This window comes from Trachurus trachurus (assembly GCF_905171665.1).
Source record: "Trachurus trachurus genome assembly, chromosome: 24".
Lineage (NCBI taxonomy): Eukaryota > Metazoa > Chordata > Actinopteri > Carangiformes > Carangidae > Trachurus > Trachurus trachurus.
The window spans coordinates 18,971,992-19,044,080 of record NC_139910.1 but is presented as its reverse complement, the minus strand read 5'-3'; the positions used below and the strand labels follow the sequence as shown (position 1 = coordinate 19,044,080).

Below are 72,089 nucleotides of genomic sequence, written 5' to 3'. Positions count from 1 at the left end.
ATCACTCAAACACATTGTCTTGTAATATGACACAGTGGTGCAGTTTGTAATGTTTTGATTGAGGCACAAATAGGCTTAGTAGTTTACTGCTAAATTGAAAATGGTCTAATGCTAATTCAGCCATCAAACTCTGTAAGAAATACATTGATAGGATTATCATTTTAACATGGTTTTACACATAAAAGGTGGAAGAAAAGAGTAGTCTTCCACATTTGGGCTTCCTTCTCGAGGCAGCAGGAAACAGTCTGAGATACATGGGCACAACACCTGGGGGGAGAAGCAGGTCCGTGGAGCTATGTGTCGCGGACTTGCATGAAAAAACAAGCACGTCACACCGAATGCGTGCTGCTACAGCGCCGCTTGGGTTGTGAGTGTGCATGATAGGCATCTACATTGAAAGTAATGGGTTTAAGCACGTGACTGGCAAAGTGGGTGCAGTCAGAGTCAGACAAGTCATATGGGTCCCCATTTGGATGACCAGGCAGCGCGGCGCCCCTAGCATTTGCCTATAGTGGCCAGTCCTGCTAGATATCACAGTTTTCCCCCCATTTTACACACTGGACCTTTAAACCATCTTTTGATCTATGATGCATTTTTTTTTACTTTACTTGTTCAGAGGAGAATGGGCAGATTATTTTTTTTTAAATACCATAATGACTTACTGCTCAGTTTCACACATCCCCCTTCTTTCTATTTTCCAACCTCTCACAGACTCAATTTGAACAGCTCAATGAGTAGTTACATCATGTCCAGTTTTACAGGAAAAAATAGCCAAGATATCTTAATGGCAGTGAACTAATCAGCCCATGTGTGAGCTGAATAGATGCTTTATCTCAGCTAATTTTGTTTGGCTGCGCCTTTCTTGTTTAGAATAAAAGGTCTCCAGGTTTCCCCAGCGATAGGGACTTTACTGGTTACACAATCATCTTGTGTAAATGGTGAATTCAGTCGCAAGTGACAACAGCGTTCACTGAGAGCTCCTGGCTTGTGCGTCAGCAGCATCTTTGGAGGAGCAAAGGCAATTTTAAAACAGCAGAGACTGCCTGAGGCTGTCACAGCCGCTCATCCTTCACCATCAAACAGAAAATTATATTCTACCATGTCTCATTTTCATGTATTTTACAGCAAATATCATATCAACAGCAGTATATGTTATCATGTAACCAGCTATTGATGCTGTTTGGTTTTATAAGTATTTGTTTGTTGTAACCATGGCAACTACTGAGCCTTTCAATATGTACGTGGGCTTGAATCATTGGACTTCATGATCACCTGTTGCTTCGTACAGTGCTATGAAGATCACACTGCTGTGATAAGTGGTGATATAGGCTATCAGTGGTTCTATATGTTTAGTTATTGACTCTATATAATTCCTTCACACAGTCATGCCCACTCAATATTATCTGCATTAGTTTAGTTGTCATACAAGATCTACATTTTGATAAACTCAACATCATGTTGAATCGGATGGAAATCCAAACTAAAGACAATGGCGTCATTTCCAGCTGACAGTGGATAATGATGGGGTAGCTACAACCTGTACAGGCCACTGGTCTATTAAAGACATGACCTGTAGGACATGTCAGACCTGGTGTTACCATCTGTCTGATCACAAATGGTCAGCTATAAGTTCATGTGTAAACATACCTAAGAAGTATTGAAGTTTTAGATCCAGTCACTCAGACCACGTTCTGAGGCGGTCTATGCCACATGTGATCACATTTCTTTCACATTGTGAATGCACCCTGGACATATTTTTATCGATGTCCTCCACCACAAAGTAATTAGTCCCACCAAAGTTTCTTTATGAACTAAGAGACAAAGTTAGTTTTTACAACCTGGAAAACACCTAGCCAGGTGGATTTGACCCTGGCAGGACAGTAGCTCAGTCATTGCCATGAAGTTGATACACTGTTGATTCTCTTTATATGGTTTGATCTTTGCTTCATTGCCTGGTTAAATATTATCAGACTTTTTTATTGCAGACCCATAAAGCTTCTTTAAAAAATAAAAACTGACTAGTCCCTATGACAACAAGTTCATGATATCACCAGAGACATGTTGAAACTTCAAGTATTGATCTTTAAAGCTCTATGAATTAACACTACTGTGTATGTATGTAAATGATTATGGTGATGAACCCTCATAAATGACAACCAAACTCTGCACTTCCATTCAGTTCAGTGATTTTGTTTGTGTCATTAGAGCATTGCTTTGGATTTATGGTACAGTAGTGGCGGGTTTACAATACTGCTTTAATCTAGAGAGCCTTGGATGAAATGATTGCATTTTCTTTCCTGTTTTTAACTGATTTCTTCAGGTCCTGCAGCAGCATTGATGTACCTCCACTGAACCTGCTCAGTGACTCAGTTTCTTCCTGCCTGAGCAACTTAGTCAATTATTTCTCCTGTCAAGGTTGTGAATCAGAATGACAATGGCCACACTGTGCCAGTTTCACGGCCTCCCCATTTGCTTTCCAGCACCTCATTAACATTTTCCTTTGAACAAGTGATACTCAAAAGGAAGGGCCAGCAATCCATCTCTCATCCTGGGCTTTTGTCTGTCTGTGGTGATGGAGAGAGAATGGGAGGAATTGTTTCCTACACTGTCAGAAGCTCCCTTTGGAACAGAGAGCTTGCTATTTTGCAATTAAAAAGATCCTTCATCATAGAAGCTTTTGCTTGTTGACACTGAACCAAACAAAGACAGGAGCAGTGTGTGATTTTAAGCAGTAAATTGATGTTTTGACATCATAGACACCTGTGTGCACGTGGAAGGTTGAGACTCATTTTAATGGATATAACCACAGTTCTTCAATTATGTAACGACATGGAGTCATACAACCATCCAGCTCAATAGTATCTTGTAATTAGCTTGGCATTTCTGTTTTGAATGATTTTCATTGACTTACCTGTGTCGATCTGAGGGAAAGTTTCAGTGCAGGCAAAGGTCAACCTCGGCTATAATAGGCTCAAAACCTACACGCTTCCTTGACTTGATCATATTTCTGTTTAAATGCATCACAAAAAAAGAAACTGTGATTAGAGTGAATAATGAAGTCACATATGCACAGCTTTTGCAATGAAATACAATTTTATCCATTTTAAATTGTAAAATGTTTACCTTTGTTTTGATATAATGATGCTGGTTTGTGAATTTGTTAATCTGGGGATTAGATGAATATGTTTCTTTATTATAATGAGTATCAACAACAAAAATGTATATAGTGACAAATAACTGAGTCCCAATGGTTCTGTGATGCTAAGGCTAACAATGCTGAAAGGCTGTTAAATTAATTCCACACCTCTATTTCATAATTGATATATTTTTCTATACTGAAAATAATATTTAAAAACATCTTATTTGTTTAATACTTATACCTTTTGAATCTCCAGAGTTTGCAGGTAAATAAACATGAGGACCAGGAAGTAAATGAATGAAACATTCTGAGTTCCTGATAAGTTACATATTAACCAATGTAAACTGTCTCTCAGACACACAAACACATGGAGTCATTATATTTTATATTGCGTCATGTACATGTGCTCTGACTGCAAAAACACTCTATTATAACATTAGACTGAAACAATTGCATTTGAATGCACCACCAAAAACCTGTCTAAAAATAGATAATCTATGATTCTTATTCCTTTCCAGTGACTGCAATGCAATGATATTGCAGCAATCCAAATTTATGTGTGAGCCGGTATTCCCCAACCCCAGTCACCCTCCTTCTTCCTCCTCCTCCTCCTCCTCCTCCCCTTCCTCCCCCCTCTCCCACCTCCTCGCACCCTCTCTGCAGTAACTTGTGCCTGCCTCTGCTCGAGAGAATCCCGGTGACCTAGATTCAGCTCAGAGTTTACTGCTGGCTCCAGCCCGTGCTGTTTGCACTCCGCTGCCAGCGCCAAATCCATACTGTGCTCGCACATCAGCGCTCTGACCCACATCTCCATGGCAACAGCTCCACAATGCCCTGATGAGACAGCGGCGGCGGCAGCAGCTGGCGGAGGAGAGAGAAAGTGTAAGTCTCCCTGTCCAGCGGGGTGGCGGATGATGGGGTTGTACCCCCCCGCCCTCTCTCCCCTTGCCCCTCCCTCATATTGGTCCTCTCGACTCCACCCATCCTTTAATCACCCTGCATGTTAATGAGAGATGACAAAACACACAGGTGCAATGTCATTACATCATTACAGCATGATTTTTTTTCTATTTCAAGCTTTAATTTTGTGCTGCCTTTGTTAGCTGTGATGGATTTTTCTGCTTCCACCTCCTTTTAGACAAACTGATTACTCTGATTGCTCCTCCCATCCTGTGCCATATGCTCTCATAATTCACTGCCAGTCGCTTTTTTTTCCACCCCACGTGTTAAGCTGCTCTGTCAGTGGTCAGCTCCCTCTCTCCATCTTGATTCCTCTGTTGTTCATGATCACACCGACCCTCATTCAGAAATATCACATGTTAAGATACGTCAGAGTGTTTTGTTTGATGCTTCATTGGTTTATTCAGCGTGTAAACAGACAGACTGTAACAGTTTTTACAGCAGTTTTTCAGCACTCACACAAAGGCAAACAGGCAGTTTGAGATCAGCTCACATTACACAATTGGCCTGTGACACGGTTTCCCTTTCTCTGGCCAACAGAGCCCCCTGGACAAGACTGGGCCCTGTTCGATTTTGTCACAATAACATACTGTCACTTCACGTGTACACTAGGTGAAACCTACCCCACCAACTGCCACCACTCGGCTCAGATAACACTTGTGACAATCAACAATCTGTCTGTCTGCTGCTGGGTACCTGCTGTGGTAGTTGTTACCTGGCCAGGAGCCACACTGTAGCTGCCAGGACGACTCCCACAACAAGCAGGTCCCACCCCTTTAGAGCATTTACCCCACTGTTGTGTAAACCATTAGATACTGAATTAATTTCTGGACAAATAACATATATGTTTTTTTGGCTCACCTATCAAGTCTCCCAGGACTAAAAACTCTAGTCATGTGCTTTTCTTTATTTGTCCCATCAATTTCAGTCCTTGCAAACTGCAGGATCCCAGACTGTCCTATGTGTTCAACTAATAGCTACAGAACTATTACACGATCTACATGTAGAAAGGATTTATTATAACAACAGTGTCTGGTGTGAGACGTCAGAGCAGAAGCTGGTGGGGCTTTCCTACTCAGCAATGGTTAAAGCAGTGGTAAACATGAAGGATACTAGGTGTCGGTGGGTGTTCGTATATTTATAACAACTGGGGCCATGTCCACAGTTGATATTGGTAACGTCTGTCTCAGGTGATCCCATCACAGATGGACAGCTGGAAGTTCAGATGTAAATGTACCCAAGAGGCACTGATGCGCCTGAGATCTGATCTCTCAGATCACATTCAGTGCTTTCTTAGCACATTTTTTGAAGGGAGTAAATGTAAATGTGTCCTGGCCACACTGCTGGACAGTCTACACTGACTTCCTCTGTCTCAGACTAATTAGTCACAACATAGTTTCATTATGAATGGGGAATACTCTACTATTTCTAAGTACTAAAACCTCACAACTGTAGAGTTACGATCAGTGCAGTGATTCACTCCACTCCCTCTGGCAGCTCTCTCACAAACACATCAACAGGTTGAATTGACCAAAAAAACAAACAATGCATTTTGCATATAAAGTGGGAAAGTGAGATCAGATGACAAGTGGTCACTTGAGACGTGTGTGCAGACTCATTTGTGCAGTGCCAGGTGTGAACTGACGTGGGTGTTCAGAGAGAGAAAAGCCCTATGTTGAAAAAGGGCCAGTAGCAGCATTGGAGATCAAGTGTTCAGGTAGAGGTGAGCTAATGAAATCCAATCCAGGAAATTCTGGTGTAGGCTATTGGATAAATTGTGTCAAACCACTGTACAAAAGTTGATAAATCTCCATTAAGATTACTGAAAGGATGTTGTATTTCACAGATTTACCATGTATGTCCACATTAGCCGGATGATAAATCTGGTAGTTTATGTCGAAGCTATTGGGTAGTCTTTGTCTTAGATCTGGGTCAGTTCTACTCCAGTATTGAATCTGCTTCTAATGGCACATGGAATCCTTCTTGACAGGGAAATACTTCCAACACATAATGGAGTCTCCCTTTTCTACCAAAACAACCTTTTGTCATGTCATAACATGTTGACATGACGACAACACACACCATTTCTATATAGATTCTGCCAATCTCCTATATATTCTACCAAATCGCACAGGTGTTCTTAGGACTTGGATCTGGAGTTTGGAGGTCACTGGAGTTCATGTTGATGAGACCAGTTTGAGACATGACATGGGGCATTATCCTGCTGAATGGAGCTATTAGAAGATAGTAAACTGTGGCCATGAAGGGATGAACAAAGTCAGCAACAACACTCAGACTGACTGTGACATTCAAGCCATGACAGACTGGTATGAAGAGCCCAACGTGTGACAAGACATTCCTCACACAATTACACCACCACCACCACCAGCAGCCTAGAGTGTTGACACAAGGCAGGTTGGACCCATGGACACCGAATTCTGTCCCACCACCTGCCTGTCTCTCCACAAATCCAGAGCCAAGCTTCGTCCAGTCTTCAGCTGTCCAGTGTTGGTGAGCCTGTTGTACTGGCTTAGTAGTGCGCAGCTGTTTGCTTCCGTCAGTGTGAAATTAGATTCCTCTCACTCATGTCTTTTCTTTTTTTTCAACCCTATACCAGTTCACACATGTTTTTTCCCATGTACTTTTAACTGGGAAATCACAATGAGTCAATGTGAGAGACCCACACCACTGCACGCACATCGCCTGTCCTTGGCCTCGGGGTCATTGGTCTGATATTCTATCTCAGCCACCCCTCTGTGCCTGAAACAAGCTTTTCCAGTCTGTCAGCCTCAATGCAACCAGAGAAATAAAGATCTAAAAAAAAAAAAAAAAAAAACTCCAAAAAGCATAATGCTGACAACAGAGAGTGAATGCATCTCAGTGCCTTTAGCTGTGGCAGAAACCCTAGAGTGGTACCTATTCCAGTTTCGGTGCAACTTCCGTAACTGATCCCTGAGACTTGACTTCAGCCAAAGACCAGAAACACAAACATATTTTCATCTGCACAACAAGCTTACACTACACAAAGAATAATTCAACTTCATTACAACATGGGTCCTGTGTTCTTTACCTCTGTCATCATTCATTTTAGTTTGAGATCTGGAAACAGAAATACTGCACGGGACAAAAAGGGGGAAGAGCTATTGGGTGTTTTTGCAGATTATCCAATTCACTTCAGCCAGTCCTTTCTTTTCTTACCCATTTTACTGTTTTTACTTTAATCATTTCTTCCAAATAAGAAAACTTAAAGTTAAAATGTAAAATCACACTCATTGGCTGGTTCAGTAATTCAGCAAGCTAGATTGAGACATGAAAGATTTGCAAAAGCTGAAAATGTAATTTTATATTTTTTTTATTTTGAGGCTGTACTGTCCATGTCCATAATTGACCTTTCGCAAAACCCCGCCCCCGAACGGTCATTGTCCAATCAGACATCATAGCAACCGTTACTATGTAAACAAGGTCCGTCAAGCTTCGGACCTCCGACAAGCAAAGTGTATTGACGGACAGTAGTTACCTGAAGAGTTTGGCTGGGGGAGTCGTGTTCTTTCCCTCCCCAAAGCTGAAAACACAACAGGAGAGGTGCCTACAATGGGTCAAACCCTTTTGGAAGCCCCCCCCCCCCCCCCCCCCCCCACCCCGCAGCCGGACCCTTTTCCCCCTCCCAGCTAAATGTCATGAAAATAAACAAGCATAGGCTACATAGCATGGCCTACATCTGCTCCAAGGTAAGCTAGCAGGACTAGGGCTGTATCCGAAATCACTCACTACTACAGTGTTTCCTCTAGGATTTTTTTTTAAGGGGGGGGGGGGGGGGGGGGGGGGGTTGATCGGACCTTACAACTTTCACTTTCACCACACTGCTGCAGCATGTGCGCTTCTCTCTCTCTCTCTCGCTCTGTGTGTGTGAATGTCAATACCAAACAGCGCTATGAGGAGATGAATGAACGGAAGACATGCAGCGGTGTATTTGCGTCAATTAAAAAAAAAATAGAAGGAGCTGTACGTATGAGGATTCACTGTAGCCTACTAGTGTACTTCCACAGATTGAATCCTCTCGGTGGGGAGAAAAAAAGAAAAGAAGAAGCTCTGGTCTCGGTCCGCGACACAAACACCACGTCCTGTTACCCGTATTCTCTTGCAGATGCGCCACATGATGCTATTTATGAATCGATAAAAGCTGTATTTTGATCATCATTATGTTTACATTGTGACCACGCAATTTTGTAGTGGTGTCAGAATGTTTAGTGATTATTAATATTCATAAACATAGCGCTCATATGCCTCTGAGACTCTGATGCCTCAAGACGCTCAATATAAAAACACTGTTGACACTCGGGCAGTGTTGAGAAGCTTGTCGGGCTAGCAACGGTAACTAAGGGGGGCGGAGCTTTTGCGAAAGGTCAATTGGTTTTAAGAAACCTTCCTACAGAAACTTTGATATTGTGATTTAAAAAAATAAATAAAACATTAGTACTATCTGACACAAACACTGAGCATGTGTAGAAATGCAGAAAAGAAAATTACTGGCGTAGTTTCAACATGTTTTCATTTGCAGTCTACATGGTGAACTGTGCTTGAAGGCGACAGGATGGATTCACATTACACAGAGTGTGTTTTCCCAGAGGCTCAGTTGGCAGGTTGATTCAAGGCTGAAGTCAGAACACATCTAAAGGTGAAAGGGTTTATAGATGTTTTAATGAACCCAGATCGGCTGGGACAAACGAGATGAGGTGGTGCAATAAATAGTTGAGGTGGTGACATTGAAACGTTGGTTGTTGAGGTGTGATTGTGCGGTAGAACAGATTTTATGTGCAAAATGTGGTGGATGTTCATAAGATGTTGGTGCTCACACCATCACCGCCTCACATCTGCTGCTCAGTTGGTCAAATGTATCAGTGGCAGAGTGTAATAAAAAACTGTCACACACTCTTCTCTTTGCATACGGGAGGCCTTTGGGCTGCAGACTTATCCCACCCAGCACCTCCTCCCTCCCAGCACCCCCTCCTTCCCCAGTTCCCTTGCACCTCTAATCCTTATAATAAATCCAGACTTGCCAATTGTAGTCCAGCTGTTATGTAGGAGTTGCACTATGATCACAAACTGATGGGTGAGCTGATGTGAGCACAGGCTGGGGGCCGTGCACACCACTTAATGCACAATGAAGCACAGAGAAGCCCCTAAAGTGTCTAATCTTTTTTCCCACCATTGTTAACGGTGTCCCTGCGTCCACAAACGACAACCATCATTCATACGATTCCAATTTTGGTTGCTAGCGCTGCAGTGGAGAGTTGTGTTGACCGCTCCGGTTTGGTTTCCCAAGTAGTGCTGTTTGTGTCAAAGAAAATGCTGGCCCAGCTCACCCCCGTGCTGTTTTTCAAACGGCCAGAGCCTTGTCTTGATGTGACTCACAAAAGCAGCTTTGATAGCAGTCGTCTCCTGCCAGACTCTGTTCTCTTTTAACAGGTTTTTGACCAACCTTAGCGCCACTGTTGCCAGCGCACAAACATCCAAACAATCTCAAACGTGGCCCGCAGACTTGTTAAACCTACTCAGTAACTCTCAGCTCCCTTTGTTCTGCCAAGTTTCACCCTTTCAGACAGAGCCGAGTCTATTTGTCGACCTGTGTCACTGTTCAAAATAATGGGCCTAAATAGAAAGTGATTCCATATAGATGAGCTCATTGTTTAGTTTGGGATTAGCCTGCTTACATCTTTTTCCAAATGGATGATTCTGACCAAACAGGAGCCTGCCACACTGGATCAACGCCCAAAATCACAGAAGGCAGCATTAAAACATTGAACAGAGTTATTTTCAGTGCAATCCATGAATTATTTCTGCAGCTGTCCGACTTATTCCTTGTTTCCCTCTCAGACAAAACATTTTGCTATTGTCTGTGTAGTTAACCCCGGAAAACACAAGTCTCAGCTTCTGTGTAGAGATGTGTGCTAAGGGAGAAATAAATCAGTTGTGGAACTTGATGTGTCAGCTTCATTTTTGTGTGTGTTTACAGTAAAACAAATGTACTGTATTTGTTTTGTATTGAATTGATAACTGTTACTGTACTGTACAGTAGTCTTTCTGTATTTGTTGTAAGATTTTTTTATTTCCTTGTTAAAAAAAGAAAAGTGGAAAATAAAACGTTGTTACAAAAAACCTGTCAGCTGATTACTGTGGAAATTCTACTTTTAAACTCCACACAGAACTGTTTGAGAAAATAGTAACAAAATAGAAAAGACAAAGTGTTTTGTGTAAAGTACATCAGTGTATTGCTGTTGATTTGAAACGGATTCAAAAAGGCGCATGTGTGTATAATTTTGTTGCTAGAATTACATTTTTAGTTTTGATTGTAGTGTTTCATTTTGACAGAGCTGTGAGATGTTTTACAAGTGTTGTGTCTCATCTTGTTGTGTGTAGAGTTTTGACACAATGGGCCAAAGAGGCATTTGGCAGATGGTTACTTCTCCTCCTGAAAAGATGTGAATGGGGATATTTTGCCCCTTCCCTTTCTCTTCTTGTGATCTCTCTAGTACCAGAGGCACCAGAGATGTAAAGGCAGCATTAGACACAGAAACGCACAGTGTGCAACTCAGCATATTTGTCCCTCTGTTCCCTGTTTTGAGGTGTCTCGGCTCAGTGTTGTGCAAAGTAATGAAGACAACTACGGCACATCTTCTTAAAGCTTCTTTGAGAGTGGGCTCTGAGGGCACCAAGGAAACTCCAAAAACTTGCAACAACAAACACTGTTGTGTCACCCATTGCCACTTTAGATTTCTGCTAAAAGCTAAAAGACATCAGCCATCTGTCATCGCTCTGTGTGGAACAAAAAAATTACAAAAAATGAAATGAAAAAAAAGTCTTGCCATTGATTTCTGCAACACGTACAAATCTCTTACCAGACACTTTGATTTGATTTCAACTAGGCTACAACAATGGTCTGATTAGAAAAATCAAAATTTTGTAACCAATAAATCAGAATTGTAGCCAAAGTTAAAGAGATATATTATTTGTATACAATTCATAATATGCTGCCTTCCTGTGAAAAAACACTTGCCACTGCTGAAGTACCATATTCCTAGAATCAGGCACACTTACAGAGTGCACTGTGTTATAGTACCGCATCCGTAGGTCAATCAGAATGGAGCATGATGTGCTGTGCACAGTAACACATAGCTCTGCCACTCTGTCTTTGTTGCCAGTTGGCTATAAGGGGTAGCATATTGAGAATCCTATGTATGACTATAAATGGATGGCCGAAAAGCAAAACCTCCTATCTGCAGGATGTTCTGAATTGCAGAATTCACTTTGGATGGTGAGAACAGGGAAGGATACTCATATTCAGTCTCCAAAAAAATGAAAAGCAAAAAATAATCAGATAGGAGGTTTTACCATCAATATAGAATTACCCACACTATAAAACATTACTACTAAATTTTGTTTCACGGCAAGTTCTTCAAGGCAGATGAAGCTACAGGAAAGAGGAAAGAGATGCTTAAGGACTTAACATTTGTGTTTCTTTTCACCTCTGGAGACAACTGTTGACAAGTAAAGGAATGCAGTTTGATGCTGAGCTCACAGTGTTTCAACAATACCTAGCAATACAGGGTTTCCCGCAGCGCTTTCCTGTTAAGGAAAAGAGCTGCCGCCTAAAACTAACGTCTTAAAAAAATTAAAAATGTAGCGATATTCGCCCCCCCCCCCTCGGACGAGCGCCTTCATTCATCTCCGCATCCTCTCACACACATACACACCACAGAGAAGCGCGCATGCATAACAGCAGCGCGCGTGGCGAAACTTAATACGGCGCGCCGAACCCCCCCCCACCCCCCGGGATTGATCGATCCGCTCGCACCTTTACTCCTCCTAGGTTTAGAGAGTTTAGAAACCACAGAAATTCAAAGCTGCCTGATATCAGTAGTGAATGCTGAGGGCAGCTTCCCAGATGTACTGGTTCCAAGCATAGTATGTTTCCGTGAGTGCTCCGGTGCACCCACTGACCTGGTTGAGCACCTGTGAGGCACTGGGCACGCCACCAAATACGCATTTCTCCCTGCCGGTCGGCAAGCGCCTCGGGCCCTCAGTTGTGTGTCTGTGGGTATGTGTAGCCTGTATGTGTGCGTAGCCTGTGTGAATGTGTGTGTTAATCTCTCTTGCGCTCTGTTAAGATGAATTTACAAATCGCTGCAAAGTGCGAGCCTGGTGCAGACACACACACACACACACACACACACACACACACACACACACACACACACACACACACACACACACACACACACACACACACACACACACACACACACACACACACACACAGGACTCTGTCTTCCTCACACTCAGGAAAGAGGAAAAAGTTTCTCATCCAACCATACCCTACCTGCCCATACCATACACATTCACAGTAGGGCTGTCAACGAATGGCAGAAATGAGGTTCGAATATTGCCTCTTAAAAAAAACAGATATTCGAATAAAATTCGAATTTCTATTTTTTCATATTTTCTCCAAAAATCAATACAAAGAGATGGACTTTTATAGCGGTAGCCTGTATTTATTATCAGCGCATGTCAAACACGTTTTGAACAGCTTACATTACACAAAACAAACGGCTACACAATGCAAATCAGCAACGACATTATATTATTAATAGGCTACGTGAAAAAGACCGCGTTTTACTCGGCCTTTATCAATTCATGTCAAACGTTTTGTGATGACGCGAGCAAACAGCTCGCTCGGGAAACGGGATAAGAGCCAGCATGTTTTCTTCCCACATCCAAGTAATGATCCTTATAACGCGGATCAAGTACAGTCGCGATGAAGTGCAGAGGATCATCATAGCTCTCAGTGAACGGCAAATTTTTTTTATGCGCGATTAACGCTGTCACTCGGTAGTTTGGGAAAACAGAGAAGCTGCTTCTCTCCAGACGTGACCACACACAGGTGTGTGTCTGGGTGTGTGTGAGTTACTACGGTTACCGCGGCGCTCCTGTCCCCCGGATATTCCTGCAGCTGGATTGACATGATCCGGTCTGAGACATGAAACTTGGACTGAGGAGTCGTCCTGCTGCATCCTGCACGTCACAGCATCCTGCTGCTGCGTTCTGCACGTCACACCGACGACCGTGCATTTGAAGTTGTAGTTGCTGTTGTTGTGGTTGTGCGCGTGAAGATAATTTAAAAATAAATTATTAATATTCGAATATCATATTTTAATATTCGAATTTCATTTTTATCACTATGATTCGAATATACATTCGAATTTCAAATATTCATTGACAGTCCTAATTCACAGTCAGTCAGAAATCATAGAAATTAAACATCATAACAAGAACATTACGCTACAATATTTTCAGTTGTGCAGTAGGCTATTATTAATAATGAGCGATGAGTCCTATTGCTATGTTGCATGCGCAACAGTGTTTGTAGAGCCCGGTTCAGGGGTGCCACCCCCTCCCCGCGTGCATGCACCCGGGGAGGGTGATAAAAAAGGTCAGACAAAACCTGACCTTTACCATGGGGTAGATTGTATTATTTTTAGCACAATGCAGAGAGCCATTTAACTGGTGATGTTTACAATTTGGTCATTAATCATTAAAATACACAGATTCCTGTCTTGTTGTGTTGGTCTAAGCAATTAATAGTCAAGTCATTCAATACAAACACTCTCCTGACTCTAGCTTTCTCCCCGGTGTTATCAACCATTTAGAACACCTCCTCCTAAAGTTTAAGGCTGTCTTTACACTGGATGGTTCAAGTGGCCCAATCTGATTTTTTCCTCTCAAGTGGCACAGATCGGATCCGTAACATGAACGTGTAAATGGGAAAAAAAACGCATGGAATCGGATATTGCCAAATTGGATTAAGGCCCCTGTCACATGTGGAAATAAATCAGATACAAATCGGATATATATCTGCCAGTGTGCCTGTAGTCTAAACAGACAGATTGGATCTTTCCTGGCAATGCGCGTCGTATATTATCAATAATAATATTAAAGCTGACTTGCAGAGCGAATAAAATCATGCATAAGGCACCATGGGTATACCCAGGCTACCACAGATGTGCAATGCTTCATAAAATAAAGGTCCAGTTGCTTCAGCTGGCCTTTCAGAGAGACTTGACCCGAAAATGGAGGGGGGCAACCGCCATTCCGACATCCCACCAGTCCGACATAGGCCTCTAATTGTCTAAATGGCAACACTTAATTTTCCCATCATTCCAACAATTCTTGCCTCCTGTGGTCGCAATGACGGTATTTTTTTTCTTTTTACATCCTGCCTTTCCAACAATTCCTGTAATAGCGTATTTTTCCCCAAAAGATTTTGCACTGGTTGTGCTTAGGCAATGATGAAAGGAGTTGATTAGGTTTAGCAACAAGACCAGGTCGAGGCTAGACAGGCCATAGACAGCGGATCCACTTCCTGAGGGTGCTAAGGAGGAAAAACCTGGAGAGCAAGCTGCTGGAGACCTTTTACAGAGCCTGCATTGAAAGCCTCCTGACCTACTGCATCTCATTGTGGTATGCTAGCTGCACTGAGGCAGACAAGAAGAGGCTACAGAGGGTGGTCAAAACTGCACAAAGGATCATCGGCCACCCTCTGCCCTCCCTGGACTCCATCTACACCTCCCGCTGCTCAAACAGAGCCAGAAACATTGTTCGGGACAGTCTTCACCCAGGCCACCACCTGTTCACCCCGTTCCCTCTGGACGGCGCATAGGTGCATCAAGTCAAGAACAAATAGACTGAAAAACAGTTTTTATCCCAAAGCTATCACAATACTGAATGAAAACAGTGACTGACAACATATAATTACTTTCACATACACAAATACATAATAGTTATTTATTTACTTATTTATTGCTAACACCTATTTTATTTATCTTTTTATACTGTCTTTTTATACGTTGAATAACTGAATGTCAACACTGGTTGCTGCTATTGTTATTGCTTATTGTTTGTCTGTCTTTTATGTGATGGCACTTTAAGGTTTTAGCTTTTAATTTCGTTGTAATGCTGTACAATGACAAATACAATTCTGATTCTGATTCTGAGTCCAGAAGTAGAGAGTCCAGCTAGGTAGGAGGGAGTCACCTGTTGAGTAACGCACATTTCCTTGTATTGAAAGCCTTATCGGAATGGTAGGACGATGGCATGTCGGAATAGCGGTATGTCAGAATGGTGTTATGTCGGAATGATGGGATGTCAGAATGACAGCATGTAACCTAATTCCCGTGTCCACACGTTTCACTGAACCTCTGTAGCCCGTGATTGACACGTGAGCATGCCTTGGACTACCATGGCCAGCTGTGGCCAGCTGTGGTCACTGTCACAGGAGTTATTACAGTGTTTCATTTTCATGGTGTCCGCCCATCTGTTTTTTTTCCTCACTAGTTCTTGTTTTCATATAACATTCATTTATATGCGGATCAATACGAGGGCAAGCAAGGGAGTGTGTTACTGTAGATTGGAAGACATTAAAAACAGGTGACTTTCAAACAAAAACCCATCCCAGACCCTTTAGCACCTCTGAGCTGAGCTCATAAATGAAGGTCATTAGCCAGTCCAACCAGAACTATTTTTATATTGTCATTTGTCTGCATGCCAAAGTTAGGTTATTTGACAAGGAAATAAAATAATTAGAAGAGAGGGCATATATTTTTTTGTAAACAAAGTAGATTTTATTTGTGTTCTTTTGAGGAAGCTGTTATTATTCTTTTTGAACAGAGACATCTAATGTGCAGTTCAGTGGTCTTCAATCACCATCAATTTGCTGGAATCGTCCTCCATCGTATTTTGCTTTGTAACGAATTGTTGCATTATTATCATCATCATGGGTCATCTTCTAATAGTAGGAATCATTGATGCGCCTCATGCTCATGAACCTCATGCCGCTCATGCCGCTCATGCCGCTCATGCCCATGTTGCTGAAGTTTCTGTACTCTCCGGGCCTCATGTACCACATTCTTCCTCTGTAATTGGGCTGCTCGTACATCAGCCAGTGGCCGTCCATCACGTTGCAGGACATGCAGTTGGACATTCTATAGCGGTCCATGATGTTGTCACAATCCTCCATCATCTCATTCATCTGGCCCATGAAGTTCTCTCTCTCGTAGATCCTCATCTTGTAGGAGCCTCTGTGCATGGGGATCATACGGCAGGACCTGATGCAGTCGCTCATGCCCATCATGCTCATGTAGTCAGCGTACTCGCCCCTCCTCATGAAGTACTGGTTTCCCATGAAGTTGGTGCGGTCGTAGACCATGAAGCAGCCCCTCTCCACCCTGCAGGAGTGGCAGCGGTTCAGGTAGGAGGACATGTTGGGGCAGTCGCTCATGCACTCATAGGAGCGGCCCTGGAAGTTCCTGTCCTCGTAGAAGATGATCTTGCCCATCATGTTCATGCTACTGGAGGTCATCTTTGCCAGGTGTTGTTGCTGTAGATGTACTACTGCTGCTGCTGCTGCTGCTGGTGGTACTGCTGCTGGAGCTGAACTGCTTGTCTACCTGCTGGAGACCTTCCTTTTTATACCTGAAAAGCAGAGGGCCCCTTTGTGAAAATAGCCTGACCCAGCAACATACCATAGAAGCCCATAGAGCACTGAGGTTTGTCAACATTACCAGCTGTTTGCCCTAAAAAAACCTTAGAGAGGCGGTTTTACTTTGAATACTGTCAGACAAAACCTTTTAGTGGATGTGTACTGGCTGAATGAAGCTGCCAACAACAGCAGGCCTTACATGCTATCATAAATTAATGTTACTACCACAAATAACTTGATTTCCAATCAGATGAAACTTGGCTGTTGTCATGCTAGCAATATAAAGTAATAATTTTCTCCTAATCAATAATTAGGGGCAGTCCACCAAGATATTAGAGGACACTTGTGATTTATATTTAAGATTTTTATCTTGTATGAAATTAAGTATCTTCTTTTTCAGTCATTTGTGTAAATGTTTTATGTGTCTTGTCAGTGAGTGTGGCAAAATAGTTCCATAGTGCCCAATTGAAATTTTGATGAGGCACTATTTGTGGGGCAGATGTAACATGCCAAGACCAAAAACAACAACAAAGGTGTACCCTAGAGCCAACAGGTAATTAGATATTTTGGGTGTATTCTGCAATTGATCAGTATGAAATCATTTTTTGGTTAGTCTAATCATACAACCTTGTGTGTGACTGGGACTGGTAAATTGGAAGCCTGGAAAGAGATAACAGGTCTTAAAATTGTTTGTGTGAATTATGTGTGTCAAAGGCAACTGCGCATTGTTTTCATAACAGAGCGTAATATGAATTAAAATTGTAATTTCCAATAATGACAAGCAATATTTTTGTGCAGTTGTACATTTACACAAGCACTAGCAGTCAGAAGCAGATGCAGATTTTTTTTAGTAGTTTCGGAAAGATTGGAGCAACAATATTAAACTAATTGATGAATGTGGAAATGTGCGTAAATTTCAATTTGCAGTTTACACACAAATTCCTTCTGCTCACTTTTCATGAATGAGACCCACTGTCATATGCCAATATTCAATAATGCTCAGGGTGCCACCCAAGGTCACCAGAAAATACAATTTGTCTAGGTCAGAAAATACTTAAGACCTTGATGATGTTTTATTGTGAACACTGAGTGTTCAAGGTTGTGTCCATGGCACTGTGGCAAATTTTATAAGAGTAGTTGTATCTCAGTTGTACATTGTCCATTTTGCCCCCAAATCTGTCAGAAGATTCCTTAGACTCAGATGATGCTTTACTCTGAAGACTGAGTTTTTGTTGAAATGTTAGTGTTGTGGCATTGCCAGTTTTGTTTGCTATAATTAAAATATCTGTTGACATGTCAAATCTGCCACACTCTTCACATCTACAATGACCTTACTGAAGACTGCATGCTAAGATAACAGCACCACCCACTGAAAATGGTAAATGATCCTTGAGATGCAATTATCATCTTATTTAGGTGAAACTTTCATGTTTGGTTTACATGAGATGTAAAGGAACATTATGTCAAATAGCCTCATGGTAGGAGCACAGAGGGCACATGAGGAAGAGGGCCGTATATTGTTGCTTATGCCTGGATCAGTTTCATAGTGTTAAACCAGGACCTCCTGTAGAGCAGTAGTTTAAACAGGAGATACTTCTGGGTCAACAAATAAACATACATTGCCATATGCAAAAGACGAAATGACATGTGAGAGATGTGAGGATAATTCGTGATCATAGGAAATAATCCCAGGGCTACGTGGTGGTGATCGGAGGAGGAGAATTCTGGAGATCTGGATGTATTGTGGACTCTGATGAACTCAACCTGATGCTGGATATAGGAACTGGAGGACAGGTGAAGCATTGTGTGCTGAACAGCTGACAGCAGATGAGAGAGGGAGAGATATTAAACTTTGAGGGTGACAAAGTGTCAGATGCATATTGGGTGACATTGTGAAGTAGCATTAGATCATGGGAGTTGGTGTTGCTCTGATGTCCTCCTAATTTGTTGTCCATTTCCATCTACTCATTTGGCAGATGCTTTTATCCGAAGTGACTTAAATGTGAAGGACATCACTGAAGCTTCAGTGCGGAGGAGGGGTCCTGGTGGAGAACAGGTAAAGAAATACAGTGAAACGTAATAGTACTGTAAAGGTGTTAGAAGAGCTGGTGTTCTCAGAGGTTGCGTCTTCGTGAGATTTTTGAAGACAAAGGGAGGTCCTGCTCAGATAGCACTGAGTAGCTCGTTACACCATCAGTAAACAACAGACCACAACAGTCTGTACTGAGATTGTCTTGGGCACAGGGATGTAAATGTTAGAAAACATTTTCCAATCCAATCCAATCTAATTTTATTTATATAGCACGATTTAAACAAACACAAAGGTTTCCAAAGTGCTGCACAGCAAGATAAAATACAATAAGTAGCCTAACACAACAGAAGCACAATAAAACAATGGACACAATAAGATAGAATAAAATACAATAAAACAGAATTAAAATCAATGAGATAAAAGAGATAAAAGATAAAACACAGTAAAATCAAAATAAACAACAAATAAATAAAATCATTAAAATAAAATAAATGAAGTCAACTGCCTACTGGGTGTTAAAAGCCAGGGAGAATAGGTGGGTCTTAAGGTGGGATTTAAAAACAGACAGAGAGGAGGCCTGTCTGATGTGCTGAGGCAGATTGTTCCAAAGGTTTGGAGCTGCCACAGCGAAGGCACGATCCCCTCTGAGCTTCCGCTTTGTTTTAGGCTCTCTCAGGACCAGCTGGTCAGCTGACCGGAGAGACCGAGAAGGGGTGTAAAGTTGTAGAAGCTCAGAGAGGTACGGCGGGGCAAGACCATTGAGGGATTTAAAAGCAAATAAAAGGATTTTAAAATGAACTCTAAAATGTATGGGCAGCCAGTGGAGTGAAGCTAAAATGGGGGTAATGTGCTCGTGTTTTCTTGTACCAGTTAAAAGACGAGCTGCAGCGTTCTGTACCATCTGGAGCCGAGAGATGGCTGACGCACTGACCCCCAACATTTTCTTGAAAGAATGCAGTGGATGAGATCCAGCATAAGGTTGAATGATTAAGTTCAATTAGATGGGTTCTGACCGAAAAGTAAAATAATTTGTGGCTTTAGTTTGAATTGGGTACCATGTTGTGGGTGGATCAAAGTGCTGATCGGGTCCTAAATTCTGGACCATCTGTAAAGGTGTCACTGCGTTTGAAGGGGGGCCATCAGAGGAGCATTTAGTCAAGGCAAGACATAACAAGTCAGCTAAGTGAGCTCCTGGGGTTCCCAGGATGTGCATGAGTATGGGGTACTGGGCTAATTGCAATTAAACATTATGTCCATGTAAAACCAAAGTAAGAGCAGTGTTCTCATTCCTGGCATCCTGCTTTCCATGGACAGGATCTCAAGGCACAACAGAGGAGTGTGTCCATTTTGGGAGCCTTAGGATTGCATCTCTGTTATTTTCAGATGATGTGGTCCTTATGGCATTGTCAGAACGTGACCTTCAGTGTACACTGGAGCACTTTGCAGCCAAGTGCAAAGCAGCAGGGATGAGAATCAGCACTTCCAAGTCTTTGGACATGATTCTTAGCCAGAAAATGGTGGATTGCTCTCTCCGGGTTGGGGGTGAGTTATACCCCAATTGAAGGAGTTCAAACAATCTTGTCCTGTTCATTAGTGGGGGTAGGATTGGGTGAGAGAACGACAGACAGTTTCAAGTGGTATCAGCAGTAATGTGAGAGCTGTATGGGACTGTTGTGGTAAAGAGAGATTTGAGCTCTCAATTTATCAGTCGATCTTCAGACACCCAATGCAAGATCAGAGATGGTTCATGCATCTGGAGGATGCCTCCCTTCAGAGGTGTTAAGGCCATGTCCAACTGGGAGGAGACCTCGAAGCAGACCCAGAACTTGCTGGAGGGACTATATATCGCTCCTGGTCTTGAAACACCTTGGGATTCCCAAGGAGAAGTTGGAAAGTGTTGCCAGGGAGAAGGGACATCTGAAACCCTCTAACCTGCTACCACCATGAGTCGACCCCAGATTAGTGGAAGATGGATAAAGATATAACCCTGGACTGGACCAAGAAACAGGTGGCATACTGAGTCAGGTAAGGCCTAATTATTCTTATGTTGTATAGAACAAAGTCTTCTAACCAGGCGATAGGCATAGCTAATTATCAAACATGGCCTCACGATAGATTCAGGATTCAGATAATTGCCAAATTATCTGCAGAAGACATTTGAGATTACGTAAAAACACAAATATAAATATATCTATCATAAGTATACTCAGTTTTAGACAATGTTATATGGAAACACTGCATATTTTAACTAGGACTTTGACTGGGATATGGATCAGATTTTACCAGGACATGTCCTCTGTGGGATTTACTATGTATTTATGCGGAGAGCACTGAAGATTTCAGCCCTATGTTACTGCACTGACAGAAGAGAAAAAATAAGTTAATTGTTTTTCAATAAACCAGTTGGTTGGTACAATTAAGGTGCTGAACTTTGATATCCAATTTTATCTGAGCCTGTTTCACAACCAAGGTAATTTTACTTGCCATCATTGACCATTATTTAAGGTTATTGAAAGCTTAGTTGCAGGGTGCCTCTTGGAAAATAATTAGAATGAAAAAGAGGAAGAGAAAAAGTCCAAACATCAACATATTATTTGATAACAAAGTAGATTTTATTTGTATGATCTTAAGGAGGCTGGCATCATTCTCTTTAACAGCCACACCTCAGTCAGAAACATGTGTATGTGCAGTTCAGTGGTTTTCAATCTTTGTCGTCAATTTGCTGCAGTCAGCATCCAGTGTATGTTGCTGCAGATGAGTTGCTTTGTAACGAATTGCTGCATCACCACCACGTTGTCATCTAGTAGCAGGAATCTGTGATGCGCCTCATGCTCATGAACCTCATGCCGCTCATGCCCATGCTGCTGAAGTTTCTGTACTCGCCGGGCCTCATGTACCACATTCTTCCTCTGTAATTGGGCTGCTCGTACATCAGCCAGTGGCCCTCCATCACGTTGCAGGACATGAAGTTGGACATTCTGTAGCGGTCCATGATGTTGTCGCAATCCTCCATCATCTCATGCATCTGGCCCATGAAGTTGTCTCTCTCGTAGATCCTCATCCTGTAGGAACCTCTGTACATGGGGATCATACGGCAGGACCTGATGGTTTCGTTCATGCCCATCATGCTCATGTAGTCGGCATACTCGCCCCTCCTCATGAAGTACTGGTTTCCCATGAAGTTGGTGCGGTCGTAGACCATGAAGCAGCCCCTCTCCACCCTGCAGGACTGGCAGCGGTTCAGGTAGGAGGACATGTCGGGGCAGTCGCTCATGCACTCATAGGAGCGGCCCTGGAAGTTCCTCTCCTCGTAGAAGGTGATCTTTCCCATCATGTTCATGCCAGACATGTTTGCCAGGTGTTGTTGCTGTAGGTGTACTACTGCTGCTGCTGTTGGTGGTACTGCTGCTGGAGCTGAACTGCTTGTCTACCTGCTGGAGACCTTCCTTTTTATACCTGAAAAGCAGAGGGCCCCTTTGTGAAAACAGCCTGACCCAGCAACATACCATAGAAGCCCATTGAGGACTGAGGGTTTTCAACATTTACAACTGTTTGCCCTAAAAAACCATAGAGAGGCGGTTTTACTTAGACAAAGGCTTTTTGAAAGGGTTAACAAGGACCTGTCAGAAATAAACTGTCACAACCTCTTCTAAACTCTTCTAACTACGCAATAGACATAGCTAGTCATCAAACTTGATCTCAAGATTTCCTTTAAGGTTTAGGTTTGTACTAGTAGCCAAATTAGCCGCAGAAGTCTCCTCATAACAAAAACAACCAAATGATTACAACAAATAAAAACATAGAATTAACCAGTTTAGAGTCAGTGCTTTGCTTATGCTATGCAGTTGACATGAGATGTCAGAGGGGTGGGAGCCTTAGATCATGGCCAACCTTTGAACAGGACATCTCTGAGCAGCATGGTATTTACATTCCTTTTTCATCTGGTAACTTGAGTTTCAGATGTCCAATTAACTAAAATCCTCCATCTGGTTAAAATATGAAGTTGACAATGACCAATGTGTAAATACTGTATGTAGCTTAAAACTGGGTATAAAGTACTTTTTTAAGATTTAATTTGGGGATTCTTAAGTCTTTATTGTGGCAGGACAGTGTCAGGGACAGGAAATCAGGGGAGATAGCGGTATAACATGCAGCAAAGGGCTGCATTCATATTCGGGCCACTGCACTCTACAGGGTGAGCCACTGGAGCGCCCCAGAAAGTAAATTTTCAAGCTTCTGGCAGGCAAGCACAACACCAACACATTGGAAATATGACATCATTGAAAAGTAGCGCTGTATCGTTCGCAAACGTTTCATTCAAAAGAACAAATTGTTTGAGTGAATTAATTTAATGGAATCACTTTTTTGACCTGATTCATTCTTTTCTCCTTAAAGGCGGGCTTACACTGCACGACTATTCGTCTGTTCACATCTCAAACTGCACGAGCGTCCCTCTTCAGTCCTACGTATCAGATCAGTCTCAGACCCCCACTAATTGTTCGTCGTTCTATGATTGCTCCCCACCACGATTACCCTGCGATGCCGCTGAGATTTGTGCTGCTCTATAATTGCTCGATTGTAAACATCAAATTGACATTGGTTCCTGATGTTGGTTCCTATAGCAGAGTCCATGGTGGAAGATCAGACCGACAAACACACAGACAGACATCGTGCATCACCTCCAAGGCCGCTGCTGCAGAGAGAGAGAGAGAGAGATGTATGATGGACGGCGCTACTCTCTCCAGCCAGCTGACGTGTAGCTCACCTGCGGCTCACCTGCAGCTGTCAGAGGAGGCTCACTAGTTCTCTCTCTGGCCTGCACTTTAAAAGTGCAGCTGATCAGGTCAGCTGAGCTGAGCCAGAGCACAGTGGACGTGGCTGCTGGTGTATAGGCTCGCTATTTTATACTGTAACGGCAAGAAAAAAAATAATCGTCCTCAATCACTGATTGTCTGATAGTACGTGTGTGTGTATTTGTCGGGCTGATCTTCCACCACGGACTGCGCTGCATTACTGATCATCACCCGGTCACCCTGTCTGTCACAGCTGTGGTCTAACTTCAGCTTCTCACTTCCCTGTCCCTCCTCTCTCTGTCTGCCCATTTTAACTCCATCTGACGAAGTTCAGCATCACATTCAGGTTCATAAAGGCTCTGTGCTAAAACAATCTGTCATGGTAAAAACTTGTCGTATGTGCAGAATCGTGACGTAGGACCCCATACATTGTCCGTCACGACGAGAAATTTTCTGGCATGTCAGAAATTAATCGGGAGGTCGGCGACTCGTCTTTAGGACGTCGGGACGTGACGCAGAGCTTCACTAACCATACGTCCCGATTATGCTCACGACTCCGCGATCCCTCTAAGATTATGCAAATTAGGCTGCGACTCGTCTGGTACGACAAAATCGTGCAGTGTAAGCCTGCTTTAAGTTCAGCTCAGCAGCGAGTGTGCAGGCTGAACTCCCATGTGGTCCGTGAATCACTGAATCACTCGCAAATCTGGTGGTGGAGACTCTCATTGCGAGGGAATGTGCATGTGCAGTAATGCGTTCACTGAATGTACTGTCACTCAGGGCAGAGGGCTCATGTTCATTGAACGTACTGCTCAGTGTTGAGTCGTTTGTGAACGTGTTGCTGTGTCACTCACAAACGTTTTTGTAGTACATTCTGTGAACGTACCAGTCACAGTAAACGTCACTCAGGGCCAGGGATTGGGTTAACTAAATATTGTCCGTCATTGACCGTTTTTTTAAAAAACGGTGATGGAAAAATCTTTAGGCCATCCATCATTTTGACAGATTGCAATTCACAATCTGTTTACAATGAAGCCGGTGGATTATCAATAAATGGAGCGGTGGATAACATACACGATGTCACAAAGTCACTATATGGTGAGAATTGGATTAAAAAAAACTCATGGCTGGCTGGTGGCTTTCAGTAAAAACTTGGTAAAAACTTGTCGTATGTGCAGAATCGTGACGTAGGACCCCATACATTGTCTCAACCCCTGCTCTTTTTGTGTCCCCATAAATACTGCCATTGTGTTGTGACTTTTTTCAGCATGTTCATGTATCTGCCCTGTGTTGTGAGCTTAGTGTGTTTGTGTATTTGCAGCTGTTGTGAGGTTTCCCACATGCATTGTGAAACTGATGAAGTTGTTTTCTGAATTTGTTGCGTTTGTGACTTTGCATGTGTTTTCTTAAGCTGCAGTGCATTGACCTTAGGCCTGGGACGATAATCAATAAATCAATTAATCGCACGATAAATGAAAATGAACTCGATCATTTTTTCGGCCTCGATATATCGCCATGTGCATGCGCACGTATTTGTTTTCCTGGTCTCTCGCCTCCAAACAGGCTGGATGACAAGAGGCTTCACTCTGTGCATCGGTCTCAGCACCTGGGCCGTTTGTTCCATAGCAGAATGAAAGGAGTGAACCCTCTTTTCAGTCATCCAGGATCTTTGTTTCCCAGAATGCATTTCGCAGCAACCGGCAGCGCTAGCTGTAAAGCTAAGCAGCTAAAAGCTATTTTACCGTAATTCTTGCTGCCGCGCTGTTAACACTTTTTAAAGTTTTAATATTTTTTCATGCAAGAAAGTCACAGTTTAGATCCCCAGTCTGTGGTCAGTTTATCCACATATCGCCTGTTAGGAGATTTCCTCCGACGTTTTTGGAGCTAATGTGGTAGCAGCCAGTAGGAGGAGCGGGGCGCCATGTTGGATCGACAAGCTATCAACAAAGTCACTTCGGTGTGTCGTCATCTTCTTGCTGCCCCCTCCCCCATTCTGTGATTGGCTCCCTAGTTGAGGGAAAAATTGGGTCCATGGTTTCCAGGCTGACTTGCAGAGCGAATAAAATCGTGCACAAAGCACCATGGGTATACCCAGGCTACCACAGATGTGCAATGCTTCATAAAAGAAAGGTCCAGTTGCTTCAACTGGCCTTTGAGAGAGACTTGACCTGAAAAATGTAGGGGGGCATTCCGACATCCCACCAGTCCGACATAGACCTCTAATTGTCTAAATGGAAACACTTAAAGCAGAAGTAAGCGATCCGGTCGTTTTTGCTAATGCTGCGTTCCAGGCAGGCTTTTGAATCCGTAAATTACGGCTTCAAGTCACGACTACGACTTGTAGCGTTCCAGGCAACCCGTAACAGCCTGGTCGCACTGGACACGGAACCGAAGCGCAGCGCCCTGGAGCGGAGGCAGTTTCAGATCGGCGCACATGTTAACCGGTCTGCCTTGTCGCACATCTCACGCTGTGGAGCGCAGTGCGCGCGCCTGCAGCGCTTCAGATCGGTTCAGTTCTATTTTTCACGCGAGTCGCGAGCGCCGAGAGCGCTGTCTGTCAAGCTGGATAGACCAGATCGTACCAGACAGGAAGTCGGGCACAGAAAAGCCGAGAGAATCCGGTCAATTTTCAAAATAAATTAATTAAATTTTGATTAACTAAGTTGTTGCTTGTTCATCTATACATATTTGACTGTTGCGTCTGCACATGAGACACACACACACATGTTTAAAATGACGTGTGTGGGGAAAACCGAGTGAATACGAGTATGAACGACTGCAGTCGATGTCTGACCGGCGCGGAGAGAGGAGGATAAGTACGCTCCCAGTGCGACCACCCAAGCGCCCGAGAAGCCGCGCGCAGCTTCCGCGTGCAGTGCGACCAAGGGGTAACTCGTGTTTTTCCAACCTGTTACCTGTGAAAGTGCACTATAACGGCCACTCGTAACTTCCGACCCGTGAACTCGTACCAGATCGAACTGGTACGACTTCACAGGTCAAAACACGAGTTACGGGTTGCCTTGAACGCACCATAACTTCTTGTCAGCCGATGGAGTTAGCAGCCCCCGCCCTCGTCATGGATCTATTGGTCCTCGTCTCTACGTCACCACATTCAGGCGCATCCCTTGGCTGCACACACAGCCCTTCATGCTGTTCTCTCTCCTCATTGGATAAAACTTGTAGGATACGAGGAAAGTTTTCTCCTCGGCTTACAGCAGAGCAGAGTGACTGACAGACCCGTGTTTCAGACCAAACACTCTATGTAAGTGATTGCCGTCGGAAGATATAACTATTTAAGACTTAGGGGCCGTCCACACGAACCCGGGTATTTTTGAAACCGTGTGTTTCTCTACACGGTTTGGCCTTTCGTCCACACGTAACTGCAGTTGTCGGCTCCTGAAACCAGAGTTTTTTGTAACCGGAGTCCAGGGTGAACTTTTTCGAAAACTCCGGTTTCAGCAGTCATGTGTGGACAGGAAAACCGCACATTTTTCATAAATCCCCGCCCCCCTTAGTTACTGTTGCTAGCACGTCAAGCTTCTCGACGCTGACCATGCGCTGACCGCTCAGACGCTACTGTGAATATCAATAATCACTAAACATGCGGACACTAATACAAAATCGCATGGTCACCATATGTAAACATAATGTTGATATGGCGAAAATAGGCTTTTATCAAATTGTAAATTGCGGTCACTTCCCCACTGCTTTGCTTCCTCCCGTCCTTACATTTGTTTTCAATGAAGCCTTTCAGAATCAATCAGTGGATCGATGGATTATCGTTACGATGTGTGTATTTGTGTATTTTCGTATCTGTCATAAACAAGAGATTACGGGCGGGGTGTGTTAGTAGCGCGGACTCGTCTCGCGGTGCCGGTGTTATGCCGAGAAGTGCCTGCTTGCCGAGATCTGCACGCCGCACAACAAATGTGGAACTGGATCATTCATTACGGGGACGGGGATGCAGTATTCGGCACAGCAGTTTTTGGACCTGCCAAGATTTGCATCCCCTGGCTGTTTTAGCCAAATACACTGCTACGCAATTCATGTTCATATGCATAAACACCCCTAAATACAATGTGCATAACCCCATTTGACCACCAGGTATCTGCAGTGAAACACATGGGGGATGCAGTATTCGGCACAGCTGTTTTTGGACCTACCGAGATTTGCATCCCCTGGCATTCCACGAGCGACATGCAGATCTCGGCAAGCAGGCACTTTTCAACACATGCCGAGAAGTGCCTGCTCTGCTGGGGTTACGCACATTGTACGGTTTAGGTGTTTATACATATGAACATGTATTACATACATGTAGTAAGTAGTGTAATTGGCTAAAACAGCCAGGGGATGCAAATCTCGGCAGGTCCAAAAGCTGCTGTGCGGAATACTGCATCCCCGTCCCCGTAATGAATGATCCAGTTCCACATTTGTTGTGCGGCGTGCAGATCTCGGCAAGCAGGCACTTCTCGGCATAACACCGGTCAGTTTGAGCCTCCACTCTCTTTGTACAAGTTACAGCTGCTTTCCTGTTAGGAGTGATATCGCCACCTACTGCTTTGGAATGTGCATGACATTGTTTTAGACGGATTTGCGGTTTCATGTGGAGGAGTTATTTTTTTTTCACACCGGTGGTGTGGACGCAATTTTTTTTTTTAACCGGGGTCCATAAAAGTTTGGTTTCAAAAATACCCGTGTTCGTGTGGACAAGGCATTATATTAACACAAAAAATCCCCTTACTTCTGCTTTAATTTTCTATCAAACGTCCCATCATTCCGACAATTTGTGCCTTCTATGGTCGGAATGACGGTATTTTTTTCTTTTTTTAAAAATCCAGCCTTTCCGGCAATTCCTTTAATAGCATATTTTTTTTCCCCAAAAGATTTTGCACTGGTTGGGCTTAGGCAATGATGAAAGGAGTTGGTTAAGTTTGGTAAAAAAGACCAGAGGCTTGACAGGCAGACGGGGAGCATACATCAGTCCGACTGCCCAAAAGTCCGACGGCTCATTTCTCCGACTACCCATTCTACAGTGTTGAGGTTAGCTTTAGGGTAAGGTTAAGGGTTAGGGCTACTTAAGTCGGAGAAGTGGGAGGTCGGACTAATGGACGTCAAAATTAAGAAATGTATGGTCGGAGAAATGGGTAGTCGGACAGACGTCATGCGCCCCAGGCAGACTAGTCCCTGTCTGCGCTCTGCTGCATAATTACGCACAACCGTGTGGGTATTCCTCTATCAGAATGTCTTAAAGAAGGGAGTCACCTGTTGAGTAAAGCACATTTCCTTAAATTAAAGCCTTGTCGGAATGGTGGGACATTCGCATGTCGGAATAGCGGTATGTCGGAATGGTGGTATGTCTAAATGTTGGGATGTCGGAATGGTGGGATGTCGGAATGACAGCATGTAACCAAAATGTACAACCCAGTGGAAAGACGCTGTTCTTGAAACTTAGGTTTAGTGGCCTCACTCGCCGCATACAGCTCTTCTAAAGGTAAGCTAACCTTCTTTTAATGCATTTTGCCCACTGTGGCATTGTTTATAACACTTAAAGCTGAGTGGGGTTTTGTCTTGTCTGAATTTATGCTGCATCTGGCTGTGTGGTCTAGTAGCTTCAGTTGTTTCAGTGATGTGCAATGGCTGCGTGCATGCTTGAAAGAGAGATGAGAGTCTGTGTGTGTGAGAGAGAGAATGAGAGAGAGAGAGAGGGCTGTTATTTTTAGACAACGCGAGTGCACTATGCGGTGCCTATGTGAAAACGTGCTCCTTTGAATGTTTTGGTATAACACGTGGATTAGCATGTTGATTGGTGACAGAAAACTTTGAGTGGCAGAAAGTGACCCCCGCATTCACTGAATGCCCCCCGGTTAGATGTGCTCTGACGCCGACTCTGCTCCAGAGCATTCTCTGTTAAGCTTGTTTGGACTTGATATGAATTAAAAATTAATGAAAATTTAATGCTATTGAATGTGTCATTATTATCATTTAAAAAAAGTTAAAGTGATGGGTAAAAATAGATTATGACAGAATTTTTATGACCCCGTCAGTAATAGAATAAAAAAAGTCTGGCGCAACCTCTGCTCAGGGCTAAGGGTTTTGTTGACTGTGTTGCATGTTCACTGAATGTACTACAAGTGACACAATGACATGTTTGCGAATGACAGGACACATTCAAGAACGTGTCGTTTGCTGAATGTGCTACTGAAAGTAGTGTCGTGCCGTTCGCCAACGTCCGTGTAGTTGTGTCGTTCACGAACGTGTCAGTACGTTCACTTAAGGTACTACACAGTGAACGTGAGCCTCAGGGCTGAGCCATGAACTGAAACATGAGTTGTTCGACTGTATATCAGTTAAGGGAGCCAGACTATGCACCATGCAGTCAGGGCTCCCGCCTACTACTGAACAATTCGGTGAATAGAGTTTTTGAGCAAATCTTTTTAATGAACTGATTCTGGTGATTTAGTAATCTCAAAGAGAAAAAGAAAGAACTGCTTTTCTCAACATTATTGAAAAGTGACCAAATGACTCGGGATCATAAATTTGATTCTGAAAACATTTGGGATTACGTAAAAACACAAATAAAAATATATTAATCATAGGTCTACTCAGTTTTAGACAATGTTACATGGAAATGCTACGTATTATAACTTTAAAGGACTTTGACTGGGATATGGATCAGATTTTATCAGGACTTGTGGGCTTTACTGTGTATTTATATGGAGAGCACTTAAGATTTCAGCCCAATTTTACTGCACTGACAGAGAAGAGAAAAATTCGGTTTTAAATTGTTTTTCAATAAACCAGTTGGTTGGTACAATTAAGGTGTTGAACTTTGATCATCATGCCATCATTGACCATTATTTAAAGACTCTGGAAACCCAAATCCACAAAAGCCTCCTAACTATGTATTTTAGGGTCTTATGTACATATTATTAAACATGTAAAAATAATTAGAAAAAAGTTTCCATCCAAATTCAAAATATTTGTCTTTTAAGGTTTTGTATAGTAGGTTTGAATTGGGCGGAGTTATCTCTGGGATTTATCACGCAATAAATCCTAACCACTCATAAATCGCCACGTCAGTTCTCTCATCCAGCCCCCCAGTGGCAGCGAACAAAACCGTTCTGCTAACGGTCGCTCCTCTCAAGTCACAACCAGACAGTGTTAATTTTGTCAGCTATTTTTCAATTTAGTTTTAGTCTTAGTCTTGTGTCAAATGCCCTTATAAGTTTTAGTCATATTTAGTCAGCTTGTATTCTTTTTTGTTTAATCACATTTAGTCGACGAAAAGTCTTGGCATTTTAGTCTAGTTTTAGTCAAAGAAAATCCAAAGTATTTTAGTCTAGTTTTAGTCAATAGTCTTTTTTTAGTCTTTGAAAGCAGATTGACAGTAGGCTATGTTAATCACAACTAATCTACTCAAACCAATAGATTCATTTTAGTCTTTTTCTCACTCATCTCACAAGATTTATGTCATTGACAGCTGTCAGATGAGCCAACTTTCCAGCTTGTGTGTGCGTTTATGTAGGCTATTTGTCAGTATCTAAACAGAGATGCACACACACACACACACACAGCGCAGAAGCGACCGACCAGCGCGGAGACGCGTCCACGCCAGGGACACACCGGCCGCAGAAGCGCCGCGGAGCCCTTTGATGTTAACGATGTGTCGTTCATACCAGCGCCGCGGCGCAGCCCCGTGTGATCCTGTCAAGCCGGGCAGGAAGTCGCACAAAGAAACAACGAGAGAATCCGGTTAATTTTCAAAATAAAACACAGCGATTGACAAATGCAATGAAGTGAACGGGAGGGCTCCGGCTCGCACATGATCTCCGTTGCTCGGAGCTTCGCAGTGATTCCGCCGCCGGTTTACAGCGCCCGCAGCCCCCCTGTGACGAAAAAAGAAAGAGACATTTTATTAAGTTTTTATTTGATTAAGTAGATTTCGTCTCGTCTTTTTTCGTCAACAAAAAATGCGTGTAAATTTCGTCACAGTCAGTGTTAAGGGCATTGATTTCGTCTCGTCTTCGTCTCGTTTTCGTCATGAAAAAAAACATCGTTGGCGAATATTTTTCGTCTCGTCTCGTCTGACGAAATTAACACTGCAACCAGAGCCATACAACCAGTGTGGCGATCAGCATTTAGCATTTATTAGCTTTCCAGCGTGACCTACCTTGTCTGTGTGTGTGTCTGTCTGTGTGCGTGCCCACAACTCCTCACAACTCCTCTCTACATACAGCCGATAGAGCCGTTTTTTTGGGGGGGTGAGGGGAGGGAGGGAGGGTGTGTGTAAATTGGCGATTAGCTTTTAGCATTTATTAGCTTTCCAGCGCGACCTGCCTTGTCTGTGTGTGTGTCAGTCAGCCCCTCCTGGCGCTCACACAGACAGAGGTTAAAATCTTTTTTTTTTTCTGTGAGACTACAACCAAAGACGGTCATGACGCTCCAAAACGAAGCTGGTAGTCTAGTTAGCTGCTAAAAAGCATCAATCATTCGATACACGTCCTCCGGTGAGGACTTTTTTTAACGGTCGCCATTGACGTGTTGCTATGACATTGTTTGAAGTGGGCGGGGCCAGAGAGATGTCAATCAAGACGAGGGAGCTGTCAATCATAATGTTATCTGCCACGCCCACACTGTCCTGACCAGTGGCCTCAATAGCAAAATGAGCTGTTTTTAAACCAGGTTTTCTAATAGTTATGAATAGTTATTGTCACTCAGACTTTTGTGGATGCTTAATGAGGCACTTGACTTTGATATAATATAAGCATTTTTACTATATATAGTCAGGTTTCCAAAGGCTTTAAGGTTATTGAATGCTTAGTTCCAGGGTGACTCTTGGGAAATAATTAGAATGAAAAAGAGGAAGAGAAAAAGTCCAAACATCAACATATTATTTTATAACAAAGTAGATTTTATTTGTATGATCTTAAGGAGGCTGGCATCATTCTCTTTAACAGCCACACCTCAGTCAGAGACATGTGTATGTGCAGTTCAGTGGTCTTCAATCTTTCTCGTCAATTTGCTGCAGTCAGCATCCAGTGTATGTTGCTGCAGATGAGTTGCTTTGTAACGAATTGCTGCATCACCACCACGTTGTCATCTAGTAGCAGGAATCCATGATGCGCCTCATGCTCATGAACCTCATGCCACTCATGCCCATGCTGCTGAAGTTTCTGTACTCTCCGGGCCTCATGTACCACATTCTTCCTCTGTAATTGGGCTGCTCGTACATCAGCCAGTGGCCCTCCATCACGTTGCAGGACATGAAGTTGGACATTCTGTAGCGGTCCATGATGTTGTCGCAATCCTCCATCATCTCATGCATCTGGCCCATGAAGTTGTCTCTCTCGTAGATCCTCATCCTGTAGGAGCCTCTGTACATGGGGATTGTACGGCAGGACCTGATGCAGTCGTTCATGCCCATCATGCTCATGTAGTCAGCATACTCGCCCCTCCTCATGAAGTACTGGTTTCCCATGAAGTTGGTGCGGTCGTAGACCATGAAGCAGCCCCTCTCCACCCTGCAGGAGTGGCAGCGGTTCAGGTAGGAGGACATGTCGGGGCAGTCGCTCATGCAATCATAGGAGCGGCCCTGGAAGTTCCTCTCCTCGTAGAAGGTGATCTTTCCCATCATGTTCATGCCAGACATGTTTGCCAGGTGTTGTTGCTGTAGGTGTACTACTGCTGCTGCTGTTGGTGGTACTGCTGCTGGAGCTGAACTGCTTGTCTACCTGCTGGAGACCTTCCTTTTTATACCTGAAAAGCAGAGGGCCCCTTTGTGAAAACAGCCTGACCCGGCAACATACCATAGAAGCCCATTGAGGACTAAGGGTTTTCAACATTTACAGCTGTTTGCCCTAAAAAAAAACCCATAGAGAGGCGGTTTTACTTAGACAAAACCTTTTTGAAAGGGTTAACAAAGACTGTCTCAACCTCTTCTAACCACATGATAGGCATAGCTAATCATCAAACTTGATCTCAAGATTTACTTTAAGGTTTAGTTTTTTACTAGTAGCCAAATTATCTGCAGAAGTCTCCTCATAACAAAAACAACCGAGTGATTACAACAAATAAAAACATAGAATTAAGCAGTTTAGAGTCAGTGCTTTACTTATGCTATGCAGTCGACATGAGATGTCAGAGGGGTGGGAGCCTTAGATTATGGCCAACCTGCTCTGATGCCAACTCTGCTCTGGAGCATTCTCTGTTAAGCTTGTTTGGATTTGATATGAACTAAAAATGTGCAAATGTTGATTAAAATGCAAATCTTTTTAATCAACTGATTCTGGTGATTTAGTAATCTCTAAAGAACTGCTTTTCTGAACACTATTGAAAAGTGACCGAATGATCAGTACTCTGGATCATGAATTTGATTCTGAAAACATTTGATTTTGAAAACATTTGAGATTACGTAAAAACACAAATACGTAAAAACACAAATAAAAATATATCTATCATAGGTCTACTCAGTTTTAGACAATCTTATATAGAAATGCTACGTATTATAACTTTACAGGACTTTGACTGGGATATGGATCAGATTTTATCAGGACATGTCCTCTGTGGGCACTATGTATTTATGCGGAGAGCACCGAAGATGTCAGCCCTATGTTATTGCACTGACAGAGAAGAGAAAAAAAAAGTTTTTTGTCAGGAACTCAAAGGCAACACAATACAGACTCAGAGGGTTCAGGCAGAATCAGGGTCGTTTATTCGAAAAAGGGTGAAAACCAGGAGGTCAATTAATCATGCAACAGTACAGATCCAGCAGGCTAGCTCAAAGGTCAAAGCTCGAAACAGGTCACACGAAGAACACTCAGGGAAATAATGCTGGAACACTCACAATGACATGATGAGACAATCTGGCACAGGAGGAATGGGAAGCACAGCTTATAAACCACACACTAGGGAGACAACGAGACACAGGTGAAACACATTGGGGCGGGGAAGACAATCACACAACTCGGGAAACTTGACATGAAGACAGGGGGTAGGACACAGACTTCAAAATAAAACAGGAAATGAGACAAAGACAGAAAACTCAACTAAAAACCTAGCAATAGACAGTCTTATGTCTGGACCACATGTTACATTATGTGGTCCTGACAGTTTTCATTTGTTTTTCAATAAACCAGTTGGTTGGGACAATTATAATTTAAGCCATCGGGGGCAAGGATTCTAACAGATTTTAACAGATTAACGTCCTGCTCCGCCAGACCACCTCACCTGACAGCATGGGAAATACCTGTCAGCTGTCAGTTTTCAACCTGCAGTGGCCAAACCCTTCATAAAAAAAACAGAATCTACTGAGCCGACCTCACCGCAGCGGGCCTGACTCAGGCCACTTCCGGTAAGTTTCCTACTACTCAGCCTACCTTATCCACATTCCCGAGTTGATTTCTCCGCGGCATGTAAGTCTCCGCTCCGGTGTTCTGCACTCTTCAGCCAATAGTTCCCACGAAACTCCACCACCGTCTGTCGCGTCTTGCTGGCTCTGTGTTCTCCCCGCTGCATTACATTCAGAAACATCAAGAATATCAATCCATCAACTCTCTCAGCCGCTATAAATTCTCTCCCAAGCGCCGACCACTTAACCACACCCGAGGATCTGACATCTCATTATAACTATGAATTCAAAAACCTCCTGGACACACTGGCACCATTAAAAACACGGTCTGTCACCTTCACACGCTCTGCCCCCTGGTACACCCCGGAACTTCATGGACTCAAAACTGAAGGACGCCGTCTGGAATGCCTCTCAAGAAAAACCGGTCTCACTATTCACAATAACATGTACCACAATCACCTGCTGAAATATAAAGATGCCATTGCCAAGGCCAAAACGGACTACTATACCTCTGTTATTGGGACTGCTGAAGGAAACACATGCACTCTGTTCACCACACTCAACAATATGTTACGCCCCCCGGATACTCTTGCCTCTCACATGTACTCTACTACCCTCTGCAATAAATTCATGTACTTTTTCAGTGGCAGCATATCTAGCATTCATGATCAATTACCTCCTCCATGCAAAATCACAGACTGCAACGACTACCTTGATCCTGCTCCACCTCTCATATCCTCATTCCCTAACTTTTATCTCCCAACTATCACAGAAATATCCACCTACATACAGAAATCCAAGTCATCCACCTGTAGTCTTGACCCTCTCCCTACAAATCTGGTTCAACTCTGTCTCCCATCTCTTTTCCCATTGATTACTGACACCATACACTCCGCCCTCTCCTGTGGCTCCATTCCAGCCCTCCTTAAAACAGCAACAATCACTCCTATACTCAAAAAACCTGGACTGGACCCCAATGGCCTCAGTAACTTCCGACCAATATCAAACCTTCCCTTTCTGTCCAAAATCCTGGAAAAAGTTGTTGCTGCACAGGTCCATAACCATCTCACACACAATACCCTCTATGAACAGTTTCAATCTGGTTTCCGTCCTCATCACAGCATTGAAACAGCTCTGGCAAAAATCACCAACGACCTTCTCATGGCAGCAGATTCTGGACATCTCACCATACTCATCCTCCTTGATCTCACCACAGCTTTCGACACAATCTCCCCTAGCATCCTCCTCTATCAGAAGAACTATCAATCCCAACCTCCCCAGTCACTTGTGGTGTGCCACAGGGCTCTGTCCTTGGCCCCCTCCTCTTCATTATCTACCTACTCCCCCTTGGCAATATCTTCAGGAATCACGGACTCAACTTTCATTGCTATGCAGACGACACCCGGCTCTATCTCTCCTGTAATCCTGGCTCCACACTTCCTCCACCCCCTCCTGTACTATTTGCAAGATGTCAAAACCTGGTTTTCTCACAACTTTCTTAAACTCAACGGAAATAAAACAGAACTCCTTTTTGTTGGCACTAAATCTACATTATCTAAATCAAACAGTTTCCCACTAGTCATCGATAACCCCACTGTCTATCTCTCCCCTCAGGTCAAGAGCCTGGACAGCACCCTCTCCTTCACTGCCCATATACTGTAAATAACATCACCGGGTCTGCATACTTTCATCTCCGCAATATCAATCGCCTTCGCCCATCCCTCTCACCTAATAGCACTTCCATATTGGTCAACGCCCTTGTCAGATCCCGTCTCGATTACTGTAATGCACTTCTACATGGTCGGCCACAGAAATCCCTCAATAAACTGCAATTAGTCCAGAATTCAGCTGCACGTGTCATTTCCAGAACCCCATCCACACAGCACATCACTCCTGTCCTCGAACAGCTTCACTGGCTTCCGGTCCACCTCCGCATTGACGTCAGGGTCCTGCTCCTCACATTAAAGGCCCTCCATAACCTTGCACCTCCATACCTCACCGAACTCCTCCGTACCTACACACCTTCCCGCAAACTCAGGATCTCCTCTGCTTCACTCCTCTTCACCCCCTCTGCCCACTTAGCCACAATGGGACTAAGATATTTTAGCTGCAACGCCCTTCGGCTCTGGAACAAACTCCCACAGCACATCCGAACTTCAACAACACTGTCAACCTTCAAGTCACATCTCAAAACACACCTTTTCAGACTGGCCTAGCTCATTAACATATTGTATTTCTTTGTCCTTGTTTACTGTTGCTTATTGTTTTATTCTTGTCTATTATTATTGTTTTATTATTGCTTCATTGTTTGTTTTATTATTTTACTAATTGTACTTTTAATTGTTTTAATTGTTTTATTGTAAGGTGACCTTGAGAGTCCTGAAAGCTGCCTATAAATAAAATGCATTATTATTATTATTATTATTATTATTATTATTATTATTATTATTATTATTATTATTATTATTATTATTATTATTATTATTAATTAAGGTGTTGAACTTTGATATCCAATTTCATCTGAACCTGTTTCACAACAAAGTTCATTTTACTTGCCATCATTGACCATTATATAAGGTTATGAAAGCTTAGTTGCAGGGTGACTCTTGGGAAATAATTAGAATTATAGCTGCTGCGCAGCGATGGGTCGGGTCCGGGCTACTTTTGGGCAAATTTAGGCAATTCTGAGCAACAAACAGGAGAATAGGAAGACAAGACAGTTGACCTTATAATGTTCAATTTGCATCAGTTGAGGATTGAACCCACAACCTCGGGAACCAAAGACCGTTGTCTATCGCACTGAGCTAATTGACAAGTGTTATTCAACAGTGGCTTCACAAATTGAGTAAGCCATTCACTGTCCTGTAGGCAGATTTGAAACCACAGTAAAGAGAAAAATCAGTTTTTGAGGTAAAATAATGATATGTATTTGTCAAACATCTACTATGAATCTAAGATGTTAGGAGCCTTCGCACATGGTCCAGTCCAAGCTACGGTATTTGGATTTTTAAATTTAGAGGCTTGCTGTGATGCCACCATTAGGACAATTGTCTTGTGTTTCGTGTTTAGGACAACTGACATTTTGATCTGTCATCATCATCATCATCATCATCATCATCATCGCCCTTGCTGGGTCTCGAACCCACAGCCTCTGACACCAAGAACCAGCTCCTAACTCGCTGAGATAATTGGCTGGTAGTGAGACCTGCTGTGTAGCTTCATTTATCAACTCAGGGAGTCAATGCCCGGGCAGCTGTTGTCAAGGCAGATTTCAAAAAGTCAGAAATTCTATTATCTAAACAAAAATCTGATTATACATAAATTGCATTTAGACAGCAAAACAGCTTGAGGACATCTGACATTTTGATCCGTCATCATCATCATCACCCTTGCTGGGTCTCGAACTCACAATCTCTGACACCAAGAACCAGCTCCTAACTCGCTGAGCTAATTGGCTGGTAGTGAGACCTGCTGTGTAGCTTCATTTATCCACTCAGGTGAGTCAGTGCCCGGGCAGCTGTTGTGATGAAATGGTCAAAATTTCAGAAATTCAGTCATCTGAACAAAAATCTGATAATACATAAATTGCCTCTTGACAGCATGGAAATGTTGGTGATTTGTTTTTAATGATAAGTGTTTTGCTTCATAAGAGAAAATATGATGTTTATAAATTCCACTCTCACATTGGCTGCAGTTGTTCCCATGAGAGCAGAATTCAAAATGTTCTCAAAAATTCCGTTTTTGAGATAAAATTCTGATATTTGCCAAACTTCATCAACCATGACTCCAGAATATTGTCATTTTTTTCAGGAACATTGAAAATGTATTTATCAAGAATTTGATGGTATGTTTACAGTACTGTTTACAGTCAAACGTTTTCATGCACTGTTGGCTCAATTTTTGCTTAATCAAAAATCCGAGAAACAAGTTTTGTGGAGGACGCTCTGGAGATGCTCTGTAGCAAGTTTGGTGTCAATTGAGCAAAAATTGTGGGAGGAGATACATTTTAAAAGTTTTACAGTATTGAAAAAAACAGAGTGATGGACTTCATAATTTGTAATACGTTTAAGTGGACAAAAGTTTCAGCAGTATTGAGGCTACATTGTGGTGAAGTTTCAACACTGTAGCATCTACCGTTTGTTTGGTAGGAATTTTTAAAGTTTTTAAATTTAAACGCTTATTGTGCCCCCACTAGGAGGGGGGGGCACATGTCCTTGGAGTTGAGTGAATCTGGCATGGGGTTGGATGTTTCTGTGAAGTTTGGTGAGATTTCACCCATGGGAAGTATGACTTCCTTGGAAGAAGAAGAAAGAAGAAGAAGAAGAATTCCTAGGAATACAATAGTGTCCTGGCAGCTGCGCTGCCCGGACCCTAATGAAAAAGAGGAAGAGAAGAAGTCCAAACATCAACATGTTATTTTATAACAAAGTAGATTTTATTTGTATGATCATAAGGAGGCTGGCATCATTCTCTTCAACAGCCACACCTCAGTCAGAGACATGTGTATGTGCAGTTCAGTGGTCTTCAATCTTTGTCGTCAATTTGCTGCAGTCAGCATCCAGTGTATGTTGCTGCAGATGAGTTGCTTTGTAACGAATTGCTGCATCACCACCACGTTGTCATCTAGTAGCAGGAATCCATGATGCGCCTCATGCTCATGAACCTCATGCCACTCATACCCATGCTGCTGAAGTTTCTGTACTCGCCGGGCCTCATGTACCACATTCTTCCTCTGTAATTGGGCTGCTCGTACATCAGCCAGTGGCCCTCCATCACGTTGCAGGACATGAAGTTGGACATTCTGTAGCGGTCCATGATGTTGTCGCAATCCTCCATCATCTCATGCATCTGGCCCATGAAGTTGTCTCTCTCGTAGATCCTCATCCTGTAGGAGCCTCTGTACATGGGGATCATACGGCAGGACCTGATGCAGTCGCTCATGCCCATCATGCTCATGTAGTCAGCATACTCGCCCCTCCTCATGAAGTACTGGTTTCCCATGAAGTTGGTGCGGTCGTAGACCATGAAGCAGCCCCTCTCCACCCTGCAGGAGTGGCAGCGGTTCAGGTAGGAGGACATGTCAGCGCAGTCGCTCATGCAATCATAGGAGCGGCCCTGGAAGTTCCTCTCCTCGTAGAAGGTGATCTTTCCCATCATGTTCATGCCAGACATCTTTGTCAGGTGTTGTTGCTGTAGATGTACTACTGCTGCTGCTGTTGGTGGTACTGCTGCTGGAGCTGAACTGCTTGTCTACCTGCTGGAGACCTTCCTTTTTATACCTGAAAAGCAGAGGGCCCCTTTGTGAAAACAGCCTGACCCAGCAACATACCATAGAAGCCCATTGAGGACTAAGGGTTTTCAACATTTACAGCTGTTTGCCCTAAAAAAAAACCATAGAGAGGTGGTTTTACTTTGACAAAACCCTTTTGAAAGGGTTAACAAAGACTGTCTCAACCTCTTCTAAAATCTTCTAACCACGTGATAGGTATAGCTAGTTTTGATCTCAAGCTTTCCTTTAAGGTTTCGGTTTTTACTAGTAGCCAATAGTCTCCTCATAACAAAAACAACCGAGTGATTACAACAAATAAAAACATAGAATTAATCAGTTTAGAGTCAGTGCTTTGCTTATGCTATGCAGTCGACATGAGATGTCAGAGGGGTGGGAGCCTTAGATTATGTCCAACCTTTGAACAGGACATCTCTGAGCAGCACTGTATTTGCATTCCTTTTTTTCTCTGGTAACTTGAGTTTCAGATGTCCATTAACTAAAATCCTCCATCTGGTTAAAAAATGAAGTTGACAATGACCAATGTGTAAATACTGTATGTATCTTAAAACTGGGTAGAAAGTCCTTTTTTAAGATTTAATCTTAATGTGACAGTTGAGGTTCCTGTCACTATGCCTCCAATTGATCATGTGCCCTGGCTACTTGGCCAAGGGGATGTCCCTTTGGGTGACTGGCAAGCGCGCATGACTATTACCCGGGAGGTGTGGGTTCAATCCCCGCCCGGGCCCTCTTCACCTTGCCACATTCTGGCGTTGTTGGCAGGATCCATGTAGTACTAGTGGTGGGTCCATGGATTCCTAATGTGTGGCAGCCTGCGCGGAAGCACGAGGACGTGCTTGTGAAAAGAGGGGGAGAGATGTGACAGTTGAGGTTCCTGTCACTATGCCTCCAATTGATCATGTGCCCTGGCTACTTGGCCAAGGGGATGTCCCTTTGGGTGACTGGCAAGCGCGCATGACTATTACCCGGGAGGTGTGGGTTCAATCCCCGCCCGGGCCCTCTTCACCTTGCCACATTAATCTGGTTTACGTCCTCATCACAGCATTGAAACAGCTCTGGCAAAAATCACCAACGACCTTCTCATGGCAGCAGATTCTGGACATCTCACCATACTCATCCTCCTTGATCTCACCACAGCTTTCGACACAATCTCCCCTAGCATCCTCCTCAATCGCCTAATCTCCATTGGTTTAACTCACACCACTCTTTCCTGGTTCACCTCCTACCTCTCCGGTCGCACACAGTATGTACAGCTGAAGAACTATCAATCCCAACCTCCCCAGTCACTTGTGGTGTGCCACAGGGCTCTGTCCTTGGCCCCTTCCTCTTCATTATCTACCTACTCCCCCTCTGCAATATCTTAAGGAATCACAGACTCAACTTTCATTGCTATGCAGACGACACCCGGCTCGCAAGATGTCCAAACCTGATTTTCTCACAACTTTCTTAAACTCAACGGAAATAAAACAGAACTCCTTTTTGTTGGCACTAAATCTACATTATCTAAATCAAACAGTTTCCCACTAGTCATCGATAACACCACTGTCTATCCCTCCCCTCAGGTCAAGAGCCTAGGCACAGAGGACGCTGTGGCCTGCCTGCTGCACCTCCTCCTCCAGCACCTGGACTCCCCAGGCAACTTCGCCAGGATCCTTTTCGTGGACTTCAGCTCCGCCTTCGACTCCCTACAGAAACACCTGCTGATCCGGAAGCTACACCACTTCAACATCCCCCCCCATCTGATCCACCTCACCCACAACTTCCTGACCGACAGACTGCAAGCAGTAAGGGTGGGCTCAACCACATCCCCTGTACTCACCATCAACACCGGGGTCCCACAGGGATGTGTGTTGAGCCCTTTCCTGTACACTCTTTACACCAATGACTGTCTTAGCATTTCACCCACCACATCATATCTCAAATACTCTGACGACACAGCCATCCTTGCACTTCTCTCAGACAACCAATCCACTCTGGACTATCACAACACAGTCACCCATTTCACCAAATGGTGCGCAGACAATCATCTCCAAATCAATGTCAATAAAACAAAGGAATTACTGTTCAGCCCCCCCTCACCCCAGCACCCCACCACCATAAACACCCAAACAGTCGAGACAGTGGACACATTCAAATACCTGGGAATAACTATGGACAACAAACTCACCTTTGATCAGCACACCACGGACATTCAAAAAAGAAGCCAACAAAGACTGTCAGCCATCCGCAAACTCAAAGGACTATACGTTGCACCTCACCTCCTGTTATTGCTCTACCAAAGCATTATTCAACCCATCCTTCTGTACTGCTCCACATGCTTCTTCACCATGCTTTCTGTCACAAATCGGGCCAAACTCACACGCATCACAAACACAGCTGCTAAAATCATTGGTCTCCCCACACCCAACCTCGCAGAACTAAATGAAAAATCCATCAACCGCCTAGCAAACTCCATAGTCCAAGACACCACTCACCCACTGCACAAATACATCACCCCACTACCCTCGGGACGAAGATACAGAACCCTCAAATTCAGGAGGGCTCGCCTGGGAAAAAGCCTGATCCCTGCAGCTATAGCGGCCCTGAAAAGCAGGCCCCGCTGATCAGTCTGTCCAATATTGAATCTGTCTGTCTGCTGTTTCACTGTGTCGTCATGTACTGTATGTTGTCACTGGTGCTGTGGATGTTGTTGTGTATACCATTGTCTGTCTTGTGATGTATTGTCTCTCATTGTGCAGTCTGTGAAAACAAATTTCCCCATGGGGACAAATAAACTTAAACTAAAACTAAAAAAAACTAGGCGTCATCCTGGACAGCACCCTCTCCTTCACTGCCCATATCAATAACATCACCCGGTCTACATACTTTCATCTCTACAATATCAATCTCCTTCGCTCATCCCTCTCAACTAATAGCACTTCCATATTGGTCAACGCCCTTGTCACATCCCGTCTCGATTACTGTAATGCACTTCTGCATGGTCTGCCACAGAAATCCCTCAATAAACTGCAATTAGTCCAGAATTCAGCTGCACGTGTCATTTCCAGAACCCCATCCACACAGCACATCACTCCTGTCCTCAAACAGCTTCACTGGCTTCCGGTCCACCTCCGCATTGACTTCAAGATCCTGCTCCTCACATTTAAGGCCCTCCATAAATTTGCACCTCCATACCTCACTGAACTCCTCCGTACCTACACGCCTTCCCGCAAACTCAAGACCTCCTCTGCTTCACTCCTCTTCACCCCCTCTGCCCACTTAGCCACAGTGGGACTAAGATATTTTAGCTGTACTGCACCTTGGCTCTGGAACACACTCCCACAGCACATCCGAACTTCAACAACACTGTCAACCTTCAAGTCACATATCAAAACACACCTGTTCAGACTGGCCTAGCTCCATTAACATATTGGGCTCTATTTTCGTAAACTAGGCGCAGGCGCGGCGGATCTGCCCTGCGCTTCGCCTTTGCCTCGCCAACGGGGTGTGTCCAGGTGCAGTTTGCAATTTTCGTTCATTGCAAGGCGAGGCGCAGCAGGGCGCAATCCCGCCTCCTTCCCTCCCACCGGCGCAAGTGGCATAGAGGGCAGAGAGAAGACGTGGAGTGGGTTTAACACAGCCGAGTCCGTTCTTCCCCAATCAAATCAGCTCCTCTCCTCGCCTTTAAATCCGACGCAGGCGAGGCGCAAGTTTGATTTCACTGTGGAAGAAGGAGGCAGCAGTGAGACGGGAGGAAACTGATGTTCTGGTCCGGTCCAAGCTCGCAGTGTCCGAATATATGGTCACGCGAACAGACCTCACGGGCTGACTATGCAAAAGTAGTCTGGGAGGGAGGAGGTTACTGTTACTACCCAGGTTTGCTCTGACATATTGAGAGCCGTTGCCCAGTAAAAAAAAAAAAAAACACACACACACACACACCCCTTTTCCATTAATAAAAACACTCATATTTAGTAACCTATATTTAAACCTGTGTGCACAGATCACAACATAAACAAACCGGTATCACACCACTAACTGCGCCACTGGACCAGTTCTAGGCTCTAAGGAGTGGGGAGCAAGAATAATAACACCAGAGACTGTTGCTTTAAGTAGAAAAGGCCGGCAATTTACTGAATGCAAAAACAAATATAAAATACAGTACAAGAAACCAAAATACCCTGCAGGTTCTCAATAATGAGGTAAGTATAATAAATGAAAAATGTATTTCACTCTTTCTTTTTGTTCTTTAGTTCACCTAGTTTATTTTAGTAAAGCTAATCTAAGTTAAGCTAGACCAGTCTCTTTTCTCCTAGGTTATTTTAGTCAGGCTAATTTGAATTAGTTAGACCAGTCTCTTTTTCCTAGGTTGCACCTATTTTAGAATTCCTATTTTACTTCCTGAGTTAACTCTTTTTTCTTTCTTTTACAGGCAAGAAAATACCTTCAATCACAAACAAATCAAAATAGACCACAATTATTCGAATCACATTCAAAAGTATAAACTTAATATGAAAATAAAAAAAAGTATGACACTTTAAATTTAAGTTCAAGTCCAAATGTGAGTTCAAGTGTTCAGTTCAAAGAAAAGTTTCAACTCGATTCAGTCAAAAAATAATAATTCAATCAGTTCTCAGTTCTGTTCAGTTCAGTTCAAACTAGTTCCTGATACTCCTACCACTCTGGCAGCGAGTTACCACACGCAGGAGATTTCCTCACTGATGTGATGGAGAAGTTGAGTTGAAGATCTGGGTCTGGCTCGCCATCTTGAATCCCTACTGAGAATGTGCACGCCCGCACATGGCAGACCAATCTTCGCTCCGACCGAGCTTCCAACCGAGCAAAAAACCTGACCTGTGTAACAGGCCATGAACACAATAAAACTCTTTTTAAATCCTCAAATTACACGAATAAATGTTTCACAGTCTCTGAGTTGTAACGTTACTGCTACAGTGTTTTTTCATCTCAAAATGGCAGCGGAGCAGCCTCTTTTAACTCACGGCTCCGTCTCCCGCACTAATTACTGCACATATCTTTAATTTACACAGCTTACACACACTTTTATAACATTCACAGTCTTCATAAACCCAAAATATTAACTGGTCAACAGTTTATGACGGAGCATTTCCTTGTAAACAGCTACGTTTTTAGCGTTAGCTCTCCGCCAGAGAAAAAAAGTACAACACGGTGAAAATGCAAGAAAATAAACACAAAACTCACCAAAACCGATGTGGCTTAGTTCTCATAAAATCCCTGTCAGTTCCAGACCAGGTAAGTTATGTTTTTCAACTGTAATATTGACTTTTTCACTCCTTTTCCTGCTAATTTACCCCCGCTCGTTTTCTCGTGTTTTCTAGCGTTTTCTCCTCCGTTCTCTCCCTCGGGTTTCTGCTGCAGCGTCACTGAGGTGCTGCGTCTGTGTCGCTGGTCCCTTAAAGGGGCAGCAACATTATTCTCTGTCAACAGACTTTTAATCTTCAACATTAAATTACTGTTGTAACATTTTTAATTAACTCTGATGAATTAATTTACATTAAATGAATCACTTTTAACTTTCAAACTTATTTATGCAGCTTTTATTCAACTATTTATTCTTATTTATGTCATATTTTTAACTCTTTCGCGACCACACTAATTCTTCAGCACATCCGCTCAGGACCACATGTTTTTGGCTATTTGTTTACCTTTTATCTCACGGCGAACCGAACTATGTACGTCACCTAGAAACAAACGGTCTTCACGTGGTTGAAGAGTGACTTTACAACGTGCTTTTCGAAAAAACGGCGAGTTTTTCTGCCGTTTCGTTCGTGAGTACGAAGGAGGAGAAGAGAGCTGGGTTTCTCCAAAAACGGAGCTCCCGCTCTAGTTTCAGAGAAAAACGCACTTTTGTGTCAAGTGGCAATCTGCTCATTTTACCGGTAATCTGCAGTGTGGCATGTCTCCCAAATCATTTCTACGGCTAAATAAATATATTTGTAGGTAAATCTGGGGGGGGTGGCAGCCTGGAGAGCAGCGGTGCAGCGGTGCAGGTCTCTGGCCGCAGCGCAGCAGCTCCGTGACACTGCTGTGTGACTGGCCGGCGATGAGTGCTCTGGGGCGGGGGCGGCCGGTCACAGCCCCCGCTGCTCAGCGCCCGCTCCGCTGCACCGTGAAAACAGCTGTGATAAACGGGCTTTCAGATCCGAGTCTCCAAACCAGAAACGTTTGTAAACAACACCGGAAAAACTCGCCAGATTTGTCGTCGGTCGCTTTTGTCAAAAGAGGGTTTGGAAAGCCGCCAGATTCAGCGAGAAAGTTGCAACACTGTAGCCGACAGCCGCACAGCGCTGCACGCTGCCCCCAGAGCAGCATTCAAGGAGAACGATTACTCAAACAAAACCAAGATCACACAGTTTATAAAAAACATTATGTTTTGGTTTTAGTTTAAAACAGTTTTACATATCAGAGGACTACCATATTCACACACAGGGTACCTCAGAGTGTCTATTATCTTAATCTGTAAAAAAACGGTTTTGACGAGTTTACTCGTCAATGGTCGTGAACGTTCGGCAGGCTGTGACGAGTTTACTCGTCAATGGTCGCGAAAGAGTTAACATGGGTTACAGAGGCATCGCGGAGCGTCTCTCTTTTTCTTTTTTCTTTAGAATTTACCTGAGATGGGGGATGTGAATATCTGCTCACTATCTGATGTCGAGGCTGATTGTGGTTTGCTGAGAGAGATTATAGTTTATTTGTTTTCGGTTTTTCGTTATGGTCGCGTGACGATGCGGCCGCCCGCCCGCTAATAAATCAATAAGTAAATAAATAAATATAGCGGATCATCGCAACGGCACAGTGTGTAGTGTCAACATAGCAGCGACATGCAGTCATCCACCCTCACTGTCCTGCTCTTGGGACACCCACAGCTGCTTTTTAGTCCCAGTCCCTCAATGGTTTCATCTCTGTTAATTCAGTCAGGTGGAGTTTCCATTACGCATGCCGACAGCCTTTGATCTGTCATCAGTGTGACGGGACAATCGATATACTGTAGATATACTTGTATGTGCTGATTCAGATAGTTACAATAAATAGGGGTTATTGTGATTATTAATTGCATTTAAATGTGCCTGGAACTTTGGAAACCTGCCTGTGAGGTCTTGGTGACGTGGGCGCACTGCGCTCTGGGCAGTCAAATTACCACTGCGCTGGCTGCGCTTCGCCTTGCGCTGAGAGTACACCAGGTTGGAGCTGGCGAGCTTTCGATGCACTCACATTATTGTTGTTTTATTATTGCTTCATTGTTTGTTTTATTGTTTTACTATTTGTACTTTTAATTGTTTTATTGTAAGGTGACCGTGAGAGTCCTGAAAGCTGCCTATAAATAAAATGCATTATTATTATTATTATTATTATTATTATTATTATTAATTAATTAAGGTGTTGAACTTTGATATCCAATTTCATCTGAACCTGTTTCACAGCAAAGTTAATTTTACTTGCCATCATTGACCATTATATAAGGTTATGAAAGCTTAGTTGCAGGGTGACTCTTGGGAAATAATTAGAATGAAAAAGAGGAAGAGAAGAAGTCCAAACATCAACATGTTATTTTATAACAAAGTAGATTTTATTTGTATGATCTTAAGGAGGCTGACATCATTCTCTTCAACAGCCACACCTCAGTCAGAGACATTTGTATGTGCAGTTCAGGGGTCTTCAATCTTTGTCGTCAATTTGCTGCAGTCAGCATCCAGTGTATGTTGCTGCAGATGAGTTGCTTTGTAACGAATTGCTGCATCACCACCACGTTGTCATCTAGTAGCAGGAATCCATGATGCGCCTCATGCTCATGAACCTCATGCCACTCATGCCCATGCTGCTGAAGTTTCTGTACTCGCCGGGCCTCATGTACCACATTCTTCCTCTGTAATTGGGCTGCTCGTACATCAGCCAGTGGCCCTCCATCACGTTGCAGGACATGAAGTTGGACATTCTGTAGCGGTCCATGATGTTGTCGCAATCCTCCATCATCTCATGCATCTGGCCCATGAAGTTGTCTCTCTCGTAGATCCTCATCCTGTAGGAGCCTCTGTACATGGGGATTGTACGGCAGGACCTGATGCAGTCGCTCATGCCCATCATGCTCATGTAGTCAGCATACTCGCCCCTCCTCATGAAGTACTGGTTTCCCATGAAGTTGGTGCGGTCGTAGACCATGAAGCAGCCCCTCTCCACCCTGCAGGAGTGGCAGCGGTTCAGGTAGGAGGACATGTCGGGGCAGTCGCTCATGCACTCATAGGAGCGGCCCTGGAAGTTCCTCTCCTCGTAGAAGGTGATCTTTCCCATCATGTTCATGCCAGACATGTTTGCCAGGTGTTGTTGCTGTAGGTGTACTACTGCTGCTGCTGCTGCTGCTGCTGGTGGTACTGCTGCTGGAGCTGAACTGCTTGTCTACCTGCTGGAGACCTTCCTTTTTATACCTGAAAAGCAGAGGGCCCCTTTGTGAAAACAGCCTGACCCAGCAACATACCATAGAAGCCCATTGAGGAATAAGGGTTTTCAACATTTAAAGCTGTTTGCCCTAAAAAAAAACCCATAGAGAGGCGGTTTTACTTAGACAAAACCCTTTTGAAAGGGTAAACAAAGACTGTCTCAACCTCTTCTAAACTCTTCTAACCACATGATAGGCATAGCTAGTCTTGATCTCAAGCTTTCCTTTAAGGTTTAGGTTTTATAGTAGCCAAGTTATCTGCAGAAGTCTCCTCATAAGAAAACCGAGTGATTACAACAAATAAAAACATAGAATTAAACAGTTTAGAGTCAGTGCTTTGCTTATGCTATGCAGTCGACATGAGATGTCAGAGGGGTGGGAGCCTTAGATTATGTCCAACCTTTGAACAGGAGATCTCTGAGCAGCACGGCATTTGCGTTCCTTTTTTTCTCTGGTAACTTGAGTTTCAGATGTCCATTAACTAAAATCCTCCATCTGGTTAAAATATGAAGTTGACAATGACCAATGTGTAAATACTGTATGTAGCTTAAAACTGGGTAGAAAGTCCTTTTTTTAACATTTAATCATAATCTGGTTTCCGTCCTCATCACAGCATTGAAACAGCTCTGGCAAAAATCACCAACGACCTTCTCATGGCAGCAGATTCTGGACATCTCACCATACTCATCCTCCTTGATCTCACCGCAGCTTTCGACACAATCTCCCCTAGCATCCTCCTCAACCACCTAATCTCCATTGGTTTAACTCACACCACTCTTTCCTGGTTCACCTCCTACCTCTCCGGTCGCACACAGTATGTACAGCTGAAGAACTATCAATCCCAACCTTCACCAGTCACTTGTGGTGTGCCACAGGGCTCTGTCCTTGGCCCCCTCCTCTTCATTATCTACCTACTCCCTCTCGGCAATATCTTTAGAAATCACGGACTCAACATTCATTGCTATGCAGACGACACCTGGCTCTATCTCTCCTGTAATCCTGGCTCCACACTTCCTCCACCCCCCTCCTGTACTGTTTGCAAGATGTCAAAACCTTTTGGTTTTCTCACAACTTTCTTAAACTCAACGGAAATAAAACAGAACTCCTTTTTGTTGGCACTAAATCTACATTATCTAAATCAAACAGTTTCCCACTAGTCATCGATAACACCACTGTCTATCCTTCCCCTCAGGTCAAGAGCCTAGGGCTGCGTTCCAAAAACAGGTTGAGTTTCCCTCGCTCACTTGCCCTCAGCCCTTGCTATTACGTCACACGGAGGCTACTTGGAGAGTGGAGGGAAAGTGGGCGGGGGAGGAGTAGAAGAGGTAAACGGAACGCACCTGCCCTCGTTCACTAACAGCTGGGACAATCACTGGTCGACCACATGTCGTAGGTGTAGCGCTGTACTGCCTCTTAAGGAGGGGGGGGGGGGGGGGGGGGGGATTGGCCGGTTTACGGTGAAAATTCAATAGGCTACTCTATAATATCAATATATACTACTCTTTCTCTCTGTCTGTCACTGATGATGAGCTCTGCTTCATCATCAGACCAATCCAGATTAAAATCCCTTATTAAACTACACATCAACACTGGCACAGCAACTATGTGAATATGAAACATCAGATTAAGGCTCTTTAGACACGTTTTTTTTGTGACAAATAAGTTTGCCTATTATATATCTCTACTAGCCTACCACTTGTAAATTGTTTGTTCTGACATGTCACTGTTAAACTAGTTTATTGAATTGAATAGGCCTATTTACTGACCCCTTTCATTTATTTTCTTCTTTGGTGGTACAACACACAACTGGTGCTTGAGGTTCATTATCGCCACCGCATTTACGTATTTTTCGTGCACCACTGCAATGCATTGTGGGTGATATACAGCTCTGGAGTGACCATCGATGTTGACTTGATCACTCAGCCCTCAAGGGTTGATCTCACCAAGTTCACTTCAGCTGTTTAGAGAAATGGAACAGCCCTTATGATGGCGGCGGGGATTCCCCCGAGGGCAAGTGCTGAGGGCAAGTGAACGAGGGCGACTCAACCCGCTTTTGGAACGCAGCCCGGGTGTCATCCTGGACAGCACCCTCTCCCTCTATGAGAGGCCGTTTAGGAAATAATTCATATTTGCTTTCACACACACTATTATACTCATACACACACACTACTATACTCTCTTACACACACTAGTACACTCTCTTACACATACTACTATACTCTCTTACACATCGTTAGCCTCATAGCATAATTGCCTAAGTCATATTTGAACATTTTCGGGAAAATAGAAAAAACACAATTTCTAGCAAGCGCAATGGTATTTTTTTTTGATAATGTAACAGCAAGTTCAACCAGACCTGTGAACAAGTTTGAAAAAAAAATAAGACACAACATCAACTCCATAACAAAGAAAAGTGACTTAGGCAGAATATGTCATGACTTAGGCAATTTTGTCTCTTACAGTACATATGTATATAATGATAACTTATACAACAGTTAGTTCCGACCGGTCCCAACCGAGCAATTTGATTGGACAACGAGACATTCCATAGTGCTGATATACAGTATAACAGCACTGGGACTTTTCACAGACAGTATCACTCCGCTGTTCAGCTGGACAGGAGCTAAGTCAGAGCTACGCTCCCCATACAGGAGCTGCCCCATCTCTCTGCTGCTGCTGCTGCTGCTGCTGCTGCTGCTGCTGCTGCTGCTGCTGCTGCTGCTGCTGCTACAGTTAGAAACGGACCTGAACATTAAAACCTGGACCTGACCTGGTCCGTCTAATTGGAGATAAATCTCTACTAAACCCGGCTGGAAAAAAAATCGCCGCGGGGGCAACTACGTTTTGACGGTGATGTGTTTTGATATTAGCATTAGCTGTTGTTAGCCACGTAGCTCAGCTACTTAGCTTCAACTGTGTTTATATTGATTACATAGCAGATAAACAAATGTAATACGGTATCGATAACGTCTCTGTGTCTTCATGCTGGTCCTGTTGCTGCGGTGCTGATCAGACACGGGCTCAGAACCAGAACCAGCACTGGAAGCAGCTCGGTGGAAAACCTAGTAGCTCGTAGCAAGCTAGTATGAAATGTTTATGTGTTGCCTGGCAACAGCCTTGTCTCCCTTCCAGTTGCAGAACTATTTCTGTTGGCGGAGCCAAAGAAATGATTAAATAAACAAACAAATCATAATCTCTTGTAGTTTATTACTGTTCTAAAAATGCGCTCGTAGCACTGTTGTATAAAAGCAATATCACACTCGAGGTCGTGCTGTTGTACTGTATATCAGCACGGTGTGATTATCTGCGGCACTCGGCCTGCGGCCTCGTGCCTACGACCGAATCACAGCCGTGCTGATATACAGTACAACAGCACTCCCTCTCGTGTGATATTGCTTAAATAACCAAGTCTAACCTTATCTAAGGTGTTTTAAAGTCTAATCTTAACAAAGTTGTTTTAAAGTTTAACCTTATTCAAGTTTTTTTTTTTTTTTTTTGGGGGGGGGGGGGGGGGGGGGCTGTGATCCTACCCGTGCAGGGAAGTTACATAGTGCAGTTTCAGCCGACGCGACCCGGCTCAGGCTGCAGCGGCAGCACCATTCATCCTATTAACCATTTTTCTACCATTGCAATGAGTCTGGAAACATTATTTTAAGGCCGAAAAACTCTGCAATATTGCTTTAACCTTACCTAAGTTGTTTTAACCTTAACTAAGTTGTTTTACCCTCACCTAAGTTGTTTTTAACCTTGCCTAAGTTGTTTTTAACCTTGCCTAAGTTGTTTTACCCTCACCTAAGTTGTTTTAATCTTAACGAAGTTGTTTTAACCTTAACTAAGTTGTTTTTCCCTCACCTAAGTTGTTTTAACCTTAACTAAGTTGTTTTAACCATACCTCAGTTGTTTGAACAATATCAAAGTTGTTTTAACCGAACCTCAGTTGTTTGAACAATATCAAAGTTGTTTTAACAATATCAAAGTTGTTTTAACCTTAACTAAGTTGTTTTAACCTTAGTTATTTTAAATGTCAAACCTTAACCAAAGTTTTAATTAGATGCTATGTGAACTCCTTTTCAGCTGTCTAATGATGAGGGAGGTCATCATAGTACTGGTGGTCCCAATATTTAAATTAAAATGCATTTGCAGAAATGCTTTTTCATTTTAAGAATGCATCTGCATCATTTGACTGATTAATCAACAACCATACTAGTTGGATTTTCATTTTCTTCTTCATAACTGCATATTTTATGCCATAATAAAAAAACAAAGAGCATTGACAAGGCATTTTGAATTATGTGCACTATTTTGCAGATCATGAGAATGAAAATGCAAATAGGATTGATGATTAAATCAAATAATGCAGCCACATTCTTATAATGAAAAAGACTTAAAGGGATAGTTCACCCAAAATTCAAATTTCACTCATTATCTACTCACCCTCATGTCGACGAAGGGCTGGGAGAATTTTCAGAGTCTCGGAGTTACGGGGGGGTCCGCGCAGCAGTATTTGTCCATATAATGGTTGTGAATGGTGCTCACTTTTCTTCGTCCAAAAAGACACACCAAAAAACATCCAAATACCTCCATACTGCTCGTCTGTAATGTCCCTCTTGTATTGAAGCCCCGACATGAGAAATTGTTCCGAAAAAAAATTAAATAAGTCTATATTTTAAGCTTGTTTGTAGTGGAAGCTCCCAGTGTCTCAGTTCACTGCTCTTCCTGTGCACTGACCGGCGGAACAATTTCTCATGTCGGCTCTTCAATACAAGAGGGACATTACAGACGAGCACTATGGAGGTATTTGGATGTTTTTTGTTGTGTCTTTTTGGACGAAGAAAGGTGAGCACCATTCACAACCATCATATGGCCAGAGCACGGCACAGTCCCGAGACCAGCGGAGCAAGCCGGGCGACCGAGTCTGGGCTCGTCCTCCGCCGTCAGGCGGTGATGGGCCCTGACCAGGCAGCTGAATCACAACACCATGCAGGGCTTGACGCTAAGCTTTTTTCCAAGTAGGACTGTGCTACCATGCTGAAAAATTTAGTAGCACACAACATTTTTTAGTAGCACAATGAAAATTCTGCAATTTTGGTAAAGACGTCATTTTCAAACAAATAAAGTACTTTAGCCTAATCCTAACCCTGTAGACACATTTTTAATGTTATAACTGGCTCTTTGCCTTAACAAAAATCAGGCCTTAAGCCTTAAATCATGTTGAGGGTCCAACATGACCCATTTTTACATTTGAGAACAGTGAAATCACCAAACATTTTTCCTAAATTGACTTCTTATGTGACCAGGAATGGGTCATAAATGGAAATATTTCACCTTTTTTTTTTTTAAATCAACAGACACAAGCAGTAACCTGTTCTAGGTAGGCTATTCATTAGATTCACATGACGTCACTGTGTTTCTGCGCCGCCATATTTGTGTCCGAATCAGGGCGATCTGGGCACAGATCACAGCATGTCACGTTACCAGAACAAGTGGAGTAGTAGGAGGAAATCAGCAAGAGACCGAAAATTTACGATATTTGAAAGATGCCAGGATTATATTGTGCTGTTGACTGTGATAGCAGTCGCCAAAAAAAACCCGGACTGCAGTTTTATTCCATCCCAAAAGACGTAAAGTTATAGGCGGAATAAATGGTTGACTGCAGGCAGTTTATCAGTGGCAGCATGGGCTGTGACAAGTCTCACAAAAAGAGGGGATTCACTTTTTTTTTTTTTTTTTTAAATAACATGGATATATTGAATTCTGCATTTTGATTACTTTCTTATTAATTACTCACTGATTCTGCATTTAGGGTCTTTTATTTCTGTATAACAGACCGTTGCTAAGTAAAACGGGCCGTTGCTAGGGACGCCGCTCTGATCAGCGGAGCAGGGCAGAAGAACTATCAAGGATTTTTACCTTGTGTTTCATTTTTACCAGCTTCAGACTAATTGTGATGTTAGAGAAATGACGTGTAGCTTGTTAGAGGGAGAGTGGAGGCCCTTTGCCTCCCTCACCACTGCTGGAAACCAAACCTGCGATCAGAGCGGACAGAGCGGACGGGCCAGCGCAGTGTCACAGCTGTGACCAGCTGTGTCTGTGCCACCGCGAGTCCGTGACACAAACGTGTCCCGTAACCGTCATCTCTTATGACAGACAGGACGACATAAATGCGCACAACGTAACATTTACATGATAATTCATCAATCTACTGATTGATTATCAAAAGCTCATTGAAAACAACTGCACACGAGTCGACAGGAGGAGGGTGAGGAGCAAACAGCGGAGAAGTGACCACTAAGGACTTTGATCAACATTACGTCTCAAATTAATTAATTAATTCATAAACTGTGTAATAAGTGTGATAATATAGAGTTAGTCTGTTGTTATAGAGATATAAACCCAGACAGGATGTATGAAACCCTGTCATTTTGTCAAGAAACTGTCATTTCCATCCTGCGGTTTGCATGCTGTCATATGAGGAGACCTGTCAAATCGGACACAAATATGGCGGCGGTCCCTTCGACGTGACGTCACTGCAACCCATGAATATCTTGACCAACACAATATTTGGTTAATTGGTCTTACCTGCCATTACTCTGATATGAATTACATCTCTTAAACCCTAGTAGCCTAGGTTATACAGATTTGTTGAACTCAGCCTGATGTTCAACAAATCAGTAGCTATATCAGTATACTTTTATTAATGTTTTTTTTTTTTTAACATTAACTCTTTCACTGCCAAAGACAAGTTATCTCGTCTTAGCGAATCCAAGCGTAGACTGCCAAAGACGAGATAACTCGTCTTAGCGTTTTTTTAATTGCAACGCCATGTCGAATGTCTTGCCCTACTCCTCTGTGAAGATCAGACTTGTATCATCAAAATAAAGTGCAGAAAAACACATTTGGATTGAGAGATATAAAAAATATAGCATGTTTTTCCCCCCTCACGGAGCGGAGCGGGTGTCTGACTGCAGCGGCGCCGCTCCGTGACACTCTGGCCGCCGGTGAGAGCTTAGGGGGCGGCGGCGGGGCTCATGGCGGCTCGGCAGCTCGTTGAAGCTCCGTGCAGCTCCGTGATACAAAGCACAAACGTTAGTAACAACAACCCCGTTGATCGCCCGTCGTTAGTCGTCAAGAGCGTTTGGAAAGTCGCCAGATTTTGCGAGAAATCACTCAGATAGCAGCTTGAAAATCCCGCGATCTAGTGTGGATGAGGAGCGGACGGCGTCGGCGAACGTGACGAGAGCTAAAGATGGTGGGAGTGTCTGTTGTGAGCTACAGAGACTGTCTGTGGTTGGGAGTTCAGGGGGCACGTCAGCCAGAGCTGTAGGGTGTGTGTGTGTGTGTGTGTGTGTGTGTGTGTGTGTGTGTGTGTGTGTGTGTGTGTGTGTGTGTGTGTGTGGATGTGTGTGTGAGACAGAGAGAGTGAGTGAGACCGCTGCCTGCTGACCAGAGGAAGCTGGATCTGATCTAAAGTGCCGTGTTTCGGCTACAAAAACCTGTCGAACTGATCCGAACACAGACCCGCACGCACACGCGCACACACGTACACACGTACATGCACACGCACACGTCACGCACGCACACACTAAAAAAAGGAAAGAAAAAGTTGTAACTCAAAGAAAAGAAAGAAAAGAGGCTGCAGTGTGTGTCAGTAGCTAAATGTTTTGTCTTTTGTCATCAAAAGTCATTTGTCAGTGTTTATTTTGTTGTTGTTTACAAGAGAACAACTGTACAGATGTTGAGGCATCACTAAAGCAAAATATAATGGAGCCAATTGTAGCCTACTGGTAAACCTGAAAATGACAGCCGACACAAAAACCTCTTTTTCTCAAGATTTTAGTGGCAAAATTGCATTTTGGGCTAAACTAACCTATAGAGGGATTACCAGCCTACGTCACAGACGTTCTACTGTGCATGTCGCCTGCAGAAAGAGAGCAGCAAGAGCCGTGATCATGTCTTTTTGTGCTGTTAGTTGCACTAATTGTTTTGATAAAAATAACAAAACGCGCAAATTTTACAGAATAGCGTCAACTCGCACCCCTTTCAAGGCAAACGAGAGAGAAAATAGTACATTGGAGAGATTAATTTCGAGCAATATAACGTGTTAGACACGTTGGTTTGAATGGTGATAAAGCTAGATATGCCCACACAGCTGTAGAACTGCAGCGAATGAGTTGAGAAATGTTTACTACGACAGTGACTGAAGACGAGGTCACATACTAATGGAAAGCAAGCTGACATTAATTAACGTTAAGCTACATTGTTTTAAATGACCAGTACATACTCAGCCATGCAGGTAACGTTACAGTTACGTTGTGCAGTTGTTCCAGACTTTAGACATGTCCGTCTCTTCCCTCTCTGACCAGGCAGCAGCTCAGTCCTCACAGACACTGAGTTTTGTAATCGTGAGTATTTTCCTGAACATGATTGTCTGTTAAATAGCTGTAGGTAACGTTAGGGATGCACAGTGTTGTTTTTACCGATGGCCGACGCCGTGCTGTGAGTGTCCGTGGCTTGTCCCGTGGCTGAGTTGCAGTTGCCGCGGTACAAACTCGATCCTCCGTCCTGACGTTTTTTTTTTCCCCTGCCATTATAAAACTATAAAACCTACAGTCTATGTATAAAACACACACTACATCAGTAGGTGATCAACTGTTGTGGTAAGCTGACAACATCGCTAGCAAACACCGCTTTGACTACACTAGATCCATAGAGGTAACCATGACAACCGGTTCTTTCTGCAGTCAGGTTGCGCACGCATTCTGATTTGTTGGTAAACAGATAATCCCTCTATATTCAACCGCCAATTTCACAAGACTGGAACAAGATAGAAACAAACAGTTTTTTTTGCTGGAAACTAGAGACCCTCATCTTTCCTTTGATGGGTTGAATGTGTATGTAGTAACAGTACATAATATATGGTGGGTCTACGAAAGTCAGTCAAAAGGCTGGGAAATGCCTGGCAAGCTGGAGGAAGCTGCTGTGAGAATGGCTGGCAGTCAAAGAGTTAATAAAACTCAAGAACCTGTCACACAAGCATCTCCATGTTGCCCCTGTGTGATGATCAGGGACAGGTCAGGTCAGACAGAGAGCTTTGAGGTTGAAGTTTATATATTAATGAATGTTGCACTGTGAGACTGTGACAACATGTCAGCTGCAAGCGTTTTTTCTTTTTCTTTTTTTTTTTTTTAATAGCTTCGCGGTATCGACCCGACTGAAACACGGGAGGACACACTGTATTTATCACAGCTTGGTCGCTGAGGCAGCGGGTTGGTTTGAGCTGCGTTGTACAGTACTTTGAAACTCTTCAGGCAGTGATCAGTGTCGGCGGCGGTCATCTCGGAGGCCACGTCTTTCCACCTATTGGCTTCCTTCACCTTTGAAACGGAGCAGAGCTCCGTGAAACAGTAGGAGAGACACAGCCCAAGACCGTGTACCGGAGGGAGGGAGTAAGAGAGTATAGTAGTGTGTGTAAGAGAGTATAGTAGTGTGTGCGTATGAGTATGATGGTGTGTGCGTGTGTGTGAGAGTATAGTAGTGTGTGTGTATGATAGGCTTGGGCGGTATTACGGTAATACCGTATACTGCAGGTATTTAAAAATAGCAACGGTATCAGTTTCAATACCGTCATGAAAAAATGCAATGCACTTATACAGGAGATAAGGATTAAATATTAAATAAAAGTAATTTAATGTCTAAAATTAATTATATGTCCAGTAGCACTTATGTGTGGTTGAATTTTAAGTTAGTTTAATATGTTTTAGCCTACTTTTAAACACCCCCCCCCCCCCCCCACCCCCCCCGCCCCTCTCCGCTCCCCCGTCGGACACGTTCCTCATAGTCACTCTCACTCACACACACATCACACAGCCAGATCGCTCTGCACACAGTTTATTAACTTGATTAGTTTCAAAAAGTCGGTCAGGTTTTACCGTTATGGCCGTTTATCACCAATAAACACAGTAGATGAGGGTGAGTGACTGAGCTGCGGCAGGTGGGGTGGGGGGTCCACGGCGTGGAGCGGTGCGGGACTCTGACTGCAGCGGGGACTATCATGTCTCTGCTCCGTGACACTGTGAGACTGACCGCCGGTGAGCCTGTGGGACGGGTCCCACTAATCGTTGAAAACACCAGTGATACGTCTCCAAACCAGAAACTTGGAAAAAGTCGCTCTTGACAAGAAAAAAAAAAAAAAAAGGGACCGGACCTGCTGTGCCGTGTAAAAAAAAAAAAAAAAAAAACTGACAGCGAGTGCGTGTCATGACTTCCTGTATCTGGCCCTTCAAAATAAAAGCCCTATAGCCTTTCATATACAGTTCGGTCATATTGATTTTGACTTAATTTTGACAAGACAGGGCTCCAAATGTTTTTTTTTTTTTCCTGCGACCAATCGACCAATGAGATTTTGGTCTGCTAATGTTTAGCCCTAGTATTCAGTTTCTGAATGGTGAATACACAAGCCAATGTTTGGTAATGCCACTTACGTCATCATTTTTAATTAGTCACGGTAATACCGTATACCGTGGTAAAATGTGGAGGAAGTTTGACGGTATCAAAATGTGGATACCGCCCAAGCCTAGTGTATGAGTATAATAGTGTGTGTAAGAGAGTATAGTTGTGTGTGTATGAGTATAGTGGTATGTGTGAGAGCAAATATGAATTATTTCCTAAACAGCCTCACATATCCTTCACTGCCCATATCAATAACATCACCCGGTCTACATACTTTCATCTCTGCAATATCAATCGCCTTCGCCCATCCCTCTCACCTAATAGCACTTCCATATTGGTCAACGCCCTTGTCACATCCCGTCTCGATTACTGTAATGCACTTCTACATGGTCTGTAGAATCCCTCAATAAACTGCAATTAGTCCAGAATTCAGCTGCACGTGTCATTTCCAGAACCCCATCCACACAGCACATCACTCCTGTCCTCAAACAGCTTCACTGGCTTCCGGTCCACCTCCGCATTGACTTCAGGATTCTGCTCCTCACATTTAAGGCCCTCCATAACCTTGCACCTCCATACCTCACCGAACTCCTCCGTACCTACACACCTTCCCGCAAACTCAGGACCTCCTCTGCCCACTTAGCTGCTTAAGGTAATGAAAGCTTAGTTGCAGGGCAACTCTTGGGAAATAATTAGAATGAAAAAGAGGAAGAGAAGAAGTCCAAACATCAACATGTTATTTTATAACAATGTATATTTTATTTGTATGATCTTAAGGAGGCTGGCATCATTCTCTTCAACAGCCACACCTCAGTCAGAGACATGTGTATGTGCAGTTCAGTGGTCTTCAATCTTTGTCGTCAATTTGCTGCAGTCAGCATCCAGTGTATGTTGCTGCAGATGAGTTGCTTTGTAACGAATTGCTGCATCACCACCACGTTGTCATCTAGTAGCAGGAATCCATGATGCGCCTCATGCTCATGAACCTCATGCCGCTCATGCCCATGCTGCTGAAGTTTCTGTACTCGCCGGGCCTCATGTACCACATTCTTCCTCTGTAATTGGGCTGCTCGTACATCAGCCAGTGGCCCTCCATCACGTTGCAGGACATGAAGTTGGACATTCTGTAGCGGTCCATGATGTTGTCGCAATCCTCCATCATCTCATGCATCTGGCCCATGAAGTTGTCTCTCTCGTAGATCCTCATCCTGTAGGAACCTCTGTACATGGGGATCATACGGCAGGACCTGATGGTTTCGTTCATGCCCATCATGCTCATGTAGTCAGCATACTCGCCCCTCCTCATGAAGTACTGGTTTCCCATGAAGTTGGTGCGGTCGTAGACCATGAAGCAGCCCCTCTCCACCCTGCAGGAGTGGCAGCGGTTCAGGTAGGAGGACATGTCGGGGCAGTCGCTCATGCACTCATAGGAGCGGCCCTGGAAGTTCCTCTCCTCGTAGAAGGTGATCTTTCCCATCATGTTCATGCCAGACATGTTTGCCAGGTGTTGTTGCTGTAGGTGTACTACTGCTGCTGCTGCTGCTGCTGGTGGTACTGCTGCTGGAGCTGAACTGCTTGTCTACCTGCTGGAGACCTTCCTTTTTATACCTGAAAAGCAGAGGGCCCCTTTGTGAAAACAGCCTGACCCAGCAACATACCATAGAAGCCCATTGAGAACTAAGGGTTTTCAACATTTACAGCTGTTTGCCCTAAAAAAAAAAAAACATAGAGAGGTGGTTTTACTTAGACAAAACCCTTTTGAAAGGGTTAACAAAGACTGTCTCAACCTCTTCTAAACTCTTCTAACCACATTATAGACATAGCTAGTCTTGATCTCAAGCTTTCCTTTAGTCAAAGTTAAAGTCTTTTATTGTCATTCCACATGTTAAACATGGCAGAACAAAATCTGTACCCAGGTCCCAGATAAAAAGTAAACAAATATAAAAGCAAGGAATGGGCAGAATCTTAAAACAGGCACAAACTAAAAACAGAAATAAATAAGATAAAATAGTACATTCATAAAAAATGGCAAATAGTCAGTGCAGAGAGACAGCAGATAGCAAAAAAAAAAAAGGCAGTTAATGTATGTGTGGACTAAAGTGCAAGTCAGTGCTTTGTTGCAGGTAATGATGGAAGGGAGTTCATCAACCTCACAGCCTCAGGGAAGAAGCTGGATCTCAGCCTTGATGTTTTGGCTTTTAGGCTTCTCAACCTCCTGCCAGAGGGGAGGAGGGCAAACAATCCCTTTGCTGGATGGGTAGGGTCCCTCATTATGGAGGAAGCTTTGCTCCTACACCTGCTGATGTAAATGTCTTCGGGGGTGGGAATGCCAGACCTTCTGTGCCGCCTTAACCACCCTCTGCAGAGCCCTCCTGTCTGCAGCGGAGCAGTTCCCGAACCAGACCGTGATGCTAGATGTAAGGATGCTCTCCACCGCACACCTGTAAAAAGCAGTCAGGACAGCTGTGCTGAGGCTGGCATTCCTCAGTAGGGCTGGGCGATAAAACGATAACGATATATATCGCGATATAACTTTACTCAATAGCAATATGAAACGTGGTCGATAGAAAGTCGATAGGTTTCATTCATTCATGTTTTGACAGAAAATACAAACAGCCAATTAAAACGAGAGTTGCGCCGCGCTGGACCAATGGCTGAGCCAGCAGGTTAGGTTGACACAGCAAAGGAAGACATTCAAGACAACACAACAACACGTGGTAGTTGTTTGGGCTGCTGCAGCCGTGTGCGTCAGCAGCCGTGTGCGTCAGCAGCGGGACATCGCCGGGAAAAAAAAAGGAGAGAGGATGAGTGTTGCCTGCTGCTGCTGCTGCTCACACCGGAGCGACTGTTGTGTTCACACTGACAGAAATGCACTGCAACTGTTCAGCTGTGCCGACCTAAACACTGACCACTGGCGAAGCAAGCGCTAACAGCGGCGATTACTCTTCCTTTTTCTTTTTCAGCCGGGTTTAGGCTGAGAATGATCGCTAATTAGACGGACCACGTCAGGTCCGGGTTTTAATTTTCATGTCTGTTTATAACTGTAGCAGCAGCAGAGAGATGGAGCAGCTCCTGTATGGGGAGCCTGGCTCTGACTTAACTCCTGTCTGATGTAATGTTAAAGAGCGCCTGAACAGCGGAGTGATAATGTCTGTAAAAGTCCCCGTGCTGTTGTACTGTATATCAGCACTCATGGTAGGCTATGTCTCTTGTCCAATCAAATTATTTGGTTGGAACTAACTATTGCATAAATATGTTCAGTTTTTGACAGAAAATAAATATTTAAATCAAAAATAACCTTCTGATATCTTCAAATCTCACTTGTGTGTATGATGGAACATTTAGGCTTGACAAAAATAGTGACTTGAGTCATATTGTAATGTATATTGATATCGACTGATATGAAAAAGATTATCGTGATAGGATTTTTTCTCATATCGCCCAGCCCTATTCCTCAGCTTCCCCAGGAAGTAGAGGCGTTGGTGAGCCTTCTTCCTGACACAGGCAGTGTGGTTGGCCCAGGTGAGGTCATGTGAGATGTGCACCCCTAGATATTTAAAACAGGGTACCACTTCCACAGCTGCTCCTCCAATGTGAAGGGGGGGGGGGGGGGGGGGGTAGGTATGGCCACCTCTCCTGAAATCCATTATCACCTCTTTTGTCTTCTCAAGGTTGAGGAACAGATTGTTCTCTCTGCACCATTCCTCGAGCAGTGCCACCTCCTGTCTGTAACCAGACTCATCGTCCTGGGAGATTAATCCCACGACGACCGTGTCGTCCGCAAACTTCACAATGTGACTGCTAGGATGAGTGGCCAAGCAGTCATGGGTGAGGAGGGTGTACAGCAGGGGGCTTACAGATGTTACTGGTTCAAAATTGCGGGGTTTTTCCTGCACTGCAGGATCGCGTGATCGCGTGACTTTTCACCACAACTGTTTTCCTCTAGGTGGCAGCACCGTACTAAATACTGCTCAGACGTTTTGGGGACAATGCTGACAGCCTGATAGCCGCGATTAGGAGTGGCGCTGTTCATGATACAGAATACAAGAGGATGAAAGGAGAACTAGCTGCAGACAGTAAATAATATAGTAGCCTCGTTTTTCAATGACAAAATGTAACGACGGCAGCTACAGTAGACTATAGCCCACGTCTCACTCTCTTTTTTCGGTCATCTGTCTCGTCATCTCCAAAATGTGTTTTTAAAATGAGCCAACTACAGTACTGTGCAGTAGTGCCGCAGATTTCTCACTCCGCACCTTGTTTGAGAGTGCAGCTGGATGATTTCTTGTGAATGAACGGGTCTGTGTCACTTTGGGGCTGGGCGATAAAACATAGGATAAATAACTTTCCCTCGATAGAAGACGCGGCCGATACAAAGTGACACCGTCAGCCATGCAGCCGGCCTGGACTTTTTATTTTTAATTATGAAGGATCATCTGCGCAAGGCAAAGATGATAGCATCAACAAAACACGGCGTAACACACGCGGCTGTATGGGACAGGCTTTTATTTAATTCAGAACAAACCGCTTAGCAAAAATGGAAAATATAGTCTAGGGGAGAGCCGGGTCGATTGATACACTTTTCATTTAAACGTCTTTTTCAAAGATGACGTTATGTACACAAACATTTTTATCATGTGATCAACAACTCACATGTGTATTTTCTTAGTTACAAGTGTAATTTAACACATATGTTGGATGATCGCGCTGTTTTATAACTTTGAACGTAAGTTGACATTTGTCTCAAACGCCCCACCTATGCGGGTCGTTTGAGACACAGAGGAGGGACGGTTGAAACAGCATGTTTTAAACAGAAACTACTGACATTACTCTCGTTTTTATGAAGCATATCGGACAACATACTAGTGTACTTGTTATTGCCAAAATGTCACATAATTTCTCACAATATAAATAGGTCAAATAAATATTTTTGTCCCGTGCGCAATTGTCAAGATCCGCATTTCGATTAAACTCGCCTTTCTTCTTTTGTACGAGTTGTTGGACAACTGCATTTTCATTTAATTTACTTATTTCCCTGCCCTAAGTCATGTTTATGGATACACAGTTGAACATATTGTCATTTTTCCCTCGGCATTTTCCCCTCACTTTGCTGAATATCTGTTGATTCACGTCATAAACACGAACATTAAAAATATGTGGTGTTTATTAAAAATACATGTTGTTCATTCAAATCGGTTGTTGTTCATTGCAAAACAGTTAGGCTATTAATTTGGTGATTTATATACAGATATTGATCGCGCAGTGTGACCACAATCACTACGCACGGTGGCGTGAGGGACATTTGAAACAGCTGTATCAATCGTCCCTCCAGCGACTACTGACAATAAAACCTGTTTTGCCTCTAAACTTCAAAACTATGACATTTCATAATTTAGGACCTGTTTATGTACGAATTCATCTGTTGTTAGGTCATATTATTATTGCATTAAACACACAATACAACTTTTGATCACTTTCTCCCCGGCTACGTTGGTGGAGATCTCCCACACAGTAAAAGATTTAGGCAACACATTCTTCCAGCTGGCTGTTTTTCTTCCAGTTACAGAAAGTAGCCTATGTGCAAAGTACCACATTAACATCTCTATTCATATAACGCCCATCGAAACAGCTGATTTACATGTCGGCCGTTAAGGCAAGGCAAGGCAAGGCAATTTTATTTGTATAGCCCGTTTTTACAAACAGTTTGTCTCAAAGGGCTTTACATGGCATCGTAGCAACATCCTCTGTCCTTAGACCCTCACATCGACTGAGGAAAAACTCCATGGAAACCCTTTTAACAGGGAAAAACAGGAAAAACCTCAGGGTGAGCAACAGAGGAGGGATCCCTCACCCAGGACGGACAGACGTGCAATAGATGTTGTTACAGACAAGAAAACAGTTTACAGTTTGTCACAGAATGTGCGGAATATGGAAATGTTAACACATGGCGATTGGCCATTCACGCGGCTTTGTTCTTGGTTTCGGCCAATCAGCTTATAAGCACATGGCTAATTATCAGCTTTCAACCAATCGCACTGTTTTAATGTGTGTGTGTGAAAGTTATTTTCTTTAGTTCATTTTCGTTTCTTTTGGATTTTTTTTACAACAATGTATCAATATAATATTGTTTTCGTTTCATTTCGTTATAAAAATCAATCCCTTTTCTTTGAAACAATGAGATTGAGCAGCTAAAACTCAATAAACTCAACCATGGCTTGTCTTATTGTTAATGAAAAAATAATTGTTAATTGTAATTCTTATTGTTAATGAAAAAATAACCCCATGGTCCGACCTGACCCAGTTATTTAATGTTTAGGTTTATTTAGAAGAAGTCTGATTATGACTGCTGTTCTGGATCAGATTATTTGCTCATAATTCGGGTTATTTTCAAACAGTGGCCAAACAACAGATCAATTAATTATTATAGACTATATTTTCCATTTTTGCTAAGCGGTTTGTTCTGAATTAAATAAAAGCCTGTCCCATACAGCCGCGTGTGTTACGCCGTGTTTTGTTGATGCTATCATCTTTGCCTTGCGCAGATGATCCTTCATAATTAAAAATAAAAAGTCCAGGCCGGCTGCATGGCTGACGGTGTCACTTTGTATCGGCCGCGTCTTCTATCGAGGGAAAGTTATTTATCCTATGTTTTATCGCCCAGCCCCAAAGTGACACAGACCCGTTCATTCACAAGAAATCATCCAGCTGCACTCTCAAACAAGGTGCGGAGTGAGAAATCTGCGGCACTACTGCACAGTACTGTAGTTGGCTCATTTTAAAAACACATTTTGGAGATGACGAGACAGATGACCGAAAAAAGAGAGTGAGACGTGGGCTATAGTCTACTGTAGCTGCCGTCGTTACATTTTGTCATTGAAAAACTAGGCTACTATATTATTTACTGTCTGCAGCTAGTTCTCCTTTCATCCTCTTGTATTCTGTATCATGAACAGCGCCACTCCTAATCGCGGCGATATGTGATACATAATCATCAAGTCATAAAGCAAGACAGGCTTTATCATATTACAATAGTTTCTGTGATTTAGGCAGTGTATACAGTAGTTAGTTCTAGTTTAATAGCCTAGAGTTTAAGCTGTGGATTACTGCACAGATCACTGAGTCATCCGCCTGTCGTCCTCCGTTCTCACAGATGCCACCTGGCGGTTGTTTTGGCACATTGAGGCTTTTCATTAAAACCTCTTGTCTCGCCAAAGAAAAAAAATGCATGAGTCTTGTGCCGTCTCGCGTGGACCACGCGTGAAGTCCGCAAATTTGAACCAGTAACATCTGTAGGACACATCCCTGGGGGGAGCCGGTGTTGAGGGTGATGGGGGTGGATGTAACATTATGAATCTTGACGGTCTGTGGTCTGTTGGTTAGAAAGTCCAGGATCCAGTTACAGAAAGATGATTTGATTCTGAGCAGCTGCAGTTTATTTATCAGGGTCCGCAGGATGATGGTGTTAAATGCAGAACTGAAATCCAAAAAGAGCAGTCTGACATAGGAACCCCTGGTCTCCAGATGTGTGAGGGCTGTGTGGAGGGCAAATGAGATGGCATCAGATGTGGACCGGTTCTCCCTGTAGGCGTACTGGTGGAGGTCTGTGTAGATGTTGACACTGTCCTTTATGTGGGCCATGACCAGACGCTCAAAGCATTTCATGATTATTGGAGTAAGGGCCACTGGCCGATAATCATTCATGCCTGTCACTGTGGGTGTTTTGGGAACTGGGATGATGGTTGCGGTCTTGAGGCATGTTGGTACCAGGGCTTGGGAGAGGGAGGTGTTAAAAATGTCTGTCAGGACACCAGTGAGCGTGTGTGCACAGTCCTTCAGGACCAGTCCCGAGATGTTATCTGGGCCTGCCACTTTACGAGGGTTGATACTCAGCAGGGACTTCCTCACATCCTCCGCAGTCACCTTAAGTGGCAGCTCATCAGGTGGGAGAGTGAGCGTGGTACTGGGGGAGGTGTTGGAGGCCTCAAACCGTGCGTAGAAGTTGTTCAAAGCGTCAGGAGATGGATCCTGGGGGCACGCTGCGCCTTTCCTGCCATACTCGGTGATGGTCTTGATGCCCTTCCACACGCTGCGGGGGTCATTGGTGGCGAAGTGGCCTTGGATTTTCTGAGCACAGTTGGCTTTTGCTTTTTTAATCCCAGCCTCCAGTTCCTTTCTTGCTGCTCTTAGTGCAGGTGCGTCCCTCTGCTTGTAAGCAGAGTCCCGTGCCTTCAGGAGGGAACAAACCTCACCATTTAATTAAGACTTTAGGTTTGCTGACATATTGAGAGCCGTTGCCCAGTAAAAAAAACAAAAAAAGAACACACACACACACACCCCTTTTCCATTAATAAAGACAGTCATATTTAGTAACCTATACTTAAACCCGTGTGCACAAATCACAACATAAACAAATACCATGCGTAACTGGAATGAAATCAGAAACAGCTGTGCGTAAAGGAGGCATCACGGAGCGTCTCTCTTTTTCTTTTTTCTTTAGAATTTTCCTGAGATGGGAGATTCCGAATATATGCTCACTATCTGATGCCGAGGCTGATTGTGGTTTGCTGAGAGAGATTATAGTTTATTTGTTTTCAGTTTTTCGTTATGGTCGTGTGATGATGCGGCCGCTCGCCCGCTAATAAATCAATAAGTAAATAAATAAATATAGCGGATCATCACAACGGCACAGTGTGTAGTGTCAACACAGCAGCGACATGCAGTCATCCACCCTCACTGTCCTGCTCTTGGGACATCCACGGCTGCTTAGTCCCAGTCCCTACTGTTTGCAAGATGTCAAAACCTGGTTTTCTCACAACTTTCTTACACTTGTTAGGGTGGAAACTGTTTGCCTTTTACTAACTGAAGTTGATATTGTGCCTTACTGATTAATAAATAAAACAGAACACCAATGTCTTACTGACTGATAAAATAAAGCTGAATCTGTGTCTCTACACTGGACACTTCCAAGCTGCACACAGTTACCTCATCACCAGAACTAACACTGAACACATATTATCCACTTTGACAGTACTGATCAACACTGAATATATCTCACTGATGATTGTTTTATTAGATTGAGCACTTATCTGTGCTCATTTTACCCAATTAAACAAGTTAATCCTGCGTGGTGTGAAACATTTGCCCTTATGTACCTGTTTATACATTCACTTTAAGTAGTAGTAAAGTTTAGTCTCATGTTTTAACTAACCTATTGTGTCGTATATTTTTGACTAACCCCCTGAGTTTAAAGACACCTGAAACTTGTAAGCAAGCCATATAGATGTGTGTTGAGCTTAATTCATGATGCAGTGAGCACCAATAACATATTTGATCATTCAGAGGCAAAGTTGAGAGCACACAGAGCCACAGTGAAAGCAAAACATCTCCAAGGCCGAAGGGAGGAGAGGATGAGAGGCCTGTGAGCTCTGCTGAATGAAGCATTGTGAGGAAGAGCTTTAATGATCTGTATTATCTGCCCTGACCCCTCAGACACCTGGGATGGAAAGTTATGTCAGTGTAGGGAGGATCTTGTTGTGTTTCAGACCCAGAGGTTCGTGTGCTGAGAAGATGGGACCAACCTGTGCCAGCCAGAGGGCACCAACGAAGGGAGGGCTAAGTTTAAAACACAGCCACTCCCCACCTGTTTTTGACCAATAAGAATTAATTACACACACATAGTACGAAGTATTAAGAATTAATGTAACGCCTTTGATTTGGGCAGAAGACAGAATTCTCGCTCTCTTGGGGTGGTTGCAGCTAACTGCTTGCAGACTGCGATTTCCTGAACTGGAGAGTTTTTTGTATCTGATTCCTTTGATGATCCAATTTAATAAATAGTTAACCGGAACATCGTTGTTTGTCCTCTCTTGGAATAAACGAACACGCAATGTCAATGTTTTCCTGTTTTTTCAACCTGACACACTCAACGAAAATGAAACAGAACTCCTTTTTGTTGGCACTAAACCTACATTATCGAAATCAAACGGTTTCCCACTAGTCATCGATAACACCACTGTCTATCCCTCCCCTCAGGTCAAGAGCCTAGGCGTCATCCTGGACAGCACCCTCTCCTTCACTGCCCATATCAATAACATCACCCGGTCTACTTTCATCTCTGCTTCACTCCTCTTCACCCCCTCTGCCCACTTAGCCACAATGGGACTAAGATCTTTTAGCTGCACTGCCCCTCGGCTCTGGAACAAAGTCCCACAGTACATCCGAACTTCAACAACACTGTCAACCTTCAAGTCACATCTCAAAACACACCTGTTCAGACTGGCCTAGCCCCATTAAAGCAGATATCAGTGGAATGTTTTTGTTAATATAAGTCCTAAATAGTCCTATTTTCCGTCAGCAATCACTTACATGAAGTATTTCAGCCTAAACACGAGTCTCTCCGTCACTCTGCTCTGCTGTAACCCGAGGAGAAAATTTTCCTTGTGGGATACAAGTGTTATCCAATGAGGAGAGAGAACGGCATGAAGGGCTGTGTGTGCAGCCAAGGGATGCGCGTGAATGTGGTGACGTAGCACGAGGACCAATTGATGCCTGACAAGGGCGGGGGCTGCTAACTCATGGTGCGTTCAAAGAAACTCGTACTTTGTGTTTTTCCTTCCTGTGAAGTCATACCAGTTCGATCTGGTACGAGTTCACGGGTCGGAAGTTACGAGTGGCCGTTATAGGGAACTTTCACAGACAACAGGATGGTAAAAACACGAGCTACGGGTTACCTGGAACGCTACCAAGTCGTAGTTGTGACTTGAAGCTGTAACTTACGGTTTCAAAAGCCTGCCTTGAACGCAGCATTAGCCGAAACGGCCGTGAAGCTGATATCTGCTTTAACATATTGTATTTCTTTGTCGTTGTTCACTGTTGCTTATTGTTTTATTCTTGTCTATAATTATTGTTGTTTTATTATTGCTTCATTGTTTTACTATTTGTACTTTTAATTGTTTTAATTGTTTTATTGTAAGATGACCTTGAGAGTCCGGAAAGCTGCTATTATTATTATTATTATTATTATTATTATTATTATTATTATTTATTAAGGTGTTGAACTTTGATATCCAATTTCATCTGAACCTGTTTCACAACAAAGTTAATTTTACTTGCCATCATTGACCATTATATAAGGTTATGAAAGCTTAGTTGCAGGGTGACTCTTGGGAAATAATTAGAATTAAAAAGAGGATGAGAAGAAGTCCAAACATCAACATGTTATTTTATAACAAAGTAGATTTTATTTGTATGATCTTAAGGAGGCTGGCATCATTCTCTTCAACAGCCACACCTCAGTCAGAGACATGTGTATGTGCAGTTCAGTGGTCTTCAATCTTTGTCGTCAATTTGTTGCAGTCAGCATCCAGTGTATGTTGCTGCAGATGAGTTGCTTTGTAACGAATTGCTGCATCACCACCACGTTGTCATCTAGTAGCAGGAATCCATGATGCGCCTCATGCTCATGAACCTCATGCCGCTCATGCCCATGCTGCTGAAGTTTCTGTACTCGCCGGGCCTCATGTACCACATTCTTCCTCTGTAATTGGGCTGCTCGTACATCAGCCAGTGGCCCTCCATCACGTTGCAGGACATGAAGTTGGACATTCTGTAGCGGTCCATGATGTTGTCGCAATCCTCCATCATCTCATGCATCTGGCCCATGAAGTTGTCTCTCTCGTAGATCCTCATCCTGTAGGAACCTCTGTACATGGGGATCATACGGCAGGACCTGATGCAGTCGCTCATGCCCATCATGCTCATGTAGTCAGCGTACTCGCCCCTCCTCATGAAGTACTGGTTTCCCATGAAGTTGGTGCGGTCGTAGACCATGAAGCAGCCCCTCTCCACCCTGCAGGAGTGGCAGCGGTTCAGGTAGGAGGACATGTCAGCGCAGTCGCTCATGCAATCATAGGAGCGGCCCTGGAAGTTCCTCTCCTCGTAGAAGGTGATCTTTCCCATCATGTTCATGCCAGACATCTTTGCCAGGTGTTGTTGCTGTAGGTGTACTACTGCTGCTGCTGTTGGTGGTACTGCTGCTGGAGCTGAACTGCTTGTCTACCTGCTGGAGACCTTCCTTTTTATACCTGAAAAGCAGAGGGCCCCTTTGTGAAAACAGCCTGACCCAGCAACATACCATAGAAGCCCATTGAGGACTAAGGGTTTTCAACATTTACAGCTGTTTGCCCTAAAAAAAACCATAGAGAGGTGGTTTTACTTAGACAAAACCCTTTTGAAAGGGTTAACAAAGACTGTCTCAACCTCTTCTAAAATCTTCTAACCACATGATAGGCATAGCTAGTTTTGATCTCAACCTTTCCTTTAAAGCAGAAGTAAGTGGTCCGGTCGTTTTCGCTAATGCTGCGTTCCAGGCAGGCTTTTGAAATCGTAAATTACAGCTTCAAGTCACAACTTACGACTTTGTAGCGTTCCAGGCAACCCACTCGTGTTTTTCCGACCTGTTTTACCGGTGAAAGTCACTATAACGGCCACTCGTAACTTCCGACCGGTGAAGTCGTACCAGATCGAACTGGTACGACTTCACGGTCGGAAAAATACGAGTTTCCTTGAACGCACCATAACAGTCCTCGTCCCTACGTCGCCACATTCACGGCGTCCCTTGGCGGCACACACAGCCCTGCATGCCGTTCTCTCTCCTCATTGGATAAAAACTGTAGGATACGATAAATGTTTTCTCCTCGACTCAGAGCAGAGCAGAGTGACTGACAGACCCGTGTTTCAGACCAAACACTCTATGTAAGTGATTGCTGTCGGAAGATATAACTATTTAAGACTTATATTAACACAAATATATCACTTACTTCTGCTTTAAGGTTTAGGTTTTTACTAGTAGCCAATAGTCTCCTCATAACAAAAACAACCGAGTGATTACAACAAATAAAAACATAGAATTAATCAGTTTAGAGTCAGTGCTTTGCTTATGCTATGCAGTTGACATGAGAGGGGTGGGAGCCTTAGATCATGGCCAACCTTTGAACAAGACATCTCTGAGCAGCACTGTATTTGCATTCCCCTTTTCTCTGGTAACTTGAGTTTCAGATGTCCCCTAACTAAAATCCTCCATCTGGTTAAAATATGAAGTTG

General features: G+C 43.5%; 7 protein-coding genes across 7 annotated transcripts; all 7 read right to left on the bottom strand.

Annotated features, from left to right (window-relative positions):
* Window positions 1–15,938: 15,938 nt before the first annotated feature.
* LOC311007680 (gamma-crystallin M2-like) lies at window positions 15,939–16,511 on the bottom strand (the record flags this gene model as incomplete). The annotated part of the gene is made up of 1 exon (XM_084000946.1): window positions 15,939–16,511. The coding sequence occupies one exon, from the start codon at window positions 16,509–16,511 to the stop codon at window positions 15,939–15,941; it is 573 nt and encodes a 190-aa protein (XP_083857072.1).
* Window positions 16,512–21,463: 4,952 nt separating this feature from the next.
* On the bottom strand, window positions 21,464–22,012 carry LOC311007681 (gamma-crystallin M2-like; the record flags this gene model as incomplete). The annotated part of the gene is made up of 1 exon (XM_084000947.1): window positions 21,464–22,012. One exon carries the CDS (start codon window positions 22,010–22,012, stop codon window positions 21,464–21,466), a length of 549 nt encoding a protein of 182 aa, XP_083857073.1.
* A 10,544-nt stretch (window positions 22,013–32,556) lies between these two features.
* On the bottom strand, window positions 32,557–33,105 carry LOC311007232 (gamma-crystallin M2-like; the record flags this gene model as incomplete). The annotated part of the gene is made up of 1 exon (XM_084000343.1): window positions 32,557–33,105. The coding sequence occupies one exon, from the start codon at window positions 33,103–33,105 to the stop codon at window positions 32,557–32,559; it is 549 nt and encodes a 182-aa protein (XP_083856469.1).
* A 6,321-nt stretch (window positions 33,106–39,426) lies between these two features.
* Window positions 39,427–39,975, bottom strand: LOC311007200 (gamma-crystallin M2-like; the record flags this gene model as incomplete). Its single annotated transcript, XM_084000299.1, has 1 exon — window positions 39,427–39,975. One exon carries the CDS (start codon window positions 39,973–39,975, stop codon window positions 39,427–39,429), a length of 549 nt encoding a protein of 182 aa, XP_083856425.1.
* A 7,888-nt stretch (window positions 39,976–47,863) lies between these two features.
* LOC311007201 (gamma-crystallin M2-like) lies at window positions 47,864–48,412 on the bottom strand (the record flags this gene model as incomplete). Its single annotated transcript, XM_084000300.1, has 1 exon — window positions 47,864–48,412. The coding sequence occupies one exon, from the start codon at window positions 48,410–48,412 to the stop codon at window positions 47,864–47,866; it is 549 nt and encodes a 182-aa protein (XP_083856426.1).
* An 11,522-nt stretch (window positions 48,413–59,934) lies between these two features.
* LOC311007606 (gamma-crystallin M2-like) lies at window positions 59,935–60,483 on the bottom strand (the record flags this gene model as incomplete). Its single annotated transcript, XM_084000854.1, has 1 exon — window positions 59,935–60,483. One exon carries the CDS (start codon window positions 60,481–60,483, stop codon window positions 59,935–59,937), a length of 549 nt encoding a protein of 182 aa, XP_083856980.1.
* Window positions 60,484–70,415: 9,932 nt separating this feature from the next.
* LOC311007734 (gamma-crystallin M2-like) lies at window positions 70,416–70,964 on the bottom strand (the record flags this gene model as incomplete). Its single annotated transcript, XM_084001033.1, has 1 exon — window positions 70,416–70,964. One exon carries the CDS (start codon window positions 70,962–70,964, stop codon window positions 70,416–70,418), a length of 549 nt encoding a protein of 182 aa, XP_083857159.1.
* Window positions 70,965–72,089: the final 1,125 nt, after the last annotated feature.